Source organism: Rhinatrema bivittatum, chromosome 12 (genome assembly GCF_901001135.1).
Source record: "Rhinatrema bivittatum chromosome 12, aRhiBiv1.1, whole genome shotgun sequence".
Lineage (NCBI taxonomy): Eukaryota > Metazoa > Chordata > Amphibia > Gymnophiona > Rhinatrematidae > Rhinatrema > Rhinatrema bivittatum.
The window spans coordinates 20,137,496-20,198,443 of record NC_042626.1 but is presented as its reverse complement, the minus strand read 5'-3'; the positions used below and the strand labels follow the sequence as shown (position 1 = coordinate 20,198,443).

General features: G+C 47.2%; 3 protein-coding genes and 1 long non-coding RNA gene across 9 annotated transcripts in view; 2 read left to right on the top strand and 2 right to left on the bottom strand.

The window, feature by feature from the left end:
- Positions 1-430: 430 nt before the first annotated feature.
- Positions 431-9,307, top strand: LOC115074049 (membrane frizzled-related protein-like). Of its 2 annotated transcripts, XM_029573145.1 has the most exons (6): positions 431-4,754; positions 5,022-5,130; positions 6,320-6,443; positions 6,576-6,701; positions 7,481-7,695; positions 8,201-9,307. In XM_029573145.1, the coding sequence occupies exons 1-6, from the start codon at positions 4,741-4,743 to the stop codon at positions 8,237-8,239; spliced, it is 627 nt and encodes a 208-aa protein (XP_029429005.1). In that variant the 5' UTR covers positions 431-4,740; the 3' UTR covers positions 8,240-9,307. The 2 variants fall into 2 exon arrangements, with proteins under 2 accessions (XP_029429005.1, XP_029429003.1); XM_029573143.1 differs by having other exon boundaries at positions 7,481-9,307.
- Position 9,308: 1 nt separating this feature from the next.
- On the top strand, positions 9,309-34,952 carry C1QTNF5 (C1q and TNF related 5). 5 transcript variants are annotated; one of them, XM_029573142.1, is made up of 5 exons: positions 9,309-9,641; positions 15,299-15,434; positions 15,955-16,085; positions 17,026-17,153; positions 18,254-18,480. In XM_029573142.1, exons 1-5 carry the CDS (start codon positions 9,482-9,484, stop codon positions 18,371-18,373), a joined length of 675 nt encoding a protein of 224 aa, XP_029429002.1. In that variant the 5' UTR covers positions 9,309-9,481; the 3' UTR covers positions 18,374-18,480. The 5 variants fall into 5 exon arrangements, with proteins under 5 accessions (XP_029429002.1, XP_029429000.1, XP_029428999.1 ...); XM_029573139.1 differs by lacking the exons at positions 9,309-9,641; positions 15,299-15,434; positions 15,955-16,085; positions 17,026-17,153; positions 18,254-18,480 and adding exons at positions 21,413-21,930; positions 23,188-23,409; positions 31,816-33,259; positions 33,499-33,702; positions 34,531-34,952; XM_029573140.1 differs by lacking the exons at positions 9,309-9,641; positions 15,299-15,434; positions 15,955-16,085; positions 18,254-18,480 and adding exons at positions 23,188-23,409; positions 31,816-33,702; positions 34,531-34,952 and having other exon boundaries at positions 16,889-17,153.
- Positions 34,953-44,822: 9,870 nt separating this feature from the next.
- RNF26 (ring finger protein 26) lies at positions 44,823-46,694 on the bottom strand. The gene has a single exon (XM_029573573.1). The coding sequence runs from the start codon at positions 46,444-46,446 to the stop codon at positions 44,899-44,901; it is 1,548 nt and encodes a 515-aa protein (XP_029429433.1). The 5' UTR covers positions 46,447-46,694; the 3' UTR covers positions 44,823-44,898.
- A 7,696-nt stretch (positions 46,695-54,390) lies between these two features.
- The window catches only part of LOC115074194, a 13,769-nt gene continuing 7,211 nt past the window's right edge, over positions 54,391-60,948 (bottom strand). The window contains exons 2-3 of the long non-coding RNA XR_003852207.1: positions 59,487-59,783; positions 54,391-55,003 (exon numbers count right to left, since the gene is read on the bottom strand). This is a non-coding gene — a long non-coding RNA (uncharacterized LOC115074194). The remainder of the gene's footprint in view (positions 55,004-59,486; positions 59,784-60,948) is intronic.

The window sequence follows — 60,948 nt, the reverse complement described above, 5'->3', positions numbered from 1 at the left end:
GTGTTTAAAATCATGAGAGGTCTAGAACGGGTAGATGTGAATCGGTTATTTACTCTTTCGGATAGTAGAAAGACTAGGGGACACTCCATGAAGTTAGCATGTGGCACATTTAAAACTAATCGGAGAAAGTTCTTTTTTACTCAACACACAATTAAACTCTGGAATTTGTTGCCAGAGGATGTGGTTAGTGCAGTTAGTATAGCTGTGTTTAAAAAAGGATTGGATAAGTTCTTGGAGGAGAAGTCCATTACCTGCTATTACGTTCACTTAGAGAATAGCCACTGCCATTAGCAATGGTAACATGGAATAGACTTAGTTTTTGGGTACTTGCCAGGTTCTTATGGCCTGGATTGGCCACTGTTGGAAACAGGATGCTGGGCTTGATGGACCCTTGGTCTGACCCAGTATGGCATTTTCTTATGTTCTTATGTTCTTAAGTCTGTCTAAGTGTCATCTGCAAGCTTTACAACCAGTGCTGAATGCAGCCACCGGAAGAGATCATAGGAGCCCAGTGCTGAGATCATTACACTGGCTCCTCAATATTCAAATTTAAATTGATCACGCTAACATGGGGAGGGCCCGGCCTAGTTTCCTGGTACATGCCCCAGCGGGCACTGAGGTCAGAAGGCATGCTTTTATTAAGTGTGCCAGAGGTTAGAAAGGCTAAGCTGCAGGAGACAAGAACCAGAGCCTTCTCGTGGGCAGCCTCGGCCCTTTGGCATCAGCTCCCGGTAAGCAGCCGGCGGATGCAAGACTATAAATTGTTTCGAAAGCAGGTTAAAGTTCATTTGTTCAAGGAAGCCTTTAATTAGTTTAGAGAATATTTTAGAGAATTTAATTCTGTATTTTGTATTGTTTATGTTGTTAGTTTATGATTATGTTACTATGGAAACTGCCCAGAATAGTTTCTGGTAATTGGACGGGACACAAATCTTATAAATACATAAATTTGTCTCATGCATATTCATAAGCAGTACCCTGAAAACCAGGCCAGCCTATGCCTCAAAGATTCTAAAATGTATAGGGCCAGCAGTTTCTTCAGACTTGGAGAAGATAATGAATATGTCACTCCAACATGGGGAGTTAACAACCAAAAGCTGAAACAAGTAGTGATAAAGTCTACTTTTTAAAAAGGAGACTGAGATCTTGAGAGAGTGGAGTTTTATTATCCAGTCTCTAACTTTCCTTTTCTGAGTAAAGTGATAGAACTTTTTAAATCAAGTCTGACATTGGAAGGACAATGTCTAGATGTCTAATACATGATAAACAATCAGGTTTCCCAACTGGATGTGGGACTTAAACATTATCAGGAGGCAGGCTGATGAGGGAGGGGATGTGCTATTGATTCTCCTCGCTTTATCAACTGCATTTGACTCATTGGACCATAGACTATTACTGGACCATTTGATAAAAGGGGAGTTGGAAGAAGGCTACAGCAATGGTTCACCTCATTTGTTAATGAGGGATCATACAGTGTATGTTGGATAGAGTTAGACTCAGAAGCTACTTCAAGACTATAGGGTGCTGCGGGGATTGGTATCATCCCCTCTTCAATCAAACCTATGTATGGCACCATTGGTAGAGGTGATAGATCATTATGGCTTGGAATGGCAAGTGTTTGCCTATGATGTGCAAAGTCTTGCACGCATAGGCACCGACCAGATTAGGGATGTAGGTAAAGTGAATTTGTGTTTGAAGGAGGTAGCTAATTGTTTGGAACAGAGACACTTAAAATTGATTCCAGTAAAAAATGGAAGCTGTTTGTGAAAGCCGAAGAGATCGGCTGCTGGGAATATCATCAGGAGTGACTGTCCTCGTTTAGGGATGATACTGGATTAAAAAGCTGTTGGTGAAGTCCCAGATTTCCACAGTAGTATGAGCATCCTTTTATGGCTTAAGACTGATTAGATAGTTGTGTAATTATTTGCTTCCAAAAGCTCTATCAACTGTGATTCATGCATTCATCACTAGTGGAATTGACTATTGTAATTCATTGTATCTAAGATTGTCAGAAACTAATCTGAAGTGTGCACGGCTGCTTCAGAAGATGGCCGTTTGTCGGTGGAGGCAAATAGATAGGATCATGCCACTCCAATCTTACAAAAATTACATTGGCTACTAGTTAAGGCTAGGATCTGGTTTAAGGCGTTGATTTTAGTGTTTAAGGGTGTCCACTGGGGTTTCCCAGAATACTTAGCTAATGTGATATCTAAGTATTCACCTGCATGAACATTGAGATCAACTCAACAACAGCTTATGGAAGTCCCATCTTCAAGTGTGAAACTGAGGATAACTCAAAAAACAGATGTTAACTATTATGGGCCAATAATGTTAAACAAACTACCTTTGGAAGTAAGGGAAAAAATGAACTATTTAAAATTTAGAAAGCAAATTAAGGCTTGGGGATCAAGAGGAATGTTATATAATGGAAGAATAATGAAAGGATTTAGATTTCATAGTGAGGAGAGATTTTAGGTATTTTAGCTGGGTTGTTGGGATGATTTATTTTTGGAAAATATACAATGTTAATTGTAGTGCACCTTGATGGTGATCTAAATGGTGATTCATCAAAAAAATTGTTAAAATAAATTCACAAAGTGTTTGTGGCCCTCGAGGACTGAAAGTGAATGCCTCTGCTCTACGTCATTGGTACTGGAACGATGGCACTGCAGTGTCTCCTCTAGCACTTCCTAGAAGTGTCAGGATTGGAAAAATAGCATCACCAGCATTGCAGTGCCTCCCCTAATACTGCTCTGCAGTGACAGCAATGCAAGCACAGTATCTCCAACATTGCCTTGCCTTCCCTGCTGCATCTTAGCAGTGGAAGGACAGCACTGCCCCTGGTGCAGCAGCTTCATAAAACTAGTACCTCCAACTGCAGCAGTGTAGCACATCTAGTACTGCCCTGCTGTAAAAGGTGCCGGAACTACAGTGTCTCCAATACTGCAGTGTCAGCATTGAAAGGATGGCGCTTACAACACTGCAGCCCCTCTCAAAATACTGTCTTACAGTGTCAGAAGAGAAATGACAGCAATGTCATCACTGCAGCACCTTCCTCAGTTCTGCCTTGCGGTGACAATGCTGGAAAGACAATAATTCAAGCACAGCAGTGCCTCCCGTAATACTACCCTGCAGTGCGAATACTGGAAGGACAGTACCTCTGGAAGTACAACACCTTATATAGTAATAACCAGCATATTGTTGCCACTGCAAGGGCAGTGCCTGAAGCACTTCACCACCTGCTCTCGTACTGCCCACCCTGCAGTATAGGCACTGGAAGAAGATCTTCAGCACTGCAGCCCCCACTGCCCTGCAGCATCAGCATTTAAAAGACCAGCACTGCCATGCCTCCCCTAATTCTGCCCCACCGAGTCACCATTGGAAGAGCAAGGCAGCATATCTAGAAGTTTAGTACTGGAAGGACAACACTGAAGCACCTGACCTGCCATGTCAGCAATGGAAGGACACAGCACCTCCAGCACTGCATTGCTTCTCCTAGTACTGCCCTCCAGTGACAGTACTGAAAAGACGGCACTTTGGCTTCTCTCCTAGTACTGCATAGCAGTGTTAGCACTGGAAGGACAGCACCTCCGGTATTTCATGGTCTCCCTAGTACTGCCATGCAAGGTCTACATTACAAGGATAGCATCTTTAACAGTGAATGGCCTCCTAACAGCTTTGTTTTTTAATGAAAGAAGCGAGTGGTTCTCTTTGTTTATATGAAGCAGAATGCTGCCTACCCTATAAGACACCCACAGATGCTTACCTGCTTGAACATTCAGGGCACAGCTTACGGATCCCTTATTTGTTACTGAACTGCAAAAATAATGTCTTGCAAAGGCATCTCGCGCATGGTACACATACAAGAGCTTTTATTCTGTAGATTGCTGTATGCAAGTGGTGCTTCTGTCCCTAAAAGGGCATCTCTCACAGCACTAAAACTGTATTATAGAAGCATTTTAACATGTACATTTGACTCTGCAGACAGTGAACAAGTTTATCTTGGTGAGGAATTTTTTATGCTTTTGCAGGAAGGGGACGGGTCAGTGCCAGATCTTTGGACTGTCCTGTCCCGAGTTGCAGACACTGTGTGCTTTTTGTGGGGAAACGTAGGCAGCAACTGAATACATGCTGCAGGGTGCAAGAGCAGAGGAAGGTGCTCTGCATAGCAAACCTGAATATAAACTGAAATAAAATAAGGCTTTCACTGCATTTTTCTCTCCCATCGCTAGAACAGCAGTATCATCATGTATTGACTTCTTGGTATGATCTCTCTGGCTGAGAATAAACAGCTCAGGCCTCACTCAGCTGACTAGGATTAAAGTCCCCCTGCATCCAGAGCTTGTTACTGCTTCAGTCCCTGGCATGCACTGCTGTCTTTGGCTTGGAGCTTTGTTGCCAGGGGGAACAGCTTGTCAGAATGGGATACAGCCTTGCCAAGACTGGTTTTCTGAGTTCAATTGGGTGTTCAAAGCTAGAAATATTTCAGAGGGTTAAGAGGGTAAGAAAAGGCACTGCAGAATCAACAGGGAGGCACGCTGCAAGCAAGTTCACTACCAGAGCCCCAGACAGAAGTGCGAGGGACCCAGTAGCCTAAGAATTTCTTCAGTAGCAGAGAGAGGTGCTATCCATACAACCTTTATCTTGAGGATGGCTTGAATTCAGAAGGGTCTTCTGCTGATAAAACCAAAAGCCAAAGATCATGAAAGACTGCAGAAATAACACCGTTCAGAGGCTCTGATGGCCAAATCAAGGTATGAGCACAGCTTAATCTATTTTAGGCTGAATATAACTCCAGCACCACTAAGGTATGATCCCAGTCCCACCTGGTAACCTCTAACCCCAGTCCGACATGGTAACTCCAGCTCAGGCACCGTGTTTTTGCCTCGGATCTCGTAGCCCTGCATGGTCTCCCTAATTGTGTGCAGTAAACTCTGCTCCCGACCATGCATGGTAACTTAGGCTCTGAAGCCATAAGGAAAGTGTGTTTTGCCTTCTGATCTTCGGTTCCCTCCCTGCAGGTTGAGTTCTGCAATCCTGTTTTTGAGGCTGAGAGAGAGGCCTTTGCTACACAGGGTCCTGTGGAGACGGCAGACGTTCCTGATGCAGAAACCTGCTGCTGCAGATCCGGTGAGACCCCTTACAGGAGGCAGTCACTGTACCCTGTACGTTTTATCCTGTGGGTTCAGCAAAGCTGCCATCAGGGCCAGCTCTAGTGTAAAGAATGTCCTGGGCAACAATTGTCGATGGTGCAGTTGTGCCCTCCCTCCTCACTACCCCCTTTCCAGATGTTCTCTTCTCCTCCCTTTCTCCCTCCAGATATTCTCCCATCACCCTCCTCATTTCTCCTATTCTGCCTTCCCATCCTGGGTCCTCGGAGAGTCTCTCCTGCTTCTTGCCCCATCCCAGGTCTTCTTCTACTCTCCCTCTTCTTACCTCCAACTCCATACTGATCCACCCCATGTACAGTCTCCCCCCTACATTACCACATGTAAGCCTCCTCCTTCCTGTTCTCCCACTACCATCTCATGAACGTCGTCTTTTCAAGACTATCCCTGCCCTCGCCACCCCTAAGTGGTGGGGCCAGGGATAGGGAAGCATATGTGGAGCGGTGGTGGTGGAGGGTCAGGGACACTTATGTGATATAGGATGGTGGATGGAGGAGAGAGGTAAACTTACATTGAGGGTGGTGGAACAGGAAGGAGGAGAAAGTCATATAAATTATAGGTCTCCCTTCTTCCCGATCCCCCTATTTTCAATCTTCTCCTTCGCTCCCGGCAGCCTTATCCCCATGTCTTAAGAACATGCCATACTGGGTCAGACCAGGGGTCCATCAAGCCCAGCATCCCGTTTCCAACAGTGGCCAATCCAGACCACCATTGGCCAGCAGGAGACGGAGAGCTTAATGGCGTATCAGCTTCCTCCACTGCACGGGACTAGTCTCACGACAGGAGCCATGAGATCAAGAGACCTCGTGGCTCATAGCGCGGGACAGTACCAAAGCAGCAGAGGAAACAGATGCGCTGCTAAGTGCCATGTCTTCTGCCAGCTGGGTACATGGCAGAGGATGGGGGGTGGAGGCAGATCCTGTCCAGCCCAATGGGCAATGCCAGTGATGTCAGGGCACCCCTTGGCTGCTGCTGTCCTGCGTACAAGATTGCAGTACTGTGTGGGAAGAAAGGGGAAGGTAAGGGAGAAGGAGAGAAGGGCGGGGGTGGGGGAAGAGAATTGGAATGGTGAGGATGAAGTGCGAGGGTTGGGATCGATGTGAGAGCAGCTGCCTCTGTACCTGTTTAGCCTGGGGTCATTTCTCTTGCAGCTGCCTCCTCACAAGCCCTGGGGCACAGCGCTGAAGAAATGCAAACTCAGAAGGAAATCTACCTGCATCCTCCTCCTCCTCCTGCTGCTGCTTTTCAGCCTCATCCTGGGCATCCTGCTCCTCAGTGAGTTTGTCTGGAACAGAGAGGGGCCCAGGCGAATATCCTGAGAGGCGAGGGCCTCTTGCAGCCAGGACATCTTCCCTCTGGGATATTTACGCTTCTCTTGCGCTCCTTCTTACCGTTTATATTTTATAGAGCTGAAACCAAAGGCATCCAGCCACAGCACAACCATGGGGCCAGCTGTCAGGGCTTCGGAAAGGCCCGAGAAAACAGATGCACGCGCTCGGGGAGAGTCAGCTGCCCTCGTCACCCCGAACCCAGGTGAGTGCTCAGAGCTGCTGCTTCCTTCATCAGGAACCAAAACATGGTTATTTATGAAGGCCTTTCAGGATCCAACATAACTCTTTACTCAGTCTACCTTCCCTGATATGATCGTATTATTTTCCCTTGATGATATCTACTGTTGCTATTTTATCATCTGTGAGAATGATGGGTTTTTTTTATCTATTATATATCAGTTTTGGTTATATTATTGCACAACTTTTATCTGATGCTACTTGCTTCTACTATTTATCCCTTTTTGATTTTATTGTATTGTTTTATTGTCTAACTGTATTGTATGTTATTGTCTAATTGTATTGTATTTTATTCTCTAACTGTAAACCATTGTGATGGTCCTTGAACGACGGCATATAAAATTATTAAATAAATAAATAATTTTAAATTAGCACTGAGAGCAGAAGAGTGTGTGTGTAAATACCAGGCGTGTCTTTGTGACTGTGTGTCTGTCAGTGGTCTCTGATAGTGTGTGTCTCTTTGCCGTTATACGTTTGTTTGCATTTCAGCTCTGTGTGTGTGTGTCTATCACTGAGTGTTAGTGTCTGTCTGTCACTGGATGCCACCCTCTCAGTGTGTGATGCATTCATTCAGTGGATTTATTTTGTTTCATAGACACACTTTCTTCACTCCCCCCCCCCCCCCCCCCCCCCGTCACTCGTAAGTGAAGCCGAGCGGGTGGGCTGTATAGGGTGTTGGGGGTGCATGAGCAGTCGCAACCTCATTCTCCATTCCTGACCATCTCTGCTTCTCCTCTTTTTCAGAATGTGGGGGCCCACTGCAAGGATCTGAGGGCTCCTTCAGCTCCCCCAATTACCCATCCTCCTATCCCCCTGGTGCTTGCTGCCTGTGGCATATTGAGGCAGCAGAGGGGCTGGTCATCCGGCTGAAAATCGAGACCCTGAGTGTGGAGGCAGCAGCCTCCTGTAGAAGAATACGAGGAGCCGAGGACGGAAGACGGAAACCTGGAGGTTGCAAGGTACATAGGTGGGATTTGATTTCAGCCCAGAGATCAGAAAGTCCATAACCCAGGAACAAAAAACAGTTAAAGAACTGCGTTTTAGCCTGACATACACTTATTGAATTCACAAATTGAGTTGTTTAAAGCATTTTATGAACTATTTTTCGTTGTTTTTTTCCTGTGTAAACCCCTGGGCAGAAGCCCTCGCTGGAGAGTCCAATGCCAAGGGCTTAAGATATCCAAACTTCCTCTATTTCAAGGATTCCCTGTCAGAGGGGAGATTATTCTCCAAGGCCCTGAGCATTGTGTTAACAGTCATTAGGATTTACAGTGATAACCACGCTGGACGATGAATGCGGTTCCAACATAACTTTACGGATAATTAATGCAAACACGACGTGAATGACAATAGACAAGCCTCCGTTCCGTGAAATCCATTACTTACTTCAGTTCTAATAAATCCGTGACTCTCGACTCACTCTTTAATTTACTCTTCTCGTTCCACATCCCTTTCCAATTGCAGGGGTGGTTTTGGAGCTCCCTCCCAGAATTGGAGGACTAGGATTCTTCACTAAGTTTAAATGGCATACGATACAGTCCCACTTGTCGTGCCGCGGTTCAGATGACTCCTCCAGTCTACGTTGATGATACGAGGCGGTTAACGCTGGAAAGGGGCCACAGTTCTCCTCCTCCAAGGAACGAATGGGAATCTACTCCTCAGGTTGACCTTTGATGGGTCCTTGGATCTCTCTGGGTGAGAGGCTCCTTAAAAACTCCTTTCTTCCTGACAGTGACTAAAATGCCCCAAGCCTTAGGGAGTTTAGTTGCTGGATCAAAGATAAAAAAAATCCAGACTTCCAAAAGCGAAAGGAAGGGTAGATAAAGCTTCCTCCAAAACAAAGTCCAAACAGGAAGTAAAACCGTTTCCTAAAGGAGATGTGTTACCCTTTTCCTCTGTCTGACCCAGACCTTATTGTTAAAGATCCAAGGATACGCCCTTCTAAAACAAAAAAAGAACAAAAAGAGGAGCAAGAAAAACTCCAACCCGCCTCCTCAAAGGTCAATTAAAACATCCACACCCTCTCTAGATGTTTCTTCTTTTTATAGTTGCAAGGAGCAACCAACACAGCAGCCCACATGGGGGAGTTGTACACCACCTATCTACAAAGTTGGTTTATTCCTTTCAATAGAGACCCAGTAGGGCTCTTTACATCTGTTCTGATTATGGGGGGGGTTAATGTAATCCACACTGAACTATAGTTGGAATCAGCGGAATATAAGAATGTGTAAATTAAATAAATAAACCATACCCAGAGATCAGCAGCAGCCCAGGGACCACAAGGAATGTATCCAAAGATGAACAGTGACCCAGAAATTGCAAGGTATGTACTCGGGGAACACAAGCGGTGTTCTCAGAGATAATAGCACCCCAGAGCAGTCCAGCTTTCTCATAGCTGGGATGCGATCAGAGAAACTCCCTCCCCAGCAGCCTAGTGTCTGGAGTACAGTCAAGGTAATCCCTCTTCTCACATCTGGGATAGAGTCAGAGCAGCCATGCCCTAGGCATGCCCTTGGTATATTTCGTCTTTTGGTCCCTTGCAGGTATTGTGGTAGCACGCCGCCCCCCCCCCCCCCCCCCCCCCCCCCCTTCCATGCCATCTCCAACCGGCTGCACGTCAGCTTCGTGTCGGACAGCAGCATAGGAGGAGCAGGATTCTTGGCACGTTACCGGATCATTATGCCAGGCGAGAGTGAGGGCCACAGGTCTGTGGGAAGCTGAGACTAGCACTGCTGTCTGCAGTGGATGCTGATGCTGGGTGACTGTGTCCTGGCCTCAGGAAGCTGTGACTGGGATGAATTCCTGTGTGATGGCAGGCGGTGCTTACCACTGGCGCTCATCTGCGATGGCTTTCACAACTGTGCCGATAAAACCGACGAGGTCAACTGCAACTTAAAACAGAGAGGTATGTCTGAGAGGTACAACCGCATATGGTCATACGTGTGTGTAATTATATAAACACACGAAGGAACACGAATATTTAAATTGCACATGATATTATATAGCAAGAACAATTTTTTTACATCATACTTTATTATATTTTTTAGGAAAAGCATCAATGAATCCACTGCAGACAAATAATATAAGGTTTTTTCTTAGAATATGTGTATCACGCCAACAGTCTTTGTTGAAGATGTAGACAAACAAATGTTCTGTGAAAAAATAACCTTACTAAATCTGTATACTGGGTCCAGTACTAAATGGTATGAGCACCGTGGAACAATTTTTCAAACCCCAATAAAAGGCTTTGATGTTTAGCCGAAGAACGGCTTCATCAGGGGGAGAAAGTCAACGAACATCATAATTCTTTAACACTGTTAAATAATATAAAGATTTTTTGCTAATATGTATATATCAGCTAATACAAAATATTCATATCTAGAAAAAATTGTTAATGGGCATTGCATCCTCACGAAGTAATCAAGCATCTGTCTCTTAGTACTATAAGTTTAAATACGGAGTTACAGCAAGACGCATGGTTAAATGTGTATCACAATAGTTTCAATAATCTAGAAAATCAGTAAAAGCTTTGTTTACTTGCTATTTATACTGCATTATAGCCATTTCCAAACATGCAAGCTAGAAATTTTATAAAGGAAAAGGCGATTCGAACAGAGCTTAACCGGACCTTCCTTCTCCTGTCTGTTGCTGAGAGAAATCATGAAGAGGCTAAACGCCGCGGTTGCACAGTTGTACTTAAATGCTTGATGTTGTAGAAGACCTAGGTCTTGCAGTTGCGCAATGGCACCCAACTATCAGAAAAAAATCTTGATTAAACTAGCGCCCACAGTTGCGCATAGCATCTGACTATCGAACATTTTTGCATGAAGGACTGAGGCTTGCAGGTGCGCAATAACACCTAACTACCAATACATTTTTTATTGGATAAACCAAGGATTAAAATTGTGCACTAGCGTCCAGCTGTCAAACTCGCGTAACCCTTTTAAAATCCACCCTATTGTGTTTAGTCCGCGTAGATTAATTTTACGCCAGTTATAGATGAATTCCTGTTCACGGAGTCGAAGCCGCAATGAGAGTTTGCTTCCTTGAGGCAAGTCTCAGCGTGGAAGAACCGCACTTCTATTGCATGCTTGAATTCCAGCCATTGTTTGACCAAAGGCGATTCCAGTTTTTTACTTCTAATGCAACTTTTATGTTTCTCTCAGCAACAGACCAGGACAAGGAAGGTTCATAAGAACATAAGAAATTTCCATGCTGGGTCAGACCAAAGGTCCATCAAGCCCAGCATCCTGTTTCCAACAGAGGCCAAACCAGGCCACAAGAACCTGGCAAGTACCCAAAAACTAAGAAGATCCCATGCCACTGATGCAATTAATAGCAGTGGCTATTCCCTAAATCATCTTGATTAATAGCAGTTAATGGACTTCTCCAAGAACTTATCCAAACCTTTTTTTGAACCCAGCTACACTAACTGCACTACCACATCCTCTGGCAACAAATTTGAGAGCTAAATTGTACGTTGAGTGAAAAAGAATTTTCTCCAATTAGTCTTAAATGTGCTACTTGCTAACTTCATGGAATGCCCCCTAGTCTACATGGGTTAAGCTCTGTTCAAATCACCTTTTCATTTATAAAATTTCTAACTTGCATGCTTGGAAATGGCCATAATGCAATATAAATAACAAGTAAACAAAGTTTTTATTGATTTTTTTTTTTTTATTTTCTAGATTATTGAAACTATTGTGACACACATTTAGCCATGTGCCTTGCTGAAACTCTGTATTTAAATATAAATACTAAGAGACAGATGTTCGATTATTTTCTGAGTATGCAATGCCCATTAAAAAAATGTTTAGATATGAATATTTTGTATTAGCTTATATATATATATATTAGCAAAATTTTTAAAATTTACTTAACAGTGTTAAAGAATTATGATGTTCGTTGACTTTCTCCCCCTGATGAAGCTGTTCTTCAGCTAAACATCAAAGCCTTTTATTGGGGTTTAAAGAATTGTTCCATGGTGCTCATACCATTTAGTACTGGACCCAGTATACGGATTTAGTACACTTAAGTACATATTCATTCTCAATATAAACTGATTTCAAAGTAGGACTATTTTTCATGGAACATTTGTTCATCTACATCTTCAACAAAGACTGTTGGCGTGATACACATATTCTAAGAAAAAACCTTTTATTATTTGTCTAGATTTTCTAGATTATTGAAACTATTGTGACACACATTTACCCAGGAAGACACATGGCTAAATGTGTGTCACAATGGTCAATAAAACGGAAAATGTCATAATGCCTCTGACTCGCTCCATGGTGAGAACGCACCTTGAATACTGTGTACAATTCTGGTCGCCGCATTCAAAAAAGATATAGTTGCGATGGAGAAGGTACAGAGAAGGGCAACCAAAATGATAAAGGGGATGGAACAGCTCCCCTATGAGGAAAGACTAAAGAGGTTAGGACTTTTCAGCTTGGAGAAGAGACGGCTGAGGGGGGATATGATAGAGGTCTTTAAGATCATGAGAGGTCTTGAACGAGTAGATGTGAATCGGTTATTTATACTTTCGAATAATAGAAGTACTAAGGGGCATTCCATGAAGTTAGCAAGTAGCACGTTTAAGACTAATCAGAGAAAATTCTTTTTCACTCAACGCACAATAAAGCTCTGGAATTTGTTGCCAGAGGATGTGGTTAGTGCAGTTAGTGTAGCTGGGTTCAAAAAAAGTTTGGATAAGTTCTTGGAGGAGAAGTCCATTAATGGCTATTAATCAATATACTTAGGGAATAGCCACTTCTATTAATTGCATCACTAGCATGGGTTCTTCTTAGTGTTTGGATAATTGCCAGGTTCTTGTGGACTGGTTTTGGCCTCTGTTGGAAACAGGATGCTGGGCTTGATGGACCCTCACTCTGACCCAGCATGGCAATTTCTTATGTTCTTATGTTCTTATAAGTTCTTGGAGGAGAAGTCCATTAATGGTTATTAATCAAGTTTAAGGGAATCGCCACTGCTATTAACTGCATCAGTAGCATGGGATCTTCTTAATGTTTGGGTAATTGCCAGGTTCTTATGGCCTGGTTTTGCCTCTGTTGGAAATAGGATGCTGGGCTTGATGGACCCTTGGTCTGACCAGCATGGCAATTTCTTATGTTCTTATGAGTTTTTTTATTTTGATACTTTTTCTAAAAAATTTAATAAAGTATGATGTAAAAAAATTGTTCTTGCTATATAATATCATGTACAATTTAAATATAAGTGATCCTTTTTTGTGTGTTTATATATATATATATTTTTTGGTTGGAATGTTAACTAATAATTTTTAGCCATATTTTGGTATTACACACACATATACACATGACACGTGTATCCCAGATCCTCATAGCGGACACTGGACTTATCACACACACATACACAGACCCTGTCATTCAGACAAGCATACTACACAAAACCTTTGTATACATTAAATTATATCCAAGACACTCTGAATAGCTACTGGACTCCCCTGACACACTCAGTTATACATGCACAAAATCACAGACACATACCCACACACACATTTGTACCAACACTCTCATCCTGTGCGTTGCATGTTTATTCTGCAAGTTCCTTTATTAGTGGAGTTATTGAAATTGTATTGGATAAGAGGAAGAAACATGCTGTTTACTACTGAATGTAGATGACATATGAGATGGAGGATGCCCATATTTCTGAATCCCTCATTGTCACCAGCTATCCTCCGCTGAAAGGCTCTTACATTTTTCCAAAACATCAGGGATCCCTGGCTTTTACAGTGCCCTGGGTCAGAGGAATGCTGGCGTGCACAGGGAGAGGTGTAACCAGGCGATAATGCCGCTGTACAGGTCAAGTGGTGAGATCTGATCTGGAGTATCGAGTCCAGTTCTGGAGACTGAAAAGATATAGACAGTTGATCCAGAAAAGGGGCCATCAGAATGGTACAAGACCTGCACCAAAGGCCCTATGAGATGAGATGTTAGGAACAGATTCAGTCACTGTCTGCACAGCAAAATCTTTGGAGTTATATTCATGGTGCATCTTCACTACTGAATATAGTCAGCTATCTTAAAGTTAGCCAGATAACTTATCCAGCTTACATAACTCCTCCCCAGAACACCCCTAAGTTATCTGAATACATTTTAGCCGGATAATAAGATATCCAGCTAAATGTTAGCAGGCTAAGTTCCCAAATGTTCATTTAACCAGACAACTAGTGAGTCATCAGGCTAAATGCCTCTGAATATGGACCTCTATATATTTATTTCAAGAGGAGAGATAGGGGAGATATGGTAGAGATATTTAAATATCTCAGAGTGGTGGAAAAGTGCTAGTCTGCTGTTGTCCATACTGTCTCCTCAGTGCACTCCCTCCTTAAGAGACATTCTTTTTAGTAAGAAATCCCAATGACCAGCATACAAAAAAGGCAGCTGAACTTTCTAGAACTTTCTCCAGTGGGTCCCATGAATAGAAAAAGTGTATCTACAGAGGTTACCACAAAGGAGAGCAGCGATGAGGACCAGCAGAGGTTTCACTGACTAAAACAAAACTCCGGTACACAGAGTCGTGCCAAGGTAGGCGCAGTGATGAGCAGGAGAAGTTGTACACAGAGAAAATGTAGTAAAAGCACGCTGGGCGTTATTGGTCCTTTCAGATGTGCTGCAGTAATAACTAAATATTCCAGCATATAAATAAAGGTTCTCCTGGAGTGAGAAACAGAAAACGGGAGGATCGGGTGGGTGGGTTTCTTCATGGAGCAAGCTGAAGGGCCTGGCAGGAAAACTGCGCGGCGGCATGCATGGCACCACCGAGGCTTCAGAGTGTGCGTGTGGGCTATGCCGACAGTATAGCGATGAAGATGCCTGTGGGATACAGCTCATTTGACCGTGGTTCAGGGAATGAACTTTCAAGACACGATGCTGCAAAAAGCATAAATAAATAAGGCCAGCTGGACTGCACTAAAAGCAGTGTGGGAATAAAAGGTCTGGTGCTTGGCAAGGTCTGTGAATGTGTTGACTTCTAATTATCTGCCAGCAGATCTGTGTGGCAGCAAACAAAGGTTGCCATGAAGAACTGAGAAAAGGCCCAAAACAGAACAGCAGGGACTGTACATGCTAAGGGAAGCTACTCAAAGATTCAGGAAGTGAGGAACATTTGAAAAGCTCTAGCTGGCACAGAGAAAACACTCAGTGCAAGAAAGGAATCTTTTTTTTTTATAATGATTTTTCCACAGAATAAAAAAGCATTCAGCTCTGAGCTCATCTGCTGTACTGAATAAGGAGTGTGATGATTCATCTAGGCTATAATGGATGGCTCCAAACTTAAATAATCTGACCTTAAGAAGAGAATGTCATCTCCCCAAAACTAGTCAAATAATATATTAAATTAGTTGTCCCATATCTCCGCACCATCCCTAACACCCACCAGAGGTCAACCCTTGGCCACTTGAGGATCCTAACAAGCACTGTACAGGCCTCCCATTTTCTCCATCTCTCCTCCTTCACATCACTCTCGCTCCCTTTCTTACCATTGTTTTCTGTCTCCAACACAGCAGGTCTCTTTCTCTTACAGATCTGTCTCTGGAGGTGGGTCATGCCATTGAGATGCATTTTCACATTTTCAGCCTTGAGTCAGAAGACAACTGTAACTTTGACTTTGTGGAGGTCCATGACAGTCTGGGTATAGGTGCCCCCAGTCTCATAGGCAGGTACTGATGGACGTCTTGTGTTTTGGTGCCCCCAGTCTCATGGGCAGCTGCTGATGGACAATGTGGGTTCAGATGCTCCCCAATCTTGTAAGGCATTGGCAGGTAGTGCAGGTGTTGCCACAAGGCCTGATCTGCATCAGACTCATGGGCTGTATAAACTGGGTAGTGCTAGACACAGACTGTACGAGATGGGCTGTGTCATCCTCCTCAGCTACAGAGGATTGTTGGCTGCAGGCTCGAGGCAGTATAAGATTAGTGGTGCCAGCTTCACATGCTGCCTAAGCCAGCTGGTGCCAGGCTTAGGGGCTGTATAAGATTAGCAGTACCAATATCAGGAGCTGCAACAACTGGCCAGTGCCAGATTCAGCAGCTGACATTAGTGGTGCTAGGTTCAGGGGCTGGATGTCTTGTAATGCCAGGCACTGGGGCTGCATAAGTCAGGTGGTGGATGTCGGGTGCTGCCTGGATCATGGTCTTGTTCTTCAAACCATACACGTCCAGTGTTTGTGCTTCTCCACAGGTTTTGTGGTTCTCAGGTGCCTCCTGTCCTCACCTCGTCACAACACATCATGACCGTTCTGTTTGTAGCAGATGAAGACGTGTCGGACAAGGGATTCTTTGCTTCCTATCGTGCATGGACCTTCACCAACAGTAAGCACCTTTCCCAACTGTGCTGAGGAGCAATAGGGCTGGGGAAGACTCGTTCCTGCAGCAGGGAAGAGGAGTTGGATCTTGCCCCTGGAGTGAGAGAGGAAGTGGAGGGATGGAAATTCTCATGCCTACGAACTGGTGACTTGTCCGGTAAAGGAGGGAATTATTTCTCTTATTTGCCTATTTAAAGGGAAACCCTCTGCATTGGTGCTCTGATATCTTATTTTAACTGGTTTAGATAAGAACAGGAAAGCAGCAGATCTAATACTGCTGCCCCATTGCGTTTGAGCTCATGGGACTTGGTTACACATATGACAAAGCAGGGCCTGCCTGTGTGCTGTGATGCCTCTTCTTGTCTTCAGGCTCCTGCAGCCCATGGCAGTTCTCCTGTGGCTCTGGAGACTGCCGCTCGCTGCAGTGAGTCTGTGATGGCTGGAAGGACTGTGGGGACGGCAGTAATGAACTCAACTGTAACGGCAGCTCCTACCCTGTTCTCAGTATGTACCCGGCCTCCCTCATCTATGCACCCGCCCCTTCTTCTGTGCCTGGTCCCCCAGTTCTATAACCACACTCTCCCCCACCCTGTGTATCCAGAACCTCTCTCTCTCTCACACACACTACATCTACCTCCTTCCTTCACCTTTCTACTGACCTACTCTCTCTCTCTACTTTTGTCCCCCTTCTCTTACCCTTCCCAATCCTGCCTACCCTCATCTCTCCTCTCCTCTTTCTTCCCCTTCTCAATCCTCTTCGCTCCTTCTTTCCCCTCTCTTCTTCCTATATTTTCATTTCCTCTGGCATCTTCTCATCTCCTTTTCTGTCTTCCCTGTACTCAGCAGCTCTGTCAGGATCCTGTATTCAGTAAGATTGTAGGTTTAGCACTGTCATCATTACCCGTGTGCCATATCCGTAAAATCTAACCTCCAGTGTCCCCTCACAGAAACCTCATGTGAACCACTGCAGGTCCAGATGTGCCTGGGCCTGAGCTACAATGCCACATCCTTTCCAAATCTCTGGCTTTCCATCCCCGACCAGCAGGGAGCGGCAGAACTGCTGAAGGATTATAAGGTGGGCATCTGCCTCTTAACATTTTCATGAATTCCTTACCTCCTCATCCTACCTGTTCTGCCTCTCACACTCTTATCTCTCTGCTTCTGACACCTGTGTCTCTTTCTGTCTGTGATGCCCCTGCCAGTTGTTATATAGATATATATCTATATATCTATGGAGTGCCCGCCTTCCAGGAGAGTAAATTAGCCCTCAGCACTGAAATCAGCGAGCAGCGACATTCGGCTTCTATAAACTTTGAAGCCTTCACCACCTGAATTTCTCTCTCGCTCTCTCATACCCATGTCTGAAAATCTTTTGGCACCACAATTCGTACAAGTGTTTCCAACGTAATAGGTAAAGTGCTGAGAGGAAAGAATGTCGGCCATTTTCCAGGCTCTGGTAAGGGTCAGTCTGTCTCTTCTGTAGTAAGATTACGTTTCTGGCCGGGTGGCAGGATAGGACCTGATTTGCTAGGTCTCTCTTTCCTTTTGCCGAGTTTCTCCTGCTCGTTCTTTTCTGGGACGTCTTTGATTTTCTGTTTCATTTTTTGGCCAGTGCCTGTCTTTTCTCATTTTACAGGGCACAGGAGGAAACGCACTTCTCTTTCTCCCGTCCTGGCCATGCATGAAGGGCCTGCTAGCCTGGGGCTTCCATTTCAGCTCAGTTCTGTTTCTAATGGGTGGGGCCTTGGGGCCTGATTAGGGGTTGATACACAGAAACCTTTTGAGCGGGGAAGATAACGAGAAACATTTGCCCGATCATCTTTACACAATTACCCGGAGAGTTGTGCGACTGAATATGCAGCTAAATCTACCTGCTCAGGCAGTCATTTGCACAGCGGGTTACTGGCTAAATTGTACCATTACAATTAGGTGCATTTGAAAGCTCGCCCCAAGAATACCTCCAACCTTTTTGTTTGGCTACATTGGTGCAGCTTCTTGTTTTTCACTGCACTCGGTAAATCGGGCCCTTCGTCTGCAGTTGCGTATGTGAGCGAGATGAGCAGTTTCTGTGTATGGATCTAGAGTGGCCTGGCTTGCCGTGTTTTCCAGTCTGCAATTCCCAATGGCACTGCCTCTTTCTGTCTCTGACACCCTTGTCTCTGGCTCTCCCTGTAGACTCTGTTGGAGCTCCCCTGTTATGAGTATTTACGCTTACTGATCTACAGCTTCTTTGTGCCCCCCATGCACATTCGACGGGGGGGGGGGTGCTGCAGCCCTGCCGATCCATCTGTCTGACTGCAGAATGGCAATGCCAGCAACACCTCAACCAGCTCACTGTGCGGTGGCCCATCAACTGCGACGTCCTGCCCAGACTCCAGGGACCCTGCTGAATGCATCCATCCATAAGAGAAACTCCACTGACGGCAGCACCCCATAGCATAAACCCTGACTGCAGCTCCCCCTGGAGAAATGCACGGACTGCAGCGCCCCCCCCAAAGAAAAAAAGTGACTGCTGCGCGCCCCCCCCCCCTGGAGAAACTGTAACTGTAAAGAAACTTCTGAGCAAGTTCAGGACCTCACAGGGCAATGCGTCTACTGCAGCTACCCACAGAGCGATGTCATTTCTTGAGGGTGGCCCTGCTGGATCAGTGACGATTCCTGGGATAGGCTTATTCAAGGCTGGGACACATTTCTGGGGTTAGCCCACTTGGGGCAAACATTTACTAGACATTAGCCCTCCTTGGGCTATGACATTTTTTCAGAGAGGCTCTTCTTGGAACAGTGACATTTTCTAGGGCGTCTCAATGACACAGATGTTTTCTAGGTGGGCCCTGCTCTGGGGACATATTTCCAGGGGGGGGAGGGGACGGGTACCTGCTTAAGGAGGTGACATTTCTGGAGAAGGGGTGAATAAAGCCCCCTTGGGGAGATGAGGAGGATTGCTTAGGGGGGGGCTCCTATGGCGTTAATGACATGTTGCTGTGATGACGCGTAGGCGTCAGAATGGGGTTGGCCAAAGGGGCCATGGGTCGACCAAACTCTAGCCCTTCCCACTGAATCTCGGCAGGAGATCTGGGGCTGGGTCAGGCAGGCTGTAGCTGTTCAGTGGCTGGAGGAGGAGAGCAGCAGTGCCTAGGCCACGTCCTTCCCCTCTGCGGCTCTGGGCCTGACTGCTGCTGCTTTGAACCGCATGGGACCCTGTACAGCCACGCAGTTCAAAGCAGCAGCCAGACTGGGCAGCAGAGTAGGATGTCAGCAAGGCCCAAGGCACCACCACTTTCTTCCTCTTACCACGGTTCAGTGTGGGAGGGGGGAAAGGGAGAAAGTGGTGTAGGGGAGGGGGCAGACCCACCAAAAATACATTCCATGGCTCATGCTCCATGGTCACTATATTGGTCAGTGGTATCACAGAAAGCCATGAAATTCGCATTGATTTTTTTTGGCTAATGAGGAACACTGAACAACTCTGATTTTAATATGATCGCTCTCCAATCAACTACTGTCATCGTTTCTGGAAAGATTTTATAAGTTACCCTTCAAAACACCTAGAATTATCTACTAGTGGGAGATAAAGTGATAGCTGTACAAAGTGATATTAGAGCAATAATGCAACATTATTCCTTTAACTGAACAGAAATAAAGGTTAGCAAATCGAAACAAATATATCAGGTGATAGCTTTTTATTGGACTAACAATCCATTTCTTGATGAGTTTTTGAGAACTTAAATAAATAAATAAACAAACAAACCCGCGAAGGCAGAAAAAGACACTATGGCTTATCTCTACTGCTCATGGCTGAGAGCTTCTGCGCTCAGCTGCGCTCAGCTGCCAGCACTCACCCCACCCCACAGGAGCAATGCCACCTCCTGTGGCATTGCTCCTGTGAGTTTGAGACCTCGCCCAGTTGCCACCACCAAACACCCCCCCCCCCCCCCCCCCCCCCCCCCCCCCCCCCGCCGGCTTAGGCCCTTTCAAATCCTTTTGCATAGCGTCTCACAGCTGCAGCACTGAACTAGTAATATCGCTGCTGTGGTGTGATTGCAGCAATAACAGGGATAGGCATTCCCCTCGCCGAGGGTCTCGCCGTCAGCCCCCAGTCCAGATGTAGGAGAAACAGGCAGGACTCTTATTAACCAAGTAGACTTGGGGGAATAGCCACTACTTATCACTGTGCGATAACAGCATGGGATCTATTTAATGTTTGGGTACTTGGCAGGTACTTGTGACTTGGATTGGCCACTGTTGGAAACAGGACGCTGGGCTTGATGGACCCTCGGTCTGACCCAGTGTGACATGTTCTTACGGGTTGTTTTCAAGCAGCCCTGCATCATTGCAAACTACGCAGACAGTTTTAACCCGCATACTTTACCTAGGTTTTCCAAGGGAACCCAGGCAGTGGTACAGCCGAGGTGGTGGTGGGGGAATTAGTCACACGCTTCTGAAATTGTCACAGATGTGTGATGCTTGCCTCCTTAGAATTAGACACGGCCGGCCGGGAGAATGCCCCTTTCTACTATGGGCAACTGCACAAGCGACATGAGTCTCGTGCCCAAAGGCAGGCGTTAATTTCTGCCGGCACCGGGGAAGTGTACAGAAAAGCAGAAAAAAAATGCTTTTCTGTACAACCTCCGACTTAATATCATAGCTATATTAATTCGGAGGCCCCAAAATTTAAAAAAAGTTAAAAATTTAAAAAAAATAAAATTTAAAATCGGCCCGCGGGTCAGAAGACAGACGCTCAATTATGCCGGCGTCCGTTTTCCGAACCCGTGGCTGTCAGCGGGCTCGAGAACCGACGCCAGCAAAATTGAGCGTCGGCTGTCAAACCCGCTGACAGCCGCCGCTCCTGTCAAAAAGGAGGCGCTAGGGGCGCGCTAGTGTCCCTAGCGCCTCCTTATTACTGCGGGCCCTCATTTGCATACTAAATCGCGAACGCAGGAGAGTGGCCTGTGCGCGTGTCGGGAGAGCGGTCGCTCGCCTCGGAGCGCCGGCTCTCCTATGAGTTTTACTGTATCGGCCTGATTGTCTTATACTGTATTACAGCATCCAGGGGCTTCCAGTGCTGAGCCACAGTTGCATTACCAGTGTGAAGGGTCAGTTTGTATTTTACTTTCCCTAGGAAAATAAAAACAGGAGAATCAGTGGGGAAAAAAATGACTTGTCATTTTTGCAAATACATATTTTTACTCTTGTAACAAACACTGATAAATTCCCAGAAAAATAAAATAAAAAGAAAACTGAAAACGAAGGTCCCTATTGCACTGAAACTTGCAAATCCCAAGGCAAAGAGTTAAATGTTTCCTCTGATTCAGTGGTTTTAATCCAGTTCAGATCCCCCACTTCACTTCAGAAAATAAACTAAATTGACCACAAAGTATTTTCCCATCTCTCTTATTGCCGCCTTTTGCTTGTACTTCTAAACTGCGGTCTCTTCAGACTTTCAGGACGATCTGCTGGCTGGTTTGGGTCTCGTCTCTCTGTCTGCGGGTTTCATCCCTCTCTTGCTCAGAGCTTCTTCCTCTCTAGCTTTTCTTCCCTGGACTGGACACTTATAGGAGGTTCTGTCGTCTGTCACTAGGGCGGCAGAAAGCTTTCCGAAGTGGAGGGCACGGCTCATTGACTCTGGCTGCCTGACTTCTCCATTTCTCCCTTCTTGCTGCGTCTGGAATTTCCTTTTCACTCTGTAGCCCTGATCCTCGCCCTGCCTCCCTCCCCTTTGGGCTGCAATAGTCTTGGCACTGGGATCTTTAACTAATTTCCTCTCTGTTGGGAAGAGGCAGGGTCTGCCCAGCTCAGGATAACGTCACAGCTCCAGCGGTGCTTGGAACTGCGTCCCATCGAAAGCGCGCCTGGTGAGTACTGCACTGTACCCCAACTATGTGGTCCTGGGGGGCTGCCGCTGTCTTTAATAGTAATCTCAGTCCTGGAGGGCAGCAGGGCTGTCTTTAATAATAATCCCAGTCCTGTTTCCCAGCTTTCTTCCCGGTACTCTCTCTCTCTCTCTCGCTTGTAAACATTCTTGTAACTTGCTTGGACTTCACATCTCTCCTGAGCAAAGTGGTTTGTGCAGTTCTCCATAGCCAGAGAAAGCCCCTGTCAGAGCGAGCGAGAGGGATATAGAGATGGTGGGGAGCATTAGGGGAGAGGGAATTATATGGACATAGAGAGAAAGGCGGGTGAAAAAAGTGACGATGATAAGAACCTGAGAGGCCATGGAGCAAAGGTAAGAGTCAGGATCCACTGGGATTAAAAACAGCAGTCCTGACGTTTATACTTCCACTGGCCCTCCTCGAGGCTGTTGGTGGATGAAAATGGACAGGGTGGTCACATATTCCGAACTGGCAATTTCCTTACTCATTAATTCAGACAACTTGGAAAATATGTCACATGAGAAGCGGCCGGTCGGCCCCTGAGAAAAGCAATCGTCCTGATATTTGCCAGAGCTTCTAGCTGGCCGCTTCCCCCCCCCCCCCCCCCCCCAGGGAAGGAGACAGATGTTATGGACAGGAAGAAAAGGGGAGTGGGGGATGGGGGACAGGGGAAAGAAAAGAGAAGGAAGGGCAGCTTTGTACTGAAGATGAATTGAAATCACAGACCGTGCCAGCAAGCTAAACTTGCCTAAATAGCACCACCTCATGGGTCCCACCTGGGCTATCTCAACGGGTGGGCAAGAAGGATGACCACTCTGGGTGCCAAACTGGTGGGGGCGCCACAAGGCACTTTTCAGTCAGTCCAGCATGGAAAGGAGGGTGTCAAGGTCAAGCCTTGCCCCAGGGGTCATTTTGTCCAGTAGCTGCCTTGTTTCCCTACACTCATTGCCACTGAACTGAGCTCTCCCCGGTATCACCACCTCATGGGTTCCACACTCACTGTCTCTGAGCTGAGCCCTTCCCCGTACCCAAACAATCACTGCCACCAGGCTGAGTCTACTGCTGCTTCTCATTAATACCACAGCCTCATGGGTCCCACTCACTGCCACCAGGCTGAGTCTCCTAAAGTCACTGAGCTGAGCCATATTTTTTGGCAGAACCTTACCACTCTTCCATTTTAAATAAGGTGAAGCACAGCATTTAACATGCCCCTTCCGTCCTTCTTCTCCCCTCCTGCAGGAGTCAGCATGGATCAGCTCAGAGTCCTCCTCTTTCTTGGAACGGTCTCCTCCACGCTTCTCATTGAGGACAATAAGATCCCAGGCCTGTGCTCTGGCCAGCCTGGGCTTCCAGGTACCCCTGGAGTCCACGGCACTTCAGGCCTCCCGGGCAGAGACGGAAGAGATGGTCGGGATGGAGTGCCCGGGCTTCAGGGACTGAAAGGAGAGAATGGGGAGCCAGGTCAGTCGTTCTGTATCACCCTCTCAGCCTTGGGCTGGATCCCGTGTCCTGAGATAGTGTTGATTCTACCCACAGACGTTCCTGGCCTTTGGCCACTTGGAGTGCTCTTCCTGACCTGGTACCACCTCACTGATAGCAGTACGTGGGTACAGCAGCACTCTGATATCTTGCAGTTCTGACTGATAGCCTGCCGGCGCTGCGTCCTCTGATGTGCTTGCAAGCTTATCTGTGTTCTGTGATGGGTTAGTGTGCAGTAGCATTATTCCATCATGCGTCAGCATGCCGACGCAGTATATGCATGCTATGACTCTCTCCTGTGATATTAGTATCCCAAAGCCGTTGTATGACATGCCACACCAGATCCTAAAACTCTCACGTGCTGTCGGGAATATCCTCATAGTGAAAGGCCTCCACAAATGTGCCGTAGCTGGACTGGACTTGGTTTGCTGCTCCAGTGATGCTGCAGACACAGAGGATGACTATCTCAGCTGCGGCTGGAAGAGGTGCAGATACTGTAGAGAGTGGTTGAGAGATGATATAGAGACATGAGGCAGAACATGGAAGAGAAATGACAGAGAGAGGGAGGCAGGATTATAGAGACAGGGGGATAATTACAGAGTAGTCTGTGACAATAGCAGCCTTAGTAAACTTAGGTACAGTATCCTCAACAAACCGTAAAAGCTTGCACATGGGGTCAGATTGGACCACTGAGCACAACTTTACCTTAAAGACACTAATTGATAAGCATATTAGAAAAAGTCTGTCGCCCCCCCCCACACACACACACAGGGACAATATTTGCATGTTTTATTAACTTAAAAAAAAATCTGACTCTGTTATCCTGCTATCAATCTCAAACTATAGCAAACTGGAAACTTGGTAGGAGGGGGAAGCTATGTATTCAGTCATCAGCGGTTCGGTAAGATAAAGAACCTGCAGGCAGGAGCAAGGAGTCAAGGGTGCAGCCCAGGCCTTGCCCTCTTCAGATTCAGGAAACTTTATTGGCAAAGTAATACATAACGGGTTACATTTTCAATAAGCCACCTGACAAAATATGCACAGACTTTTTCAGCCCTGGCCTTCAGACCGGTTGGATAGTGATGCCATAAGAGTATGGTTCAGCCAACAAGGACACTCACCCCTATCCCTACCCTCCCTGTCAGGAACTGAGGAAATCTGCGCGGGCTCTGTGAGTCCAACTCAAGCACAGCCTTACAATGGAAACCCCACATCGCAAAGGTGGGAAGGACCTGTTTTATGCATCTGCGGCAAATTCGACAACGCCGCAACTTCTTTGATAAACATAACCTGGCCACTGTGATACACGCTTTAATCACCAGCCGACCCCGACGACCGTAATTCCCAAGTATGCGGAACCTCCAGACATAACCTCAGGCACCCTCAGCTTCTTCAAAGTGCGGCTGCCAGAACCTTGTGGCAGCCAATGCAGAGGACCACATTAGCCCCATTTTAAGTCACTCACGCCGCCTCCCAGTCCAGAGCAGCTGCTTCAATTTAAAACTCTCCGCTTTGTCTTCAAATGCATCAACACTCTCCCAGCTTCTGCTCTCCTACATCCCCACATGAGTACTTCCTTCTTCCCACACGACCCTTCTGTGCTCCCTCGCTCCGGCTTCTGCCAGACTTACCTGCGCGTGGCTTCACGCATTCAGCTGCTTCGCCCCTAAACCCATCCTTACGCCAAGAGATCTCCTATCTTCAGCAAAAGAGCCAAGGCCCTTCCCCTGATTCCATCCAAAATGGCGTCAAGCTTCAACAATGCTGAGAAGGAGACTCCCTCTATCCTCCGGCTGCTGGAACCTGATGCTGTGACCAAAGCAGCACCGCGGGAGACCCCTTTCACAGAGACTCTCTCCCATGACACCGGGTTCCTTACCCTGGCTCCCTAATTCATCCATCCTCCTCCTACCCTGAAATGATCAAATTAATCTCCCTCATGCTTCTAATATTATCTTTAATTCCCTCCTTTACTAGATTGTTAATGTTGCACTATCGTTTTAAGAATTTGACTTTAAATTTGATTGTAATCCTTTTTGAGGCTAATTTGGAAAAGGTGGAACTATCAAACGCAGGTGCTCAGTCGTCTCCGATAGGTGCATATAGTGCGCAGATCGGCTGTGCGTACGCTTCTGAAAATTCAGTGTGCGCACATACTTTTCTCCTCCAGTCTGATTGGGTTTCCAAGGAGGTCTCTTATAGTGGCTGAAAGTATTCACATTGTGAAACTACGGACACCTTCTAGCAGGCTGAAAACCCACTTAGGTGAATCCTGATGCTACGCATGAAGTTCCAGACTAAGGCTTTGAAACAATTGTACCCCAAAGTGAGGAAAAGCCAAAGAAGAGACTATATCAAGCTAGTAAGAACAGTAAAAATGAAATGACGAAGCACAGAAAGGAGGAGAAGCAGGAGGATTGCGGGATTCTGGTGGTGGTCGGCACTCTCTCTGGTGATGTTACGTTTCTGGCCTGGTGGCAGGGGACGATGTATTTTGCTGCTGTAATAATCTCTCCACGCTCCAGGACCAAAACCAAATGACTCTAAGATCAAATACTTTCTGGAGGGCCAGATTAAGACACGCTGAGGTCCTAAACTATGTCAAGCTTAAGAGGCCCCATCGCATTACCAAAAAAATGCAAAACTTGAAATTTTAGGGTTTTTGTTTTTTTGGGGGGTTTTTTGCATTTAGGGAGCCCTTCTCATAATCGGAGGCCCTAACCTGTTCTTTAGGTAGCTTGCACCTAAATCCAGAACTGGCCTTCTGAATACAGACTGTCTGATCATTTTATCCCCTATCCCAGAAGGTCTGCAACAAAATTTAAATCTACTACCTACCTCGCAAAATTCGGGAGTTATGCACATAAGCCTTATTCTTGATGCGTGCACAGGTATATACGCTCGACCTTCCCGGCTTCTTAAAATTCCTATTGCTCGCGCACGGCCCACTTAAGCGTGTATGGGGCCGTTCTTGAGCGAGCAATGCTTTTAAAATCTACCTGAATTTGTGGATTTTAGACTCCTTGTGGAAGTCAGTGGCACAGTCACTAGTGCTGCTGTGATCTAGCTGAATTTGTGGATTACAGACTCCTTGTGGAAGTCAGTGGCACAGTCACTAGTGCTGCTGTGATCTAGCTGAATTTGTGGATTATAGACTCCTTGTGGAAGTCAGTGGCACAGTTACTAGTGCTGCTGTGATCTAGCTGAATTTGTGGATTACAGACTCCTTGTGGAAGTCAGTGGCCCAGTCGCTAGTGCTGCTGTGATGTAGCTGAATTTGTGGATTATAGACTCCTTGTGGAAGTCAGTGGCACAGTCACTAGTGCTGCTGTGATCTTGTGGAAGTCAGTGGCACAGTCAGTAGTGCTGCTGTGATCTAGCTGAATTTGTGGATTACAGACTCCTTGTGGAAGTCAGTGGCACAGTCACTAGTGCTGCTGTGATCTTGTGGAAGTCAGTGGCACAGTCAGTAGTGCTGCTGTGATCTAGCTGAATTTGTGGATTACAGACTCCTTGTGAAGTCAGTGGCACAGTCACTAGTGCTGCTGTGATCTTGTGGAAGTCAGTGGCACAGTCAGTAGTGCTGCTGTGATCTAGCTGAATTTGTGGATTACAGACTCCTTGTGGAAGTCAGTGGCCCAGTCGCTAGTGCTGCTGTGATGTAGCTGAATTTGTGGATTACAGACTCCTTGTGAAAGTCAGTGGCACAGTCACTAGTGCTGCTGTGATGTAGCTGAATTTGTGGATTATACACTCCTTGTGGAAGTCAGTGGCACAGTCACTAGTGCTGCTGTGATCTAGCTGAATTTGTGGATTATAGACTCCTTGTGGAAGTCAGTGGCACAGTCACTAGTGCTGCTGTGATCTAGCTGAATTTGTGGATTACAGACTCCTTGTGGAAGTCAGTGGCACAGTCACTAGTGCTGCTGTGATCTAGCTGAATTTGTGGATTACAGACTCCTTGTGGAAGTCAGTGGCACAGTCTCTAGTGCTGCTGTGATCTTGTGGAAATCAGTGGCATAGTCAATAGTGCTGCTGTGATCTAGCTGTGAGATGGTTTTTTTTTTATTGGAGAGTTTTGGCCCTGATCGCCATCTTGTGGTGTATAGAAGAACCTGTACAATCATTTTCAACAGCTGAATTGAGACTGATTTGTTCACATATATCAGTATAATCAGGCCCGGTGCGACGGGGCATGCATACTGTGCATTTCCATGGAGTGGCACACCCAGGGGGAGGGTGGGCCAGTGGCAGGATAGGCCGTGGAGCCTCTGGCAGAGTTTAACCCGCTGGCAACTGAAGAAGGAGAGAGGCCGCCAGCTGTGCTCAACTTGCTGCTGTCTGAAGGAGAGGCCCATGTTTTTATTTGTGCGCACGTGCGCCTTGCACAACTTCCACTCCTCCCACCCCCAAGCAGGAAGGCCATTGGGCTGTGGTGGAGCTCATCCCACCACGGCCAGATGACAATAGGAGGCCCTGGTGTATATGTGTGAGCTTGTATGAGAGAGCCTGTGTGGGTCTCTGTGAGAGCATCTGTGTGTGTCTATGGACAGCTTAAGTGTCTTTGTGAGCACATATGTTTGTATGTGTGTGTGTGAGAGAGAGACTGTGTGTGTGTGTGTCTGTGTGACAACCTATATGTCTGTATGAGCATGTGTGACAGCCTATGTGTCTCTGTGAGCGCACGTGTGTGTGTGAGAGCCTATGTGTATGTTTGTGTGTGTCTGTGTGAGAGCCTATGTGCCTGTGAATGTGTCTGTGAAAGCCTGTGTGTTTGTGAATGTTTGTGTGCCTATGTGTCACATATAGGCTCTCACAGGCACACACACAGATATACATAATGTATTTGTGAGGGAGAAGGAGTTTGTGCATGTGAGATAAAGAATGTACGTGTGTGTGAGAGGGAAGATACAATTTGTACAGCCCTAGCTCCCCCAATCCACGATGATCTCAGAGTGACTGGAAATCAAAAGATCCCAGGTATGGAGAGCAGGAGATTTTTTAAATTTATTTTTATTTAGTTATTTTATATACTGTCGTTCCAAGTGAAAATCACAACAGTTTGCAAAAGTAACATTCATCTTTGGGTCATTACATAAGTTGGTGTCACACAATTTGGTAAAACAACACATTGGTAGTGTACAATATAGTATTACATGTACTGTGACATGCAACATATCTGGTAAGATGTATACATTGCAGGTCACAGGTCTTTTACTTCTCGATGGGGAGTTAGTAGGGTTGGGGATCTGTTTGGTAGTATACATGGTCGTAAGGAGTAAAAAGCTGCTTAGTTCTCTCGTTACTTGGTATTGTTTTTGTTGTTGATATTGTTGCTTCTTCAGTCGGTTAGCATTTAAGTTAGATTGTAAGCGTTTTTAATCAGCCATGATTTTAATTCACGTTTGTATGTCCTTTTTTTCTGGGATCAGTCGAATTGTCTCCGGTAGTGAGTTCCATAATTTAGGTCCTGCTAGGGAAAACCTATTTGCTTCAGGTGTGTGCTCCGGGATGAAGGTGCAGTTAATAGTCCTTTGTTTTGTGACCTAAGGGTTGCGCCAATTAGTCCTGGGTTATTGTTGTGGATGATATTAAAGATTAAGGTTGAAACGTTGAAATCGATTCGATATTGTATCGGCAGCCAGTGCCGTGCTAGAAGCGAGGGTGTGATGTGATCAAATTTCCTGGTTCCATTTAAGAGTCGTGTCTCTGCAGGTTTTTTTCATAGATAGATTGGGAGTCGTAGTCATAGGGAGTTACAGTAATCTATATTTGAGAAAATATATATTATTAGTTAATTATTGGGTGTAATTTGATGTTTTAATTGGGTGTAATTTATTGTTTCTGCTCTTTTGATGTGTTGAAATATTTAATTAGTGTTTGGGAAATTTTGGATACTCATTCATTAACAGGTTTGAAATATTCTTTTTACAAATGTAATTTTACTATTATGATTGATGTTTTATATTTCTTGATTTTATTTAATATTTTTTATGAAGAATGGTAATGTTTCTATTTTTCCATTGTTGCTCTGTATACAGAGGCTGGATTGTTGTGGGTTCCAGTTCAGTTCTTCTCAGCACGTTTCTGTTGATACTTTCTGATCTCTTTGTTCTGTATTTGATGAGGGTCTGTCTGTGGTCTGCATATGTGACCGAGGTGAGGTTGTGTCACGTTTTTAAAAATATAGATTGCAGGAGGGAGCTGGGCTTTATTTGATGGGCTGGGACAGAGATTGAATGAATCGTGGGAGGTGGGGGCAGCTCAGTAATTACTCGCACAGGGCAGCAAAAAGCCTAGCACGGCCCTGCGTATAACGAGGGTGGGGGGAGGGGAGAATGGAATAATGCAGTTGGAAGGGGAAGCAGTGGACACAGGTAGGGGGGGATAATGGAACAGAAAAAGCCATGGGCTGGGGGGAAAGGAAGGGGAGGAGTGGAAAATGGAAGAAAAAGGTCTCGTTGGGTGGGCGTGGAGAGGAGAAAGTGGAACAGAAAAGTTATGAGGGAGAGAGGGAAGGACTCGGGTAGAGAGAAAGCAGGGGGGGATATGTTGTGGGGCAAATGAGTGGAGGGACATGGTGTGGTGTGGGGGCAATAATGGTTGGGGGGAAGGGACATGTAGGGGGTAGAGGGATAATGGAAGAGGGAGTAAAAGCCAGACCCAGATTTTATGTTGTGAATACTGTGTCTTAGGGATGTGCGTCCGCAGGAGCATTTCGACGGGTGAGCGCGCACCTCGCTGACTCTCTCCAGTACACGCAGGAAGCGGAGAGCGTGCCTGTGGTTTTATTAACGAGATGCAGGCTTACTCTCCCTTTTCCCGCGTGCACTAGAAAGTTGGCGAAACGGATGTGACGAATGCACCTCCCTATTGTCAAGATAGCAGAGCAGCTTTAAAATTTTGTTTTGAGAGTGGAGAAAGAGGGAGCTGTGGTAAAGGAGCCATTCAGATGTTTTAAATTGTTAAATATTTAAGCTGGAGGAGGACAGGGGGCTGCACTGCATGGCACAGATTATGCCGGTTTGGTCTTCTTATTTTGAAACAAGTTGTATAAACTGTTCACAGAAGAGAATTTCCTGTGCTTTTATTTTGCCAATTCGGTTTCGATCTGCAGTACTTTACAGTATTGTGGTGATGAGAAAACTTCCTTGTATTTCATGCATATGCTAAAATTTAATATTTTGAAGTGTTCCTATGAAAACTTTCTCTTAATCATGATTTAATTGCTGATAACGTGATTGGTTAGAGACCTTCTGATATCTCCAAGGTATAAATAATGCAGAAGAAGCCATTTTCAATGGAAAGAAAATTCTGAAATGGCATGAGACTGACAGGGGAGCAATGTTAGAGGGAATGGTGGATGCAAGGAATGGCCTCCCTGGGGAGGTGGTGGACACCCGGGTGCTAGCTGAGGTCGAGAGAGCCCGGGATAAGCACAGAAGGGAAAGGCAGAGATCAGCTGGGGTTGGTGGATTCAAAATCCTGGACTTTTCTAGGTATAAAATATCCCAGCAATGTGCTTAGATTGAATCTCTGCGTATTGAAAACTGCACCTACACCCCTAGACCTCGACCCTTTGGTTTTGCTCTCCCCACCCCCCACCCACCAGAGGAGAATCCAGGCCTTGTGCCTGGTTCTTGGAATTTAAAATGTATCCTGCCAGTAATGTAAGCATCTCTCACAGACTCTCGCCTCTCTCCCACCGACCAGCACTGCTGTCACCTGTCCCTCTCACAGACTTTCACTCCTGTCATTTCTCTCACAGACTCTCGCCTCTCTCCCACCGACCAGCACTGCTGTCACCTGTCCCTCTCACAGATTCTCACGCCTGTCAGTTCTCTCACAGACTCTCGCCTCTCTCCCACAGACCAGCACTGCTGTCACCTGTCCCTCTCGCAGACTCTCACTCCTGTCAGTTCTCTCACAGACTCTCGCCTCTCTCCCACCGACCAGCACTGCTGTCACCTGTCCCTCTCGCAGACTCTCACTCCTGTCAGTTCTCTCACAGACTCTCGCCTCTCTCCCACAGACCAGCACTGCTGTCACCTGTCCCTCTCGCAGACTCTCACTCCTGTCATTTCTCTCACAGACTCTCGCCTCTCTCCCACAGACCAGCACTGCTGTCACCTGTCCCTCTCACACACCAGCACTCCTATCACTTGTCTCTCTCACGGACCAGCACACAGCACTCTTGTTACCTGTCACTTCCTAATCCCGGACTCTTGTCATCTGTTTTTGTCATATACATACACACACACCCACACACTTGGGTTTTTGTTACCTGTCTCTCTCTCACATAGTCATGGTGATGGAGCCTGTCTTTATCACGCATCCAGGTTGTTGTCACTGCTCTCTCTTACACCTGTCATGCTTTTCTCCTTTCAGGTGTGAAGGGACCTCAAGGTGACTCCGGTCGTCCTGGTACAGATGGCCTGAAGGGGGAGAAAGGCCAGCAGGGTGAATGCGCCGTGGCGCCACGCTCTGCCTTCAGCGCTAAGCACGCGGAGATGCGAAGCCCGCCTCCTGCCGACCAGCCCATCCGCTTCGACGTGGTCCTGATCAACGAGCAGGGCCACTACAGCGCGGCCTCGGGGAAGTTTACCTGCGAGATCCCGGGGGTGTACTACTTCGCCGTCCACGCCACCGTCTTCCGAGTCAGCCTGCACTTCGACATCGTGAAGAACGGCAAGGCCGTGGCCTCCTTTTTCCAGATCTTCGGAAACTGGTCGAAGCCCGCCTCGCTGTCGGGGGGGACGGTGCTGCGCCTGGAGCCGGAGGACCAGGTCTGGGTGCAGGTGGGCGTGGGGGAGTACACGGGCCTCTACGCCAGCGTGAAGACTGACAGCACCTTCAGTGGCTTCCTCATCTACTCCGACTGGCCCAACTCTGCCATCTTCGCCTAAGGGAATGGCGGCCATGACTAGGGGCAACTTCTCTATACACCAAAACTTAGTTATAGCCCCTCTACCTTCCTCCCAGAACTTTTCCCTTCCCTTCCCCTCCTCTCTCCCCTTCTCCTTACCCCCCCTCCCCCCCCATGTCTTTTCTCTCCTTCTTGGCCTCCAGTTCGGGCCCCGGCCTGATGCGCTGCAGCGACTCAGTCTCAGACGTCTGTGCTCATGAGACAGTGTGGAAAGCCTTTCACGTGCACTGAGTTATGAATGTTGATTCTGTGTGAATGTAGAGTGGGGGGCGGGAGGTGCTGGATCCTCCAAGATTTTCATAGTTTAGGGGTGAGGAGAGAGATCCCCCAACAGTCAGACACGGGTGAGGGGTGAGCTTTGAGCCCGAGGTTGGTTGCTTCTTTCCTTCCCAGCAGCCTGTGGGTCTGGCGTGGGCAGAAGGGGATTCCGTGCATACGACGTGCACAGGTTTGATTTCCGTGTTTGAGCAGGAAAAGGGGGGTTTTCATGTCTGTTAGAGATGGACCAGAGAGGCTTTCTGGGTCAGGGGGGATAGTGACAGAGGGGCTAATGTGTGTTTGTGCGTGCATGTAGGAGGGGGAAACAGAGAAGAGAGTTTCCATGTGGTACAGTTCGTGGGGGACATGAGGGGATTCTGTGCCTCCGAGGTACAGAGGGAGTAGTAGGTGGGGGGACACGATGGGACTCTGTGCTTCCGAGGTACAGAGGGAGTAGTAGGTGGGGGGACACGATGGGACTCTGTGCTTCCGAGGTACAGAGGGAGTAGTAGGTGGGGGGACACGATGGGACTCTGTGCTTCCGAGGTACAGAGGGAGTAGTAGGTGGGGGACACGATGGGACTCTGTGCTTCCGAGGTACAGAGGGATTAGTAGGTGGGGGACACGATGGGACTCTGTGCTTCCGAGGTACAGAGTAGTAGATGGGGGACACGATGGGACTCTGTGCTTCCGAGGTACAGAGTAGTAGGTGGGGGGACACGATGGGACTCTGTGCCTCCGAGGTACAGAGGAGTAGGTGGGGGGACACGATGGGACTCTGTGCCTCCGAGGTACAGAGTAGTAGGTGGGGGGACACGATGGGACTCTGTGCCTCCGAGGTACAGAGTAGTAGGTGGGGGGACATGATGGGACTCTGTGCCTCCGAGGTACAGAGGGAGTAGTAGGTGGGGGGACACGATGGGACTCTGTGCCTCCGAGGTACAGAGTAGTAGGTGGGGGGACACAATGGGACTCTGTGCCTCCGAGGTACAGAGGGAGTAGTAGGTGGGGGGACATGATGGGACTCTGTGCCTCCGAGGTACAGAGGGAGTAGTAGGTGGGGGGACATGATGGGACTCTGTGCCTCCGAGGTACAGAGTAGTAGGTGGGGGGACACGATGGGACTCTGTGCCTCCGAGATACAGAGGGAGTAGTAGGTGGGGGGGACACGATGGGACTCTGTGCCTCCGAGGTACAGAGGGAGTAGTAGGTGGGGGGACACGATGGGACTCTGTGCCTCCGAGGTACAGAGGGAGTAGTAGGGTGGGGGGACACGATGGGACTCTGTGCCTCCGAGGTACAGAGGGAGTAGTAGGTGGGGGGACACGATGGGACTCTGTGCCTCCGAGGTACAGAGGGAGTAGTAGGTGGGGGGACACGATGGACTCTGTGCCTCCGAGGTACAGAGGGAGTAGTAGGTGGGGGGACACGATGGGACTCTGTGCTTCCGAGGTACAGAGGGATTAGTAGGTGGGGGGGACACGATGGGACTCTGTGCCTCCGAGGTACAGAGGGATTAGTAGGTGGGGGGACACGATGGGACTCTGTGCCTCCGAGGTACAGAGGAGTAGTAGGTGGGGGGGGGACACGATGGGACTCTGTGCCTCCGAGGTACAGAGGAGTAGTAGGGTGGGGGGACACGATGGGACTCTGTGCTTCCGAGGTACAGAGGGAGTAGTAGGTGGGGGACACGATGGGACTCTGTGCCTCCATGGTACAGAGGGAGTAGTAGGTGGGGGACACGATGGGACTCTGTGCCTCCATGGTACAGAGGGAGTAGTAGGTGGGGGACACGATGGGACTCTGTGCTTCTGAGGTACAGAGGGATTGGTAGGTGGGGGACATGATGGGACTCTGTGCTTCCGAGGTACAGAGGGATTAGTAGGTGGGGGGACATGATGGGACTCTGTGCCTCCGAGGTACAGTGGGAATAGTTTGTGGGAGAACATGGGGGATTCTGCCTGTATGATACAGAAAAGATAATGATCTGGGGGGTGGACAGAGGGACTCTGTGTATTCATAGTGCAGAGGACGTGGGGATTCTGCCTGTATCTTGTACAGAAGGGGTAGTATGTGGTGGGGGACACGGGGATCCTATGTGTATGGGAGATATAGGGGATTTTACCTGTATGTGGTACAGAGGGGTTAGTGGTGAGGGTGAGGGACATGGGGGCATTTATGGGTGGGCGTGGTACAGAGGGGGTAGGGTATTAGAAATGGAAACTTAACCCTTACATGCTGCAGCTGTCGCCCCTCCTCAGCAGTGAGACTGGCAGGGCCAGCACTGCCTGGAGACTTTCTAGTGCTTTTCTACGTATTAATAAAAGTGATTATTAACCGAGCTGTAATTGCTTCTCTTATAACAAAGAAACCTACCTGCAGGAAAAGGCAAGACGCTGCCTGCTGGGAAGGGAATAGGTCTGAGTCTGGTCCCCAACATTAAGATGTAACCCTGAGTAGGGGGATTAGTCTGGAACGTGGGTCTAAGGCGTCTTTACAGTCGTGGTCAAGCAGATGGTGCCGTGGACCAACGGCCAAATGCTTGACCAGAGAAGCTGCCTGGGCTTCTCTGCAGATGTCGCAGCTCCTTTTTGGCACCCCCCCAGGCTTTATTTGAAAGGACAGCCCCTCCCCCCCCAGCACCACTATACCTTCTCTGCACGAATGCATCAACTCCCCGATAAGTAATTCAGGCTGAAGTCCACCGTGGTCATTTCACTTGCAGGAGCAGATCCAGCTACAAAGTCCACACCCCATGGGTGCGCCACAGCGAACTCGGTGCTTCCACTCGTGCTGGAAAACAGCAGCACGGCAAGACTCCTTGAAACGTTAAAGCCTCTGCAGGAGACGAGGAAGCTGCTGATACCAGACCGGCAGCAAACCTGGAGGAACTAGCGGCCAGACGGGTGGAAGTCGCCAGCCCCGAGAAGTGACGAAAAGCCTCTCGCGTCTCTTCTTCCTGGACAAATCGCCCCCAGTAATGTTCTCAACATACTCAGCCCTTCACGTGCGGCGTCTAGGGGAAGCCGAGAAGGCCGCAGTTTCTCAGTTGGATGCCTGTGTCTTCTTCCCAGAAGCTGCTGTAGGCCCAAGGCCTAGGAGCAAGGAACAGAGCTGGAACTTTCCAGGATAAAACGGGAGCTCGGTAAAGCTGCGGCTTTCTCTTTAACTTCAGCCGGCTAACGAGGTACAATTGCAATGCTTTACAACCTCCAGACGTCTCACCGCACAAACAAGACAGGGGCCTCACGAGACGACCGGCGAAGGCTTAAAGGCTTCCATTAGGCAAACTAGGTGGATGCCTAAAGTGCCAAAAGTTTGAGGTGCAGCAAAATCCCGCCAGCACAAAGCCCAGAGGAGTGCTGTGCCAGAGCCAGCCAGGAGGGAGTGCTGTGCTCGAACTGCCAATAGGTAACTGTGGGTGGAGAGGGGGGAAGGATATGCAAGACTAAAGGTTTGCCTGGGGCACCAAATACTCTTGCATTGACCCAGCTTAAAGGCACATACAGGTGCTGTGCAGCAGGGCCTCCAAAACACCTTAGAGCACCTTGTAAGCCCATGACAGGGCTACCCGTTTGTCATATCAGAAAATCGTAGACCGACCTTCCTTCATGCAATAGTGAGAAGGCAAGCCAGGAGGTTGAAGGGACAGCAGGAAAAGCCACTGTTCTGACTGCAGGAGCTGTGTTTGTTCTGGGACCTGGTAGTGTTTTTTGTACACCTGTGAGGGAAGCTTACAGTGTTGCTGCCTGTGCTGTGGAAAGGAAGTGTTGTGCAGATGGAAAGCTTGCACTGTTGCTGCCTGTTCTGCGGTGGGGCAGTGTGTGTGTAGGTGTGGGAGGGATGCTTACACTGCTGCTATCCTTGGTGTACCTCGTGTGTAGGAATCTTACACTGCTGCTGCTCCTGCTGATTGCCGAAGCCAGTTCAGTGACCGGGGGAAACATTTTCAAAGTCATCCAGCTGGGTTTCTACAGGTCGGTGTCGGCCCTGGTGGAAATTGTCCCCTGGTAATGGGAAAGGTTGGGGGAGGCAAGCAACACACGTGGATTTTATTTTCAAATCTATGTGCATTATTTTGCCTCCTGTTTTCCAGCTCAAAGATTCTGCAGGTGCAAAAGAACTACAGGGTTGTTTTCCCTTAGAAAATATCCTGCGAGATTCTACAGTACAGAACATCCCCACCTTCTGCTATCACTTAGCAGAAGATGGCGCTGGATGTGGGCTGGCGTCCTGTAGACACGTCTGCCCCTTGGTTCTGAATGCTCTCACTCAGGGCATGCAGCTTCCTAGCATACATAGGACAGGATTGAGACCTCCCGCAAGCATTCCCGATCTCCACCTCAGAGCCAAGGCAAACTGAGGATTTCTTTCCAGTTCGATGGCCCTGCTAAGCTCAGGCTTGTGTCACATAGTGCCCAGCAGGGGGCTCTCGTTCACTGCTCAGAGGATCAGTTGCTGGGCTAGGAATAGTTTCCCTCCACTGAAACTTATATAAATATTTGCATTGTCATTATTTCTCATCTAACGTGTAATAAATATTTTGGAAATAACATCTTCTCATGCAGGACCTTGCAAAGCCCTTTCCCTGTGTGTTCTACATTCTGTTTACAAGAAGATGGGACTGTTGCTTAGCACTCAGAAAGCCAAGGTCCTCTGAAAATTCAGGTTCACGGGATGATGCTAGAGAAACTCGGAAGCCATCAACATAGAAATCCAACATAGCCTCAGATATGCAAGTGCAGCCTTTGGTCACCCAAGGAAATGGATGCTCACCCGTGACATCTGCTCTAAAACCAAGGCTTCTGACTCTTCTAACAATCGTGATGTGGGCAAAGTTCAGGAGCCAGTTTAAGAGGCTGGAGCAGCACCATCAATGTTGCCCAAGGAAGATCCTCCATGTCCAGTCAGAAGACAGACGCACCATCAGCATCCTGTCACAAGCATCAAGGTGACTATTATCATCAGACACCAACTTCGCTGGGCCGATCACATCATGGGGATGTCCGACGCCAGACTCCTGCAGCAAATTTTATTCTCCCGGGGGAGAAAGGACTTCAACAACATCCATAAGGCCAACATTAAAAGTGTAGCATCAACACCAGTGCATGGGAGACTATGGCCTGGACCCACCCTGGATGGAGGAAGAGTCTGTTGCAAGGATCTGAGTACTTTGAAACCCCTGGAAGACAATTCTATTAATCACATCTATAAGACTACTCCAGCAAGGGCTATTTTGTCATATGGGGGGGGGGGGGGGGGATCCTCCCCTCCCCTCAGCCAGCCCTTGATAATTACTTTAGGAAAGCCCTGCTGGGAGGGATGGCTCAGTGCAGGAGCATTTATTTATTTTCTGACATTTCTAGTACCACTCATTGTCCTGACAGTTAAGTTGCTCTGCATCCATTAACCAGTGTGTGGTGGGGAAAAAAGATGTTAATCAAGTCCAAGTGCTGAGTATGACAGTCAGTCCTGCCTTTATAATCTCCGCTTTAAATACAAGCTCAAAATGTTGAGAAGGGTGCTACTAAATAGCAGGTTTAACTCAGACCGCCTCTCAAGGTTAACTGCGCACAGCTGCATAGGGTTACTCTGTGGGCAGATCTGTAATGGAGAAATTACTTACCTGATAATTTTGTTTTCCTTAGTGTAGACAGATGGATTCAGGACCAATGGGGTATAGTGTGCTCCTGATAGCAGTTGGAGACGGATCAGATTCCAATCTGACGTCAGCCCTAGTACATATACCCCTGCAGGGAGTGCAGCTCTTCACTATTCTCCTCAAAAAGCATTGTGGATATATGCATGACTGAGTAATTTGGCTAACTTTATTAACTTTATAACTTAGTTAACTTGATTAATTTGAACCGGTTGAATTGGCTATAGCTGGAAACCGCCAGTGCCCTCAACCGAGAAACATCGACACCCGGTAGGATGGGTGTCCTAGATGAAGGAAAGCATGGCTTACCCGAGAATTCCATGAGTAACGGCAGCCGTGGGTGGGATGCTGAGTCCATCTGTCTACACTAAGGAAAACGAAATTATCAGGTAAGTAATTTCTCCATTTCCTAGCATGTAGCAGATGGACTCAGGACCAATGGGATGTATAAAAGCTACTCCCGAACCAAGTGGGAGGCTGCCCGTGACCCACTTAGTACTGCCCTTGCAAATGCTTTGTCCTCCCAAGCCTGAACATCCAGGCAGTAAAACCTGGAGAAGGTGTGGATGGAGGACCATGTCGCCGCTATGCAGATCTCGGCGGATGACAGGACACTGCCTGGGCTCTAGTAGAATGGGCCTTGACTTGTAAAGGCAGTGGCTTGCCTGCTTCTACGGAGGCTGCCTTGATGACTTCTTTGATCCAGTGGGCTATGGTTGCTCGCGAGGCCGCTTCCCCTTGCTTCTTCCCGCTGTGAAGGACAAATAGATGGTCCGTCTTTCGTACGGATTCCGACCATTCCAGGTATCGGACTAGGAGCCTGCTGACGTTGAGATGGCGTAGACTTTGAGCCTCTTCCGAATTCTTATGCTTATCTGGCGATGGTAGCGAGATGGTTTGGTTGAGATGGAAGCGAGACACCACTTTGGGGAGGAATGACGGGACTGTGCGTAACTGGATTGTTCCCGGGGTGAGTCTGAGGAACGGCTCTCGGCAGGACAGTGCTTGTAGCTCGGATATACGACGGGCCGAACAGACTGCCAGCAGGAAGGCTATCTTCAGTGTTAATAGTCGGAGAGACAGGCCACGGAGAGGTCTGAAGGAGTTTCCTGCTAGGAAATCTAGGACTAGGTTGAGGTTCCAAAGAGGCACCAGCCACTTCAGGGGTGGTCGGATCTGCTTGACTCCTTTCAGAAAGCGGGAGACATCCGGGTGAGAGGCTATGCTGCCGCTCTTACTCTTGGTTCCGTAGCATGACAATGCGGCCACCTGTACCTTGATGGAGATGAGACAATCCCTTCTGTAGGCCGTTCTGCAGGAATTCCAAAATCGCAGGAATTTTGACTGAGCGTGGTATGATGTCGCGGTCCTCGCACCAGGCTTTGAATACTCTCCAAATCCTTATGTATGTTAGGGATGTGGAGAATTCGCGTGCTCGGAGTATGGTGTCAATCACTGCCCCCGAGTATCCGCTCTTCCTTAGGAGAGTCCTCTCAATGGCCAGACCATAAGAGAGAATCGAGATGGATCCTCATGGAGGATCGGTCCCTGTTGGAGCAGGTCTCTGTGTGGAGGTAGCGGAAGGAGGCTCCCTGTCAGCAGTCTTCGCATGTCTGCGTACCACGGTCTTCTTGGCCAGTCCGGGGCCACTAGAAGTACTGGTCCCCTGTGGTGTTCTATCTTGTGGATGATTGCGCCCAATAGGGGCCACAGCGGGAAGGCATATAACAGAGTCTCCTGTGGCCAGGTCTGTACCAGGGAATTGATTCCCTGGGACTGGGGTTCCCGCCTGCGGCTGAAGAAACTGGGTACTTGGGCGTTGGACCGGTTTGCCAGGAGGTCCATGGTTGGTGTTCCCCAACTGTTTACTATCAATTGGAATGCTATGGTCGACAGCCTCCATTCTCCTGGATCTAGACTTTCGCTGCTGAGGTAGTCTGCCGCGACGTTGTCTTTCCCAGCGACGTGGACGGCCAAGATCTCTTGAAGATTCACTTCCACCCATGACATTAGGAGGTCTAATTCCAGAGACACCTGTTGGCTTCTGCGACGTTGTCTGACATTACTCTGACCCGCTTTGTCTCAGAGTCTGTGACCGAACCTTAGGCAGGCTAGTCTGCATGCCCAGGCTTCTAGGCGATTGATGTTCCATCCCGACTCTTCTTCGTTCCATTGCCCTTGGGCGGTTAGCTCCTGGCAGTGTGCTCCCCATCCTCGTAGGCTGGCATCCATGGTGAGTAGGATCTAGGTTGGTGAGGATAGTCTCGTTCCCTGGCTCAGATGGGCTTCTTGTAGCCACCATCGTAGTTGGGCCCGAACTCTGTCCGGGAGCTGAAGATGTACGGTGTAGTTCTGGGACAGTGGATTCCATCGTGATAGTAGTGAGCATTGTAGGGGTCTCATGTGAGCTTGTGTCCATGGCACTACTTCCAGTGTGGATGCCATGAGGCAGAGTTCTTGTAGGTAATCCCATGCTGTGGGACGAAGTTTGCTCAACAGGGTTCATAACTGGGTCATCAGTTTTGATCTCCTTGTCAGTGTCAGGATGATACTGTCTTGTTTGGTGTCGAACTGGACTCCTAAGTATTCTAGAGATTGGGAGGGCTACAGGCAGCTCGTTTGTGTCGACCATCCACCCGAGGCTCTCCAGTAGAGTTTTGACTCTGTTGGTTGCCTGGTGGCTCTCCTCTGCGGATTTCGCCCTGATCAGCCAATCGTCTAGTTAAGGGAGCACGCGGATTCCTTCCTTCCTCAGTGTTGTTGCCACCACTACTATGATCTTGGTGAACGTCCGGGGTGCAGTGGCTAACCCGAAAGGTAGTGCCCGGAACTGGTAGTGACGGTCCAGGATTGAGAAGCGTAGAAAATGCTGATGCTCTTGATGGATCGGAATGTGTAGGTATCTACCTTACCTTGTATCAGCGCTTCCCCGTCTCGTTCCGGGCGGTCTCCGGAGGCAGGGGGGGGGGGGGGGGGGGGGAAAGAGGGAAAATACCTTCACCGCCGCGCACGAAGTTGCACCCGCTGCCTCGCAGCCTCACCCGATGTCGGGGGCTAGGTCGCTGCCAAGGGTCAGCCGCCGGTCCGAGGCTTACCTCCGAGGGATCGCGGAAATCACCTCGGGAAATCTCAACTGGGGAAGGGACTCAATGGGTGTCACCGCAGGAGAGCGGGGCTCGTCTGTAGAGGTAAGATTTCTTATTTTGGTTTTCTTTGGTAAAATGACTCTAACGCTGTGCGACCGTGCATAGAGTCCCTAACTGCTATGGAGACGGAAAATACTGAAGAGCTGCACTTCCTGCAGGGGTATATGTACTAGGGCTGACGTCAGATTGAAATCTGATCCATCTCCAACTGCTATCAGGAGTACACTATACCCATTGGTCCTGAGTCCATCTGCTACATGCTAGGAAAGGCTGCATTTTAGGGCATGCACTGCCTTCATTGTATGCAAATCCATCTCATGCATATTCATTGTGGCTATCCTGAAAACCTGACTGGCTAGGTGTGCCCTAAGGACTAGGTTGAGAACCCCTGCTTTAGGATACACAGCCCTACTGGGAGTCTAACAGGTGTGCACTGGTTAAAGTTGGCTACTGCCCTGTAGCAATGCAGCTACTTGCTTCCTATTAGCACCTAAGCCCCTTTCTTGAAGGAAGCTGCCTTCTCCTCCGCTGAGCAGTCATTTGCAGAGCTGACAGTGTGGGGTGGAGCAGTCACTTCCTTTTTATGAATTAAACATGGCAGCTCTGATACAGAAGCATGAAAAGTGAAGCAATTATAATTAATAAAAAAACCCCGCAAAGACTGTCTTCCAATATTAATATTTCTGCTTTTAATGCTTTCTGTGTCATGTTAGACTTAGCATGGAAATGTTTAGTGCTGGTGCTTCTGCATTTCTTTCACAAGCCTGAGTTCTTTATTGTCCTTCCAGTCATCCTAGTGTATAATTGCAAACGGGAGAGAATGACTGATGGAGCTTTAAAGCCATCAGCAGGTTTTTAAGGAAACTGTGAGCTAAGTGCACGGTTCTGGATCTGTTTACCCAGCTGGCTGCAGGTCTGTCAAGGTGAGAAAAAGCAGATCAACAGTAAACCAAAACCAGAGGCCCTAGCCTGATTCACACTTGCAAAGAATTAGGAAGTTGTAGGGAACAGTGGAAGAGCACTGGCTAGAGGGAGCTATAGGGATGGCAAACGAACACTAGCTGTTTAGTGAGTGAGCTTTAGGGATGGTGGCTGCAGAGAGAACTGTCCAGAATGGGGGAGCGGTGGTAGTTAGAGGGAAGAGTACTGGCTTGTGTAGGAAGCTGTAAGGAATAGTAAAGAAGCCCAAGCTCTTGGGGGAACAATGTCAGGGTGTAACTCAGGTTTTCTTCCCCTCCCTGCAAACACCACACCAAGCACTTCTTACAAAGAAAGTTTTATTTACAGAGAGTTCTTGTTCCACAAATCGCTTTCCACTTCGGTGACTCATCAGATTATGAAAGATCTGAAATAAATTTGGGAAATGTACAAGAGCGGGTAGCTGAGGATGGAGCGGCTTTAAATCACTGAGCTGAAGCCAAAACAATGGCTTAATTTTACATCCTCACGGAAAAAATGTGCAAGACTGCTGCGAGGCCAAGACAGCTGTGAGGGCAACTAGAAGGGGAGAAAAGAGGCAGACCCAAGGCCAAATGCAGAGAAGGAAAACATGGAGCAGGCAGCCAGAAAGGGCAGTTGGTCCCTGCTAGCTTTGCTCTCACCACAGTGTACAGTCAATTAAGGGACAAGTTTGAGTAGCCTGCACATGCATGAGGGACTTGCACCTGTAATATCTGCAGGTGGGCTGTGTGCCTAAAAACACAAACTGGTTTGAAAATTAAATCTATGCCCTCCAAGCCATCACTGCCCTCAGGATGGCCTGGTTTTGGAGCTGCTCCATTTAGGCACATAGGAAAACTAGACAGCTAGATGTAGCCACTCCAAGTGATGCCCTTTTCATCCTGGTGGTGAAAACGGACTTAAGGTTTAAATATTTAGCTTTTCATAGAGCAATGAAACAAGTGAGAGAACAGATTCTGGGGGCAGGGGAGCTGAAGATGGAGAATAAACCCAGGGGAGAGTTGATGAGAACAATAAACCTTGAGGAAGGAAGGAGCTGAGGAATAGCAAAAGCCTAGTTGGGAGTGAGGAGAAAAAGCCGAAGGTTAGGCTTAGATTAAAGAACATCTAGAAAGTGTTTGAAGAGAAAGCCATAGCACCTTACATCAGAGATAATCATTGTTCATAAGACTGAATTCCATTGTGCATTACTATAGCCCCACCCAACAAGCACTGCACTACAGCACTAGAACCAACAGAGTTTGAGGCTTCTTCCTTCCCTCAGCAGCAATCATACAAGAATCATCAGGCTAGGCCCACAGCACTACACATAGGGGATCCAAGTAGCAAGCCCATGTCTGGCAGGGTTGGGATTGCTTCAGAGGTAGCGGGGCCTCAGAAAAGGTGCCCCCTGCAACCTTTGGCTAGGGGAAGAAGCAGAGAGCATGGAGAAAAGATCAGGCACTGCTCTTGCATTATGTGGTTTTACTGTCTGCCACCAGTTTGGGTGGGTGAAGAGGGGGGTCCTCTTCCCCTCCACTGTGTGCATATGCACCTCCCACTCTCCCCCTGTGGACATATGCCTGTCTCTCCATGGATTTGTGTGTGCACATACCTGCTCATTCTATCCCACTGTATGACTCTCCATCCCTTTGCTTGTGCACATTTCTCTCTCCCTCCCTCCCCTGTAAATTCTCCTGATTGTTACTGACATTCACAGAGTGCTCTGCAGGTAACCCTTTGTAAGCCTGGCTGCATTCAAGGATTTATAATTTATAACAAGCAGCTAATACTGGAATATTTGCCACAGCCTTTTTGCACTGTTTCCTTTCAGAAGAGCAAAGACAGACAGATTCCTAGCCTGTTCTGGTTTCTCCCAGCAGGTCCCAGGAAGATGCACCAGAGCCTAATCACTCTACAACACAGTATCCACTGGCCACCTGTGTGAGCAAGGGCCTTGGAAAGATGGAAAATCATTTCATTTGGTTTAATTTTTCTGACTGGATATTTTCAACTCTTTCAAAAAGAACTAACCCTGCTGGCAGACACTAAGCTTGTGTGTTTCATTATAAAGTGACAGTCACTCCCAAGACTGGGAATTAAACACCATTTGCAGAGACCAGGAAACACAGTTAAGAGCACACTCCTCTGGACAGAAGCAGAAAGACATCTTACACTGGCAAAGTTTTTAAAGCTGTCAGTGGTGCGTGGGAAAGATGCATTTTACTGCTGATAATCCTTTTTGCAAATGGAAGCTGTAGGCAAGAATCCTGCAACTCCTAAAACTCCATTATCACTATCTGTTCTGCTGGGTTTGGAATTTCGGCTGACTTTAGGCAGTGCCAACAGACTGGAGAAGCCGAATTACATTTATCTGTTGTAAATAGCTTCAGCTATTCTTTTGATCAAGAAAGGCAGTATAGATAGGTATAATCATAACATTAACAAAAGGCAGGTAGGGCAGGCATAGGCTGGAATGATTTATTTTTGTTCATCCCTAATTTTGCCCTGAAAAATATCGGTGCGACTGTACTGAAGATTCCCTACAGGTACACATTGAGTGTCTGTAGGATCATCTGGCGGCAGAGTGGACAGCTACGCTGATAAACAGGCTGCTGCAGCAGGATGTCCGTGCACTCACAACATAAGCATAGGTGCCGACAGGGAAGAAGCAAGACAGTCTTGGTATGGTCCTGACAGATAACACACTTCTTTCTCTCTTCCTGCTCTTTTAACAGCAACCAGGGGTCATTCTCTTGAACTTCCTCACTACCCAAAGCATTCAGTAATTGTTTTCTCCCAGGTTTGGCTTGGGATGACCCTGGTCCCTCACCTGGTGGCTGCACTTGTTGGGATGTGCTAGGTATGCATTCTACAACTGGTCTTTGCCCAGCGGCCATACCTTGATGGCCCCTATCTCCTTCTGCTGCACCCCTGGGTACTGCTTGTTGCCTTTGATAGGCAGTTGATGTTCCTTGCCGTCCAGGATTGGTTGCTGATACTTCCTGACTGGCTGTGGGTGCTCTCTGCTGTTCCTGGTTAGCTGACAATGTTACACGCTGACCCCAGTTGGCTGTGGGTGCTCTCTGCTGTTCCTGGTTAGCCGTCAAAGTTCTCCGCTGACCTTGGTTGGTGGTAGGGATTCCTTGCAGTCCCTGGTTGGCCACAGGCCTTAACCTTTCTGTATAATTTGTCTGCTGGACTATTCTTCTTATTGTTCTGTTCCAGTTGGCTATTCTGACAATTGTTGCAGATATGCTGTGCCAGGTCTCTGACCTCCTGACGAGCTCCAGACTTAAAAGAAGTCCTTGATAAAGGCGACAAATGTTGTATCGGAGACGCCGATATGAAGGCAGGGTGCTGAAGTATGCAGACAGTTGCTCTACTACCCGAGATGTCAGCTCTGGATTTATCAGCAGGGTACCAATGATGATGAGTAAAGTCAGTAACAGCAGGCCATAGAGGTTAAGGAAAAAGAGATTGAGCAACACTTTGGTCGTGGATGCCAGCATCTCAAAAGCCAGCTGACAAGGGGTCCACAGCAGGATTGCCATGGCAATGGCATTGCTGGACATGCGTGAGAAAAGGGTTGAGAAAAGTTCAGTGACCCTGATGAATGGGCTTACAATGGAGTCCCAGAGTGCAAGCACAACAGCGACCACATGTTGGGCACCGATCAGGCACATGTTCAAGAGACTATTCACCAGATAAGTGATGAGGCTCACAGCAATGGCAAAGACATCGCACGTCTGCTGGGCCAACACCTGGCCAGACAACACCAGATTCAGGAGCCCCCGCTGCACGGCCTCCTTGCTCCGGCACAGCAGGTGGCACAGCAGGTGACCGATGACTTTCAGGCCCTCCAGCCCTGCAGAGTAGCTCCTGGCCAGCGCCTGCATGGAGCTCACGACTGTGTCCCAGCAGCACGTGACGCCCGCCAAAAGTGCGCTGGGCAGGCTGGTGACGAACGCAACGCCCCAGAGGCAGACAGTGAGCAGCGTGGACACCAGCCAGAAGTTCACATCCAGCACGAAACAGAGGAGCTGCAGGGCCAGGGCCAGGCCATGCACGGCCAGGAGAAGCGCATCCATGGGCGGGCTCGGCCGACTCACCGCGGGCAGGCGAAGCGCTGCAGGGTCGGCACGGCCTCTAGTGTCACCGTCAGGTCAGGCGGCGCCATGGCCTCGGTCGCTCGAGTCTCTGAGGTCGCTCTGGCAGGACATGTCCAGGTCGAAACCCAACACCGCGCCCTCCGATTGGACAATTCAAACGCCACCAGAAAACGGGATGTGTTTGAAAAAGAGGCTGGAAGTGCTTTGCCGCGCTTGATTGGCTTATTCTGACTCGTGGGCGGTGTCGACGAGAAGCCGCCCCTCACACGGGAAGCTTGGAATTAAAGTGCTGGTTGGCGCTGGTAAGTGACGTAAGGGGCTGGGTGATGTCATCGGGCTGCGGTCGGCGTTTAGTTAAGGGAAGGTTTGGCGTGGGAATTTCGTGAAATGTTGCCGTTAGCTGACATGGCTCCAGGCTTTCTTTCTGTGGTTGGTCGGGAATCGGAAGAGCAAGCGAAGGCTCCTCATATCGCGGGGCAGAGTACGGGGGTACTTGATAACGTGGGGTGAGGGAAAGAGTATGGGGGTGCCTGCTAGTTGGGGGGATGAGAGGGAGGAAGAATACCGAGGTTCCCGATAGTAAGAGAGAATCCTGATAACTGGAGGGGAGAGGAGAAAGCAAGAGTACGGAAGTTCCTAATAGTGGGGGTGGAGGAAGAATATTGAGCTTCCTGATAGTGGGGAAGAGGAGTAAATGTAGTAGGGGGCCCTGATTTGATGGTGGATGGGAAAGAGCTCTGATAAATCGTTACTTCTACATCAGGATGCAAGCAAAAGCTTTCCTCTTCCTCAAAGTTGCCAAATTGCCTGGCATCATCTTAAATGCCGTAAACGTGCTACTACATATTGTCTGCCGCAAGATTATTTGTTTTCTGAGTTAGCTACTAATATCTGGGCTGGGTTGCTAGATTGTCAGTGTTGTTGATTTATTTAAAGTTGATGGAAAGCATGCCTTTTTATTGCCTAGTAATGTGAATTTTGGATGCTGTTCTAAATTATTTATATCCTTTGTTGTGAAGCTGCAATTGACCTTTTTATTTCCTGCTATTCTAATATGCTGTAAGCTGCTTTGGGTGGATTTTTTAAATTAAAAAATGATAAATCTAAGCAATAGAGTATAGGGGCTCTTGATATGGGGGTGGGGAGAGAGGCTATGGTAGTCTTCCTTCTGTCAGAAACCATGGGGCTCCTGATGTGGAAGGGGGGAACAGGAGAAAAGAGTATGGTGTTCCTGATAAGGGGGTGGGGAAGAGGAGGGGTTTCCTGATAATACAGAGGGGATGAATATAGGGGCTCCTGATTAAACCCCAGCAGGGAAAAGTAATGAAGCACCCTGGTAATATGGGGATAGGTGAGAAGAATATGGGGGCTCTTGATAATGCAGGGCAGGAAGAGGGAGGAGTACATAGGCTCCTGATATCACAAGAGGAGAAGAGATTGGATCTTGATAAGCAGGCAGGGAGCAGGGAAGAGTGGGAGGAAGCCCTAGGGAGAGTACAGTTTCATAGAACTTGATGGAAAGCAGGGAACATCCATCTCATCCAGTCTGCCCATTTGCATCTCCTGCTCAGCCTTATAGTCTCTTCCTGTCTCTGAAATCTTCAGTTGAATTGTGGTCTTGTCTCTTCCATCTCCAAAAGAAGGGTGTCCCATTTTTTGAAAGTTATCCTCTTAGGGAATAGCCACTACTTATCACTGTACAATAGCAGCATGTGATATATTTACTTGTTTGGAATACAAAATTATTCTGAGTAGTAATCTGAGTGGATTGTAATAAATCACAAGAGGACCTCGCAAAACTGGAAGAATGGACATTCAAATGGCAGGTGAAATTTAATGTGGAAAAGTAACCTGCACTATAGTTACATGATGTTAGGTTCCATATGAGGAGTTACACCCAGGAAAGGGATCTGGATGTTATAGTGGACCATACTTTGAAATCATCAGCTCAGTGTATGGTGGCAGTTAAAAACAAAATTTTAGGAATTTATTATTAAAGCAATAGAGGATAAAACAGTGTTATAATACCTTTTGTATCCCTCCATGGTGAGAGTGCACCATGAGTACTGTATGCAGTTCTGGTTGCTGCATCTAAAAAAATATATAGTTGCACTGGAGAAGGTGCAGAGAACGGTGACCAAAATAATAAAGGGAATGGAACAGCTCCCCTATGAGGAAAGGCTAAAGATGATAGGGCTGTGCAGCTTGGAGAAGAGACAGCTGAGGGGGGATATGTTAGAGGTCTTTAAAATCATGAGCGGGCTAGAACAGGTAAATGTGAATCGGTTACTTGCTCTTTCAAATAATACAAAGACTAGGAGACACTCCCTGAAGTTGTTAGGTAACACATTTAAAACAACTGGTATAACATTTTTTACTCAACACACAATTAAGCCCTGGAATTAATTGCTGGAGGATCTAGTTAAGGCAGTTAGCATAACTGGGTTTAAAAAAGGTTTGGACAAGTTCCTGAAGGAGAAGTCCATAAATTATTAACCAAGAAGACTTTGGAAATAGCTACTACTTATCTCTGGGGCCGATGCAATATCATGTATGCAAAAAATGTGCGTCTACCCTGGACGCATGTTTTTGCAACACGCACACATCCCCTCTCTTAAGAACGCGATGTAATGGATAAATTACGTGTCTCTAGCTCGTCCATGGCATCGAGTGCCCAGGAGAAGTGGCTGTGCACAGGTAAGAAAAACGGGCACTCAAATTTTCTGAGCGTCATTTTCCTAACCCGTGCACAGCCATGGGTTCAGAAAATGTCAAGAATTTTTTTTTTCCATGTTACAGCTTTCTGTGGTTCCTCCTGCTTAGTATCACAACATTATTAAGTAGGAGGAACTTCAGAAAAGTTGTATTTTTTGCTTTTCTGAGCATGGCCTGGGGTGCCTCAAAACTTGAGACCATCTTTAGGCTGGTGATCATTTTTTAGGGTTAAAGTGTGCATGTCGAGTGCATTTTTTTTTTTTTTACATCAGGGGTATTAGCTAATAGCCTCATGAACATGGCATTTGCATGTGATGAGCGCTATTAGCTATGTGCTGGTATGGAAGTGTATTTTAGATATGCTCATCCCAATATTGCATTGTCTAGTCTAGTGTATCCAAAACACGTGTCCAACCGCTTGCTGAATTCAGCACCCAATATTGCATCAGCCCCAATTATGTGTTAGCAGTTTGAGATCTATTTACTGTTTGGGATCTTGCAAGATACTTGTGACCTGGATTGGCCACTGTTGGAAACAGGATGCTGTACTTGATGGATCCTTGGCCTGACCCAGTTTGGCAATTCTTATCTTCTTATATAAATATGTCCTTAGATTACTCCTCAGTCTATCCTCTTATCACCTTTATCCCATGACCCTCTCCTTCCAGAGCCTTCTTTCTATTTAAAAAAGACCCACCTCTTGTGTATTTATTTCTTGGATATATTTAAGCTCTCATCTACCCTTCATTTCTTTCAGGGTATTCATGTTTAGATTTTTGTCCCCATATTTTTTGATGAAGACTGTTGATCATTTTAGTAGCTGCCCTTTGGACTGAGACTATTCTGTTTATATCCTGTTGACTGTGGTCTCCATAATTGTACACTGTACTCAAAATAACATCTCACCAAAGACTTACACAGAGGTAATATCGCCTCTGCTGGCTCTTCTTTCCCTGTGTGCACCCAAGTGTTCTGGCTTTTGATGTCACCTTATCTACTTATTTGGTCTTGCTCCTGTTTTGAACCCAGAAGAACCTCACTCCTACACTGTACTGCTCCCTTGGGTTTTTACAATCCAAATGCATGACCCTACATTTTTTTAGCATTCGATCTCAACCTTTTCCTTGGGACACACCCACCAAGTCAGATTTTCAGGATATCTGCAATGATTACGCATGAGAAGATTTGCTTGCCTTGCCTTCATTGTGTGCATATCTATCTCGTGCATTTTCTTTGCTGATGTTAATTTTATTTTTTTAATTTGTAGCCCACATATTTCACAGGTCAAGGTGGGGCATATAACCACATTCATAGTAGTAATACAGCAAACGGTAAAACAGTCAAACAGCACAACTGAAGCATATGATAGTAATCTCCGTACATCTTTAGTAATTAAAGACATTCACTCTGTATTATATACCAGAAGAAAGTAAGAGCTACCATAGCTGAATCAAAGACCTCACATATGTATTATCTATTAGGACAATCAAATGCCTGTCTGAAAAAAATTGAGCTATTTTCTAAAGGTCTGAGTACAGACCAGAGCACATAAATTATCTGGGAGGGCATTCCAGATCACAGACCCTGCTACTGCAAAGATTCTCTCAGAAAAGGCACTAAGCATGGGAATGGCACATCAAGCAAATTGCTGCCTGTGGATCTCAGCACGCGAGGAGGTCTATAAATTTGCAGGACTGTACTGATACAGGCTGGAATCTTATTACTCAGATTTATGGATGAGCATAACTATTTTGAATCTTATTCTCCATTGTAGCAGTAACCAGTGTGGAGGGACTGAAGAATTGCAGTGATGTGATCTCTTATTCTAATGGCAGTCCAAACTTTTATAACTCTGTTCTGTGCAAACTGCAGTGTCCTAAGAGTGGTAGTTGGTAGTCCATCATTGCAAGGGTGGCCAATTCCTATCCTCAAGAGCCACAAATGGGCCTAATTTTCAGGATATATCCATAATGAAGATACATGAGATAGATTTGCATGCAATGAATGCAAATTATCCAGTGTCTCAAAGTGGATAAACAGTTGGACAAGAAGACATAAGTATCTGACAAGGAGGTTGTTAAAGGGAATAAAAACTGGATGTCTGCATATAACCTATGCAAGTAATCTATAAATGAGAGAGGTAGATGTTAAAAAGGGTTGCTGAATAGGCAGACTTCTGCGCAACATGCATTGCTATAAAATGCCGAGAAGAGTCCAATGAACCAATCTTTTCTTGCTTCATCTGAGTTGATAGGATGCAAACATTTCAAGACTGCATCTGACAGGCCAATATTACCCAAATGGAACAAGAGAATATGATGATTTATGGTGTCAAATATGCCAAGCACCACCCACAAGTATTTAGTTCCTCCTGAAAACCGGGCTGGGTGTAGCACTAGGACTGGGCTAAGAAACCCTGCTATAAACAAGTTCTTAAATTCCACTAGATTCTTCCTCATGTTTTCCACACCTTGCAGGGACTCTACCCTGTTTCAGATTTTGGTGACTGCTACAAAAAAGTAAACCTTCCCAAGGGACCTTTATTTAAAATATTTTCTATACTGTTGTTAAGTAATATACCATCACAACAATTTACAGAAAGTCCCAAATAAAATTATGGAGGTTGTGTATATTAATACTATCTATAAAAGTGCCATTAAAGTCTGGTAGCATAGTTTCATAATAAAGACTAGTTGATGATAGTTATAAATATTGTCCTTTTTCTTGTCTATGCATAATTCTATTGAACTGTATATTTTTACTTATGTTAAAAGTGCAATAAAATAACAAAGTTGCACATATTGAGTTAAGTGCTGTGTGCTGGTGTTCTTCTGCCTGTATTCATTACTCTCCTAAACTTTGTTTTCTCAAACAAATGCTTGTTTAAAAAGCCAGGTTTTTAAACTTCTTTTTTTTTTTTTTAAATCTCTCTGTAGTCTCTCTCTGGGTCCAGCCAAGGATAGCACTTGCTCTCTGACCTGGGTCAGTCTTGCTGATTTCACTGAAGGGATGGTTAGGAGGGCTTTGTTAGCGGATCTGAGGTTTCTATGTGGGACATGTACACATAGTGCTGTGTTCAGCCATTCTGCTTTTTTGTTGTGAATTAATTTATGTATAATGCATAGTGTTTTGTATTGTACTCTGTTCAATGGGCAGCTAATGTAATGCAGCTTCTGCATTTATCACTTGTGACAGCATTAAACAAAACCAGACCACAGACCAATCCCTGTGACACACTTGGTAACCCCCCCTTTCTTCATAATAAACTCCATTTACTATTACTCTTTGTCACCTACCACTCAACCGGTTTCTAACCCAGCCAGTTCCTTTAATGGCCATACCTAGTGCATTCTGTAAGTCGCTTATACTGAATTGATTCAGTGGCCTTAGTACACTACATCTAGCTCTCTCTGATCTAATTCTCTGGTCACCTGATAAAAGAAATTGATTAGATTCATCTTATAAGACCTAACACAGGTACTATGCTGCCTTGGATACTATAATCCATTGGAGTCCAGAAACTGCACTGTCCTTTGTTTTAGCAGCAATTCCATTAATTTACTCATACTGAGGTCAGACTACATGGTAATGATGTCTGAAAAAGACCAAATGGTCCATCAAGTCTGCCCAACACGTTTCTTATGTTAGTAACTGCTGATCTGTGCAGTTACCTCCAACGCTGGTAATATTAACATTCAAAACCAAGCCTTCTCAAACCCATAACAAAATTACTGCCAGCAACATTTTTACAGGGTGAGCAGCCTTCTTGATAATTTGTACAACGCTGCTGCTGATTGAACGTGCTTTGCTCTCGGATTTGGCTGTAGAAGCAGGCCTGCGCTTTTTCTCTAATGTCTACGTATCAGTACCCTGGACCATAAAAGTCAGCCCAGTGTAGACGTCATCTGAAGTCAATTTTGTCCCCTCACCCACCCCATCAAAGAGGAAAGCAATGCTGTAGTTGCATCAAAATTATGTAAGCTAATTGGTTAAGGGTAAGCTAATCTGTTAGGATAACTGGCCTTTAGTTTTCAGATTCCTCTGTATTTCTATGTTTATGAAGAGGAACCACCTCTGCCTGTCTACAGCTCTTTGAAATCACTCCTTACTCTAAATAAGCATTGAAAAGGTCAGCAGAGCTGCCAGAACGTTCCTAAATTCCCTTAATATCCTCGCATGCATCCTGTCTGGCTCCATTGCTTAATCCAACAGAGCTGTATGCGATGGGCGAGTGAAAGATTAATGTGCACGGACTGGGAGAGGGACCATGGGGTAATAGGGTCTAGCAATCTGAAGGGGCAAAGAATTGCAACAAGGCAATAGCTAAAGCCAGAAAATTGCTGGGATGCATAGAGAGGAATAACCAGCAGGAAAAAGGAGGTGATAATCTCCTTATACAGGGCCTTGGTGAGACCTCACCTAGAGTACTGCAGTTCTCAAAAAGGATAGAGACAGGTTGGAGGCGATCCAGAGAAAGGTGACCAAAATGGTGTGGGCTCTGTATTGGAAGACTTATGAGGAGAGGCTGAAGGATCTGAATATCTATACCCTGGAAGAAAGAAGGTGCAGGAGATGTGATACAGACCTTCAAATACCTGAAAGGTTTTAATGATTCATGAACTTTGAACCTTTTCAGTTGGAAAGGAAACTGTAGAACTAGGAGTCACAAAATGAAACTCCAGGGGAGACTGCTCAGAACCAACATCAGGAAATATTTCTTCATTGGGAAGGTGGTAGATGCCTGGAAGGCCCTTCCAGAAGACGTGGTGAGAATGAAAACAGTAAATTAATTCAAATGAATAAACACTGGATCCCTAAAGACTACAGGTTGGAAATGAAGAAAAGTATGCATGGGGGATAACCTGCACAGAACGACAGTCATTACCCTTATCAGAAGGCACAGGTATTATTACCCTTAACTAATTAGCCTTGATGCTTGTGACCCAACTGCAACATCGCTCTCTGCTTCGACGGCAGGGGGGAAAAGGGGAATTGGATTTGTACGATAGCCAACATTGGGCCCCAACATTTATAGTCCAGGATACTGATATGCAGACATTAGGGACAAAGCACAGGACTGCTTCTACAGTCAAGTCCAAATGCAAAGCACATTCAAGCAGCATTGTCTGAATTGTCATGAAGGCTGCTCACCTTATAAAAACATTGCTAGCATTAATTTTGTAATGGTTTTGACAGTTGCTTGGTTTGGATTGCAAATATTGCTGCCCTTAACATAAGACTTGGGGTTAATTGGCACAGAGCAGCAGTTACTACCACAGGAAACTTGCTGGACAGACTGGATGGACGCTTTGGTCTTTTCTTGCTGTCGTTAATATGTTACTACGGTATATTGTCTGCTTTTATTTTTGTTAGCTCCTTGTGAACATAGTCTACTGCAAATTGAGGTTTAACTTGTGGCAGTTTTCTGTGGGCCTACTCCTTCCTCAGGGAACATAAATATTTGCTAAGCAATTTGGCTTTCACCCCTCCCCTTGTCATCTTTGGGTTTTACAATGCCATTTTTGTTCTTCCTCCGATCACTAACATGATAGGCGTGATGGGGGGCGGTGTAATTGGGATGGAGGTGTATGAGCATGAGGCTGGGTGTGGGTAAGGGGTCGGGGATTGCATATGGTGGTGTATGTGCCTGAAGGGAGGGGGTGAAAAAGAATCGAGGAGGAAGCTGCTGGGAACCTTTGGGGTTCTCATCCTGTGGCTCCCCATCCTTTCTTCTCAAAGCCCTTGCTCCTTGGCTGCCTCTCTCCTTGGCATGGGTGCTGTTTCTTGCAGTAATTGCTGGTATTGATATGGGACATGTTCTCTGAAATATAAATATAGCATTAAATATTTAGCATTCACTTTCTCTAGCAGTAAGACAGAGACTAATTATTGTCTGGCCAATAACTGAGTGCCCCGTTCCCCTGAACTGCTCACCCTGTGCCCTACTTTGCATTCTATCACCCAAGCTCTGTTACCACCCAGTACCCTATTGTCCAAATTATAATGCTGGCTCATGACTGATCTGTGACTCAGAACCTTGCCCCACATTCTATAACTGAGGCTCTATCATCCAGCACCCTACTCTCTGACACCTGGACCAGCTCATCGAGTGCCTTGTGCCCCTTTCTCTGGGACTTCAGCTGGTAGAGCCTATTCCAATCAACAGCCTCCCCCTCTTAGAGACTTCCCCTCCATCATCATACTCTACTCATGCTTCCATCAGCCCTCCCTCCACCTAACATGCTTCCTGGGCTCCACATATCCCTCACATTTCCAGATTTTTCTAGCTCTCCCGTCCCCTGTTTCTCACTCCTTGCTCACTTAATATAGATTCAGATTTATTGGCTTGACAATTTGTACGTATATTGCCAAAGTAATATATAACAGGATGCATTTTCAAAATCTTAATTGGGACGGGTGTGCATAAAATAAGGAGTTACGAGCACAGGTTGGCTGAATGCACTTTAATGGGTGTTTGGTCACCCACAGCTGCCAATAAAGCAAATTATATGTCCAGGGTGTTTTTATTACTGTTGCTGCCTTGAGCATTACTTTTTGATGGAACAGAACTGTGCATACAAATCAGGCTACGTAAAAGAGGGGCTAGTTAGGAATCCAGGCGCATGACTTCCCACCATCATTTTGAAATGGATGTGAACATATAGCTGCATCACAGTTCGATAAGGCACAAGCAGCTTAGGCAGATGCACCGTGTTTGAGAATTGGATTGTTTGGCGCTTGCTTAAAAGGACGCTCGTAACTTGACCAAATGAAAATGGACTCCAAAGTAGTTAAAAAAAAAAAAAAAAAGATAAGGCTAATATGCACTGTCACCCCCCTCCTTCTTTCTTACCCCATCTCTGTTTCCCCTCCTGTTTTGTTCACGGTTTGAGAACCTTTATTGGCTTAACAGAACAATACAAGTTTTACCAAAGCAATGCATAAAGAGGTAACAGGAATGGATTATCGAACACAGAAGAGAAATAGGCATTTCCTGGGTTCTGGGGATGTTTGGCCAGACTATGTTTCTCCGGTGACGAGCAGGTGTGAATCAGCCAGAACCCGTGGGTAATGTCACCCGATAGTGCTGCTGACACAGACCCAGCTCTCAGAGCTCAGCGGAAGGTTTTACGGAGCATGTGTGGGAGATCCCTCCCACTCGCGATCCCTGGTGAACTCCTCGGTCTTTCTTCCTCTGAGCTACCGCACAGACATGTTCCTGGTCTCTCTCTTCATTTTTGTATTGGCCTTCTCATTTGGCCTATGTTTCCTTTTTCTATTGCTGGGGCCTCAGCAGCCCATCAACAAAACTTTTCAATTTAAAAAAAAAGAAAAGAAAAATGGAAAAGTCCAAAGCTAAGAAGTCTGTGGTCAGCGGTTTTAAGGCCTGTATTTGTGGATGCTGGCTAGCCCTTATAGATGCACATTCTATTTGCTATTGCTGCTCTGGGCCTGGATCATGAAATCTCCAACTGTCTGTTATGATCGGATGTCCCTGAGGATGCAGCGATATTGCACTTGGAAGATGGAGGCCCTTTGGGAAGGCACCATTGAGCAAAAGCCTGAAGCCGCGGCTCAAGCTAGGGCAATGGAGCCATTCCTTTTCTCAAGCAAGAAGTAATTGGATTCTCAGAGCAAGATGTTGAGGCATGATCCTTCACTCTCTGTTTCCCTCAAGTCAGGGAAGGCTCCTCCACCACCATCACCGTGGCACCGGCTCCCAGATCCACCGTAGGTCAGGGTTTGTGTGCCCTTTGGAATATCATGGTATCAGTTGAGATGGTGAAAAGAACTCCTAAGAGAGTCGAGGGATCCCCCTTTGGAGTCATCTTCCTTGGTGCCGAACAAGCCAACTTCACCAGAGAGAGCCTGTCCTTGACCTTGAGGTGGGAAATAACCTCATCAGCACATGTCATCATCTTTCATGGTATGGAAGACCCCCCGGTGCAGATGTCCATCTTCTTGCATGCAGATCTCTCTCTAGGACAACCCCTTCAGCACAGAGAACCAAGAAGCCTTCTATCTTGTCTGAGTGGAGTGCGAAAATGGGCAACCTTCTTCTATTAAGGGTAGGGCTTTGGTGCCTGCAATGAGATCTGGCGGTGGTCAGCAGGACAGTTTGATGCAATTGGTGTGGAGTGTGTCAGTTTCTGCCACTTCGATGCTTGCAGTTAGAATGGCTCAGAGTTCCTTTCAGTGCAGCCCTCGCTGAGTTTCTCCTGCAGCTACAGTGCAAAGAGCTCCACAACCAGTCAGAGTTGATGAAATATTTCTTTGACTCTTTAAGCCCCGAGGGCCACAGAGGGAAGCCGGAGGGTCTCCTGTCCAGGGTGGAGGAGCTTTCCCCCTACAGTGAGGGTCTGCCAGAGGCTCATTCCTCACCTCAGGGACAGCCAGCAGTCACTTCTAGGATTGGAAGGGGGTGCAGCCCAGTCTGAGTTTGTCCCATTCATTTCCCGCTCCAGCTAGCAGAAGTCCTCCCCCAAAGTCCCCCTCTACATTCTCCTCCCTTGTCATGATGGGGTCCTAGTTAAGTGTGTATTGGGGTTATAGGGTCTGTTGTAATGTTTGCACCGCTGCCTTTTCATAGGCGGGGTTACTGCTGTGTGGCGTTCTGGAATTAGTGCTGCTTTGGTGTTGAGTGTGTGTTTTTGGTAAGGATTTGTGTTGGCTCACAGAGTGGAGGGAGTTTGTGTCACTGTTACTGAAGTGACGCCAGAATCTGAATATTCGTTTTTCTTTTTTTTGTATGGGAAACCTCCTAGTTCTGCTGTGGACCCATTGGGAGGGGGAGGCGTCTGTGGATGCAGAGGGTTTGTTACGGAACCGGTGCTGCGGGGTTTCTGTCTGGGATTTGCTAATGATGGACCTCAGACTCCACTCCCATATAAGGGAATTGTCAAACGATGCTATGAAATAATTTTACGGGCTGGGATGAAACTGGCCATGGAAGGCCCTTAGCGCTTTCCCTCTCTTAATATCCATCTCCCATCCCCTGTCTCTCTCCCTTCTCGCCTCGCTTGCTCTCCTCCTCCCAGACTTTCTCTCTTAGCCCCCTCCCCCCTCCCCCTCCCTCTTCCCACAGCCTGTGCCAGCTACTTGCAGTCATGAATGCTTTGAACATTTATGGCAATGTTTAGATTTGTCATAAAATAAAAATCTTACTTTTGACATTTCGTTTCATTCACTCTTCCAAAAAAAGAAACAGATTTTTGGCATTGGCAGGAAGCAGCAAGAGCAGCAGTGAGTACAGTTGTGCTATTCTCATGCGCATTTCTAATCCTGGGTGAATGCACACTTGCTCCTGAGCGGGGGGGGGGAAAAGAAAGGGCAGGACCAGGCAGCGGGATGGAAAGCCGGGCAAGAAGAGGCTGAGAGGGGGGGGTGGATGCCTGGAACCCCCTCCCAGCAACCAACCCTGACAGAATACAGGGGACAGTGGGTGGGGTGAGAGGGGCTTTGGGAATACATATTCATCTGCTTAGGCTGGGAGGGGGCTGACTTGCGTAGAGCAGTGGGAGGGCTGCGTGAACGTCCCAGGGAAGTGACTGGACCTTTTATGGAAAAGTCTGTGCGGGAGAGCAAGGCGAATAAGAGGAGTCAGTAAATAAAGCTGGTGCCCCCTCCAGCCCTGGAGGGAGAGAGACTGCCCCCCCCCCCCCCCCGTTTGGAGGGTGAGGAGGATATCCTATGTCTGGAATGAGAGACCCACAGCTGGGGGATGGGGAAGAGAGGTTGGCCGGTACCTGGAGGACAGCAAGGGAGCACCCCATGCAAGGGGAAGAGACAGAAAGGCTACTCTAGGCCTGGCGTGGGGGAAAGACTGCTCTAGGCCTGGAGGGATTGTGAGTGAGAGAAAGATTGTTATAGCCTGGGAGGAGAGAAACTGCCCCATGCTTTGCAGGAGAGGGGGGAAGATAGAAAGATGACCTCATGCTTGGAGGGGTGGGGGATAGAGGGGAGGGAGACAGAGACTGCTCCATGCCTGGAGGGACTGTGTATGTGTGTGTATGAGAGAGAAAGAGACTGTTCTATACTTTGGAGGGGAGGGGGAAGAGAGAGACTGCCCCATGCCTGATGTGGGGGAGAGCAAGAGACCACCTCAGGCCTATGGGGGGAGAGACTGCCTCTCCTTCTCTCTGCCCCTTGTTTACTTTCTCTGACCACTGGATGCCCTTTGCTGTTATGCCAGGGCCTCTGTAGGCCTTTTGTGCAGTGGTTGAATCGGCCTCTGTGGCATGTGATGGCCCCCGAGGGATTTTGAAGGCAGCTCTAGTGCACAAAACCCTGAGGCCAGCACTCACCAAAGGCAGCAGAGTCCACACTGCTCAGTTCATGCATCCTGGGCCTAGCATGGAAAGGAAGGTAGGTCCCAAGCCCCAGTGCCTTACAGAGGAGTAGAACGATCCATGGGACGAGCTGCCAGCTTTGCAAGTCTTTTCAAATTCCAGTCATCCCTGACAGAAAACTCGAGCAGCTGAAGTTAGAGCGCTGCGTATGCCCATGAGGATTCTCTGCAGAGCATCTCCATGAGGGGAGACACTGGGCCAGATGTTCTGAAGGGTTTTTCTTATCTTGGGCTTGACTCACACATTCTTTGTCTGTGGAAAAAGACCTTAATGAATTAGGCCCTTTGTGTCAATGGGGAAAATAATGTATGCATCTGGCCTATTGTACATAATGTAGAATTTTTTTTCCAAGCAAGGCTGCAACAGAGAATCATTTGGTCACACCCACAGGCCCTCAAAATGGAAAACATTGTCTCTGATTCCGGAAATAAAACCCTAGATCTGCATAACTTCCTGTAGTACCAGGGACCTCTAGCACTGAGCCACAACTGTTATTGCCTGTACTGCATTACAGGAACTTGCAATTCTGGGGTATGACTGCACTGAGATCCTAGCACTGAGACATGGCTGCATCACCTGTGCTGTATTCCAGCTCCCAGAGAGACCAGCACCAGGACACAATGCATTACCTGCACAATATCACATCATTTGGAGGGTCTCCAGCACTGAGACATGGCTGCATCATCTGTGCTGTATTCCAGCACCCAGGGAGACTAGCACCAGGACACAATGCATTACCTGCACAATATCACAGCATTTGGAGGGTCTCCAGCACTGAGGCATGGCTGCATCATCTGTGCTGTATTCCAGCACCCAGGGACACTAGCACCAGGACACAATGCATTACCTGCACAGCATTTGGAGGGTCTCCAGCACTGAGACATGACTGCATCATCTGTGCTGTATTCCAGCACCCAGGGACACTAGCACCAGGACACAATGCATTACCTGCACAGTATCACAGCATTTGGAGGGTCTCCAGCACTGAGACATGACTGCATCACCTGTGCTGTATCACACCAGTCCCAGCAGCAACAGGATGCAATGGATCTGGATGTGGGGGCAAGCAAGCACTGGTGACAGGAGCCTTAGGGTTGCCAACTCTTGCCAAAAAAAAAATAAAAAATGATAATAATTAACCAATGCATCCCCAACAGATCTTGGCTTCCTCTCTCTCTCCTCCACCAGCCCTGCAGACCTTGGCTCCATCTTTCTCCCTCTTTCACCCACCTCACAGACCTCCTTCTCTCTCTCCTCCTTCCCCACTCACCTCAGCTCTTCCTAGTGCTCGAGAGAGTGGTGGCAGCAGTGAAATCAGGCATTTCACAAGTGAGTGCAGCACCTGGGAGCCCAGTGAGAAAGAGGAGGCAGAGGACCTGGGGTGGGGCATAGCCAGATTTAAGATTTTGGTACCCAG

What these genes read in the sequence shown, in the direction of transcription:
- LOC115074049 (XM_029573143.1), top strand. An exon ending in AACCTGCTGCTGCAGATCCG is followed by an intron (nt 5,131 to 6,319) that starts GTGAGACCCCTT and finishes TTTCTCTTGCAG; the next exon opens with CTGCCTCCTCACAAGCCCTG. An exon ending in CCTCGTCACCCCGAACCCAG is followed by an intron (nt 6,702 to 7,480) that starts GTGAGTGCTCAG and finishes CCTCTTTTTCAG; the next exon opens with AATGTGGGGGCCCACTGCAA.
- C1QTNF5 (XM_029573140.1), top strand. Translation starts at nt 23,196, where the DNA reads ATGGATCAGCTCAGAGTCCTCCTCTTTCTTGGAACGGTCTCCTCCACG. An exon ending in AGGAGAGAATGGGGAGCCAG is followed by an intron (nt 23,410 to 31,815) that starts GTCAGTCGTTCT and finishes TTCTCCTTTCAG; the next exon opens with GTGTGAAGGGACCTCAAGGT.
- RNF26 (XM_029573573.1), bottom strand. Translation starts at nt 46,446, where the DNA reads ATGGATGCGCTTCTCCTGGCCGTGCATGGCCTGGCCCTGGCCCTGCAG.